At 46.4% G+C, this 57,987-nt stretch overlaps 2 protein-coding genes across 11 annotated transcripts; both read right to left on the bottom strand.

Moving 5' to 3' along the window:
* Nucleotides 1–5,434: 5,434 nt before the first annotated feature.
* On the bottom strand, nucleotides 5,435–36,127 carry LOC136003233 (protein mono-ADP-ribosyltransferase PARP12-like). 9 transcript variants are annotated; one of them, XM_065658642.1, is made up of 11 exons: nucleotides 36,061–36,127; nucleotides 34,380–34,422; nucleotides 32,923–33,058; nucleotides 32,324–32,444; nucleotides 31,102–31,192; nucleotides 29,794–29,869; nucleotides 28,899–29,029; nucleotides 26,975–27,126; nucleotides 13,649–13,766; nucleotides 11,465–11,562; nucleotides 5,435–6,824 (listed from the first exon to the last, which is right to left on the bottom strand). In XM_065658642.1, the coding sequence occupies exons 3-11, from the start codon at nucleotides 32,980–32,982 to the stop codon at nucleotides 6,754–6,756; spliced, it is 918 nt and encodes a 305-aa protein (XP_065514714.1). In that variant the 5' UTR covers nucleotides 32,983–33,058; nucleotides 34,380–34,422; nucleotides 36,061–36,127; the 3' UTR covers nucleotides 5,435–6,753. The 9 variants fall into 9 exon arrangements, with proteins under 9 accessions (XP_065514714.1, XP_065514715.1, XP_065514717.1 ...); XM_065658643.1 differs by having other exon boundaries at nucleotides 35,869–36,119; XM_065658645.1 differs by having other exon boundaries at nucleotides 35,996–36,119.
* Nucleotides 36,128–39,228: 3,101 nt separating this feature from the next.
* LOC135991496 (cystine/glutamate transporter-like) lies at nucleotides 39,229–57,117 on the bottom strand. Of its 2 annotated transcripts, none has more exons than XM_065640187.1 (13): nucleotides 56,873–57,117; nucleotides 56,527–56,795; nucleotides 52,930–53,056; nucleotides 52,092–52,207; nucleotides 51,334–51,459; nucleotides 48,825–48,924; nucleotides 48,695–48,739; nucleotides 48,384–48,507; nucleotides 47,966–48,069; nucleotides 46,059–46,155; nucleotides 45,353–45,502; nucleotides 41,472–41,646; nucleotides 39,229–40,560 (listed from the first exon to the last, which is right to left on the bottom strand). In XM_065640187.1, the coding sequence occupies exons 2-13, from the start codon at nucleotides 56,720–56,722 to the stop codon at nucleotides 40,496–40,498; spliced, it is 1,425 nt and encodes a 474-aa protein (XP_065496259.1). In that variant the 5' UTR covers nucleotides 56,723–56,795; nucleotides 56,873–57,117; the 3' UTR covers nucleotides 39,229–40,495. The 2 variants fall into 2 exon arrangements, with proteins under 2 accessions (XP_065496259.1, XP_065496267.1); XM_065640195.1 differs by having other exon boundaries at nucleotides 40,480–40,560; nucleotides 45,353–45,440.
* Nucleotides 57,118–57,987: the final 870 nt, after the last annotated feature.

Below are 57,987 nucleotides of genomic sequence, written 5' to 3'. Positions count from 1 at the left end.
CTTTCTGCCTTGCTTTCTCGCTCTAATACCCTGTTGTTTTTTTTTTTCCAGATGGATCTCAAAGGGAATTCTAATTGTTTTAAGGTATATTTTGAACTCCCAAGCTCTATTTGGTGCCAGAGTAGTGACAGTACAGTATGAGACCTATGGTACAAACCCAGCTCTGGCTCTGCAGGTGGCCTGTGGTCAGGACATAGAATCATTTTGGTTGGAAAAGACCCTCGAGATCATTGAGTCCAACCATTAACCTAAATCTGGCACTAAACCATGTCCCCCATGCTAGCAAGTGCTCTCCCAGAGGTTTTTCCCTAAAAGAAACATTTGTTTAATGCTCAAAATCAGACCTTCTGCCATTTTATGCCTAATTAATAAGACTGTGAGCCAGTTTTGATTGGGTTGTCTGTACATTTCACAACATCCTTTATTTACCCAGCTGGCAGCCAGAGTGCCACAGGACGTCTGCCGTGCTAGCGCCCCAGCCTCTGCTCCTGGGGCCAGCATCTGCACTCTTCTTGGCCATTTTAGCAACCACGAATTTACCCCTCACCCCAGAAGCAGCATGCAGCCAGCTCCAAGCACTGTTTCTTTCCTCAGAGAGAGCCCAGAGAGCAGCGGTCGAGGATATTATTAACGTCTTTACACGTGTGCCCAGCTCGGGCTTTGCAGTCACCCAGCCCCTTCTCGTGGTGCCACAGTGGCAGAGCCAACAGCAGGAATGTCATGGATGAGCCGCCAGCTGTCCACAGAGTGCTCCCTTCCTGGGTCACTTGTAGCTCCTGCTTTCTTGTTCTCTGGCACCCCGGCCCAGGCCCTGCTGCCACCAGCCAGAGGAAGGTTGGTGGCATTTACTGCCGCCTTTCTGACTGAGGAGGTCCACAGTTTGGGGATCCAGCCCGGCTCCGCTATGAAGAGCTTCCTCTTCACTGGGGTTTGGCCATGGTCTGCAGGCAGCCTTTACTTTTGGCTGCCAGCTGACTGTGCCCAAGTTACATTTTCCTCACCTGATGATTTGAATGTGCCACATTTCTGTCACTGGGGCTGAGTAGACTTGGGAGCTGGTGTTTAGTTATTGACAGAGGTCTTTCCTGGTCTTCACATCAACAGATTTTCTATCTGTGATGTTGTGAGTGGGCACTCATTTTGAAAGCCCTAAATGACCTGGCGGTTGTCTATTTTAGAGGTGAGTGTTTGTTTACTAGCTTTCAAAAGTCAGTTAGAACTCTTTTGACTTACAGGGGCTTGTGACGGTCTGTGGATCTAGGAAGATCCTTCCCATGGCCAGAAGTGGACTGAAAGCATCGATTTTTGTAGCCTAAGCCATCACCAGCAATATTTGAGGTGACAGTGGTAATGTGAGCTGCTGGGTGTGTGACCTGACTGGAAGGCAGCGGGTGCCCACAGCTTTGCTTGGGCACTGACTTCTGCTGTTTTGAGGCCAAAGACAGGAAATATACATGAGTGAATGAAGGGATGCAACTGTAATCAAGTTTTCTACTGTCCCAGGAATAGTTTTAAAACCAGAACCAGTGCTTGATATGCAGCTGTGAAGCAATCTTTCCTTAGTTTTCAAGACACGGAATGCCTGCAGAGGGGCAGACTGATATCTCATCTGCAGGAGCTGCATCACTCTGCAGAAAGTAATGCAGCCCTGTAAGGCTGAGGAAAGAGCACGGTCCAGAAGTCCATTCTGTGGGTCACTGATAAGGGGAAAAATATGGGCTGCATTTCCTGCTGTGTGCACTCTGCCCAAGGGATATTGTCTGCATTACTATGGCTGGGTTTTCTGGAGGAGTACCTGACCAGAGCTGCAGCCTTAGCCCTGCCCTCAGGCTCAGATCCTCCCCAGCTTTCTAATTCAAAATGCGAACAAACTCTCCATTTCATCCTTCCTTAAATACTGATGTCCCTCCTTTCCATATGACGTCTATGAGTTATCCCCACAGAGACCTGTTCCTTTTCCAGGGAAAAGCTGTCATCCTGTCCTCCACATTGATGCAGTAGCCAGCTCTTAACATGCCTCTCAACAGCATTTCCTTCTAACACTTTTTACTCACAGAGAAAATCCTCCCATCCCAGTGGAATAAGCTGATTTCTAAGGAAGAATACATTGCAGATACTATTTGCTATGTGATTGTGTTAGGAGCCTCACTGGGCAAAATTTCGTGCAAGAAAGAAACTCCATGGGCAGCCTCATCCCAAGAGTTAATACAGAAATGCGAAAGCTTGGTCCGAGAAGAGAGAGCAGACACTGACGTACAAGAGAACGGCATGACTGCCAGCAGCCCTTCTGCAACCACCTTCTGATTCAGTACTAATCAGCTGTTGCTTCCTACTGCCAGAACGCCCTACTATTACCGATACTAAACTGGAGCATTTTCTATGAACATTATCTAGACCTGTAAAAGCCATGATTTCCCATTAGAGTTATAAATCCCATGCAGTGAAAACAGCTACATTTATCACACTCATCTTCCTAAGTATAGGGACACAGAGAGCTTATTTGTGGAGTGGGTAAATAGGTAATCAGTTTAAGCCACATGAGGCTTTCCGGGTGGCTAGAAAATAGCTTATCTACTTGGCAGGCACCAAATCCTTTTCCAGTAAATACACTACAGCCAGCTGTACTGTCTATGGCCAGTAGATATTCCCCTGTACTGGTCAAAGTCCTTCTCCTTCATTTCTTCCTGCACCTCAATGGACAGAAGTCACTGTTTCCCTTTATCATGCAATAACTGAATCAAAATATAAGAGTACATTTATAAAAGTGATCTGGGGTGTTTTACCTTTGGGACTTGACCACAGTGAAGGGACAGTATGTTCTAATGGTGAGTATGCCTCATGGGAAAGCTTGCCAGAGAGCTGAGGAAGATGCACAGCGAACAGCAAGATATTACATTCAGTTCTCCAGAACTTTGTTAGCAAAGAAGTCTTCGAGCATTCAAAAATACAAAATGTTCTAAGCAATAGCATTTTGCGAAATTGAAGTATAGTCATCTCCCCATGTCACCTTCAAAAAAACATGAACTGAGATGGCTGGATTTTGAGTTACAAGGTTTAGCAACAGAGCAGGAAATGAGCTGTTTGCCTGTGTGTGATTTAACAAACAGTGTTTATTCTGTTACAAGCCTGTTGCTGCAGAGTGTTTTTGTTAAACTGGGAATCTGAAATGTGGCTTCCATAAAAAGCACAGTGGCAGACTCCCGTGTATGTGTGCGGTCAGTCACGGGAAGTAGTTCATTTGAAACCCTTAGGGGTATTCTGCATTGCGGAGGAATTATTTGTACCCAGTAATGGCAAGAGTCCATCTCAGACACCCAAATACATGTATCTCCAACCCAGAATCGGAAACTAGTGGTTCAGTAAAATGGGGTCCTCAGATTGTGATGCAGAGGTGAAATGTGCACTATCCAAACAGACAGAAACACTTCAGCAGTAGGAATATGAGAGTTGATAAACCTGCAATGAAAAGCACCTACATCCCAGCAAAGCCAAACAACAGCTAGCAGGACTGGGAGCAAGAACAGACTTGGATTTGGTATGTTGATTATTGGAGAGTTAAAAGAATAGCGGAATTAAAGAATTAAAGTTAAAAGAATAGTGGAATTGTTGTCTAGTAAATATCACCCCTTCCAATGGATCCTTGACCTCCTGCTTTCATTGAAAGCCCCATGCTTAGCCATGGTTAATGAGATCCACATCCACTAGACTCACAAAGCTCCTGATGAGCTCACTAGTTTGCTTAAGAAAAACCTTCAGTTTCTCATCAAATCCCCCATCTCCCCACAGAAGGATAAGAAGGTGGAAATTAATCAAATGTAACCATTCATTCGGGTGGCTAGTTTACTTCTGGGGTTTCCTACAGACATGAGCTGAAAGTTGAGATGGCAGAACAATCCCCTATCCACCCCAGTTGGAGCACACACCACTGAGGTGCTTCTCAGTCGCCTGGAGAAGCGCCAGGCAGCAGCAGGACAACTCAAAAGAGCAACCACCAGCTCCAGTCTGCAGGGTGGGAAGCGGGGGGGCTGTGCCATCGGCTGCCCCTCACAAATCCCCTTTTCCTCACCGCCCACTGCTGCAAGCACTGGCTCTGCAGCCCTGGTGGGACACTGCCGTGTGCTGTTATTCAGCTTCAACATAGACCTCCTCACTCCTAATGTTGTGATGTGGTAGGGATCTGACTTCAGCAGCTGCAATACCCCCAGTTCTCTTGACCTAAACCCAGGGAAGCTCTGCTCTGGGGTAGGGAGTCATCCAGTTGGGACAGGGTGAGGACAGGGTGTCACCAGCGGGATAGGCAGATTTGACATAGAAGAATAGTGTGAGAAGTGCTGACAGTAATGCGACTAGGGAACAAAGCAAACTACATCGTCAGTGTTACTTATGGGACTCCCAGGATGTTTTATAACACTAGTTTTCTACATTCCCAGTGTTTCCCACCAACAGAGGCTGAAGGATTCCTCCTCATGGTGTTTCCTGATGGCCATTTGGGATGGGACCACCAACACTCAGGTGTTTACAACATTATGACCCCAAACTCAGCTCTGGGCAAGGGTAGAAGATGACATCCTTGGTGAAGAGGAGGTCACTCGAAGCAGCCATGGTGCCCTGTACCCTCAGCCCCTGTGTGGGCCTGCTGAAGCACTCTTAGACCTGCAAGGGCCAGAGCTGCTTACAAGGGGTGGCTGTGTGTAAGGGCTGGCACCAGGGCAGAACTCAAGGGAGCTGCTTCCAGCTGGTCCATGGACAAAACCAAACCTTAGGCAAGCACAGGAGAGATTGCTTTTCCCTCACCAAAACCAAAAACTGAGCAACAGCTGCCTGCAGTGGCACCATCACTTTGCTCCCCCACCAGCTCCTGTTTAACATCCAAATGTGCAGGAGCTGGCCTGAGGACGGGAGGGCCAGGCCCACTGCAGGCTGCGGCACACCTGACATGGCAACACCCAGCTGAAATCCACTGCAGTATCCTGGTGTGAATCCAAGGGACGTTTCACACTCCTCCTTCAAGTTTTGGGAGGGAGGTTGTGTAATACCCTTAAAACGAGATCCCGGCCCAGCCCGCAGTCCGGGAGGGCACAGACAGCTCAAAATAACAACTTAGCTCTTTCTAGAGGAGAAGGAAATTACTGTTGTTTTGATTTGTGGTATGACTGGACTGCAGTATAGCCTGTGGCATCTACCCATTCTCTCAAAGGGGTTATGTGAAGATGGGCCCCTTCACTAGACATTCACTATGTTGTCTACTCTGGCTTCAGCACACAATCAATGGTCAAGGCAGACTGAGGAAGACCAATGAGTCATTTGCTTCTTCGTTATCCAGGAATATTTTTTTTTTCCATCTGAGTTGGAGCCCTTCTGACTCTTATTGCAAGATAACCAAATGGGACCAGCAGAGAAATTAGGGAACATGATGTAACAGTCCTTTAGGATATGATCTAAAAGCCTTTTCTTGCCACAGAACTCAAAGCAGCCAAACCACAGGACAAAAACAGCTCAGAGCCCATTGTCTACTTTTCTTACACTGACAAGATGCTGATGATCTTCACTCCATGGAAAAACAACTCCAAATAGTCACCCCTCAAACATGCTTTTTATACTCCGTTTTCCCCATTTTCTGTATTCATTTCCCCAAGTATGTCCTAAACAACATCTACTTATGTACTCTATTTTACATGGAAGCAATTAGTTTTATAAATTAATCATAATGCACATTTAAATCTACATTGCACTTGCATCCAAATCATTATCACATTGTCATGGTTATATTATTTATTGCGATTTAACTGCCACCAGTCGGTTTAGGAGGAAAACAACACTCAGAGGACCCAGCCATTCCATAAGTTACCATACTTGTAGTTTCACTCCTGTAACTGAAACAGAGCTGCAGCATAGCTGAACATCAGACATGAGGTTCTTACATGCAACGTAGAGTTCAGAAAAGTTGAACCTTAACATGTTATTTTCAGACAAGATATTGTTACCTCTGACATCTTTATCAGGGTGAATGAGTATATTCCAGGATACAGGTCAGGTAAATCTGTTGCTTCTCAAAGATGACAAAGATGGAAAGAATTTTTTTTTTTATTATTATCTATATAGCTGTCCAAAAGTCTGCTTGAAATCCCAGGTCTGGTTGGAGGGTGAAAGTGGACTTGGTTTCCCTGAACAAAGTCTCCAACAAGAATTTGAGCTACAAACATGCTGTGGTGTTCTGTGATGGACAGACAGTATTGATGAGAATACTGGCTTCTCTGGCAAAGTAAGTTCTAAGGACCAGAAAAAGCCATGGGTAAGAAAATGCATAAACTGAAGGAACGAACATCTGCTATCGGCACTTTGGCAGCCAACTCCTCAACAAGGACCTTCTTCTCTTTTGTACCTCAGGTAGCTCCAAACACATCCTTGCCTGGTGCTTCCACGTGAGTTTATTTAAAGGTATCAACAGACGGGGCTGCTGCTTTTGTACCTCAGGTAGCTCCAAACACATCCTTGCCTGGTGCTTCCACGTGAGTTTGTGTAAAGGTATCAACAGACGGGGCTGCTGCTTTTTGTTGCTTTACAAGTTACAAAACGTCTAAGGAGGGAGGATCAGGCTCACACTGTAGGAACCACAGCTTGTGCTGTGCTCTTACCTGCTCTCTCAAAATAGCCCAAGCATTTTGATGTAGGTCCAGCTCATGCACTTGTACCTTTTCCATACATTGTCTCATAAGTCACACAGATCCTCCAGTCAAAATTCTGCTCACAGACTCATCCCATGGAATAGGAGCCACTCACCCATATCCTGCACTGGGCTTTTCTTTTCCACGTGCTCTTTCTGCCTACAGAAAAACATATCAGAGGTTTAGCATATGCATATATACCCATGCACAAGCACTTCTTATCTTATGGACCATCTGCCTTGTCCACTCAATCCCAGCCAGATCCAAAACCAATATGGAAGATGGAACAAAAAAAGTAGTGTAGCCATATGACCTGTATCCCAGTGCATGATGAAACAAACATACACCGCACACATTGGAGCATCGCCTTGGTCTCCCCAGTAAATCTGTTCACCTGAGTTAACCAGAGGCAGTGGTGTTTGGAATCAGAAGAGGCAAAGGAGCTGAGTGAAGACTCTTTTTCCTTGACACAAGCCTCCCCCTCTCTCACTTGTCAGGACAACATCTTCCACCTGAAACCAACCTGGCTGGTGGTGGTGTCCTGCATGCCATGAGAAGGCAGGTATGCCAGTGCCCACAGCTACTCTGCTCAGCATTGCTTTTGCAAAAATCTCTTAACGGAGAAAGAGGGTATGTGGCTGGGGGAAAACAGCCACTTCCTTTCGTGGTGTTAGGTCTGACCTCAGCAGACTGTGGCCTGACACTGAAACACTGAGCCAGATGGCTGGAATTGATGGCATGGCTGAAGAGGTGGCTTGATCCTTGGCTGGCCTCGAAAAACAGTTTTCTTCTTTTCTGTTTGAATGAGCACCAGGAAGGCCAAGATAACTAATACGTGTCAGGTGGTCTTTCCCAGTCATGCTTTTTCCTTCCCTGGTCTCCAACCTAAGGAAAGTATCTTAGACCTTCCTCCCTGCAAAACCAGCAGAAAAAACAAGGGAACTTGGAGATGGAGCTCAGAGGAAGCCCTGTGTCATCACAAGTGGAAAAAACAAACACAAACAAAAAAGAAACCTGTGCTTCAGATATTTTTAAAAAAAACTTTGCTAGTATAACAGGAGCTATTTCAGATATACAAGATTGCCTTGATGAGAGAGAAGAGAACCAAAACAAGAAAACTTAATTTCTGCTATATAGCAAATAGCTGCTACTCACATCTCATCCAGCGATAAAGACAATAGATCATAGGCCAAACAGTTCTCTCTCTCGCTCTCTCTGCAGCCCTGAATTCTAATTCTCCATAGAAATAACATTTTAAGTTTTGTTCTCAGACCTTAATTTTTCTGATAACACACCGGCCAGTAAGTAGACCATATTTTCTATAAATTCAGTATATCTATTCCCAGAGAAGAACTGAAGTAGTCACTTGTTTAAATGTATTGGAAACATTTCAATTATTCTATCAGTGGTGCAAAATTCATTTAACAAGTTATATTCATCTCCTTGCTGGCCTGTCTACTAATTTATGATGTTCTGTTCAGTCATGGCCAAGTTTGACACAAGGAAATGTCTAAAAGTACACATTACACCTAGCAAACAGAGAGCCTACTCCACCAGAATTTTGACTAAATCGTTTTGCTGAATTTGTGGAAACTGCTCATGCCAACTGGAACTTTTTTTTTTTTCCCAGGAACATTCAGTTTTGATGCTGTTTTTTCCTTGGAAAACTTCAGACCCACACTGGCATTTCTGGTTACTACTCAAGCCCAAGTGACCCTATCCTGTGCTCCATTTCTGAAATGCTAGGGACAGGCACCCAAAACAGGGAGCCGTAGGTTCAGTTCAAGTTTAAGATTAAATGTAGGTCTCCCATATCGTGGGGAAACAGTCCACCCACTCCTCTGGCTGTGGTTAATCAAACTCTCAGATTTCATGAAAAAATAAAACTCTGGCCTTCTCCATTTTGAATGAGAACATTGCAGTTGTAAGAAGCCAAACAGTAAAGAAAATATTTCCCCATATCATGTTGTTCAACCAAAAGGGAGGTTATGCACAACTTGAACTTATAATGCCTGGTTCGTTGTTTTTTTCCTAAAAAAGGTCATAGAATCTGATAGTTTTAAAAATGGCTTATGTAAAGCCAGGATTATAAAAGAAGATTTGTATGCACCCCAAATCTAAACCCCAGGTTTATAAAAGCCATCTTTAAAATAAAAACTTTTAAAGTTGCTGGGTTTTCCTAATCAAAACATAATTTCCTATAAATCCCAGGTCTAATTCCACAGGGCCCTAACGTTTTGGTCATGCCCCTTCCCATTTTTTGGATTTGGTTATTTTTCCACTATAAATCAGAGCATCGGAGCGGTCCGCTCCCGAGGAATGTGCCTGAGCCCACGAGGGCTGGGACAGAGGGCTGCATGGGGAGGGAGGCAGTTTGCCTTTTACCAAGGGGGAACCACCCACATGCTGGGAGGATGGGATGGGGGCCCAGCCATTATCTGAACAGCTCCACTGCCACCAGGGGAATGAAGTAAAGCAGATACAAACAACTGGAAATGCTGCCAAAGTATCGGGCTCCGAGTCCTCCGGAGCCTGCGGATGCTGTAATCGTTCATTGTCTGCTGAAATAGGTTCTCGATTTCCCTGTATTTGCTGTCAGCGCTGCTGACTTCTACTAGCTAGGAAAAAAAGGAAAAAAAGTTAAAATGCAACACAGACCAAGGCATTGCAGTGCCTTGGGTTACACCTCACCAGTCACTCCCAAAGGACCTAGGGATGAGCCACTGTGGGTGCCATCGTGGCCTGGGATTTTTCAGAACCCACTCTCATTTATTCATGGCCCTTTCTTCACCCTCACTCCTGTCCCACTGTGCTCTAAACTCCTACTCTGGGAGCTTGTCCTTAATACAAAGAAGCGATTGCTCTCTGTGGAACACACTTCTCCTGCTCAGAGAGCATCTATGGTGCTAAGCAAGGTAAAACAAAGCTGTGCAAAGACATTGGGGATTCAGAATAGGTGTCCAGCTGGAAAAGAGAAGGTGAAATCATTGTTCTATGTCAAGTGCACACATCTTTCTTGTGCACTAACTTGTCTTTATAGACAAGCCCTGATGTTACTGTAGTGAGCCATCAAAGCAGCTTTATTTATAAACACACTGCCTGATGTTTCAAAAACACACAAGACCTAAATCTCATTATTACAATACTAAATGAGCTAATGGTCCCCTTAACACGCATGCTTTGATTTGAAATTCTAGAGCGTGACTGAGTTTCAAAGGAGAAACAGTCCTGTGAATAAGGAGCACTGATGCTCAACCTCCAGATCATCAGCTGTCATCTAGGTCAAAGCAAAAGCATAATGGATAAACCATCATTTCTGTGCACTGGCCATTTAGATGTACAACGCTGTGGAGTGACAGGACAGTCTTGTGTCCCCTACAAAGCTCTTCTGCAAAGCCATCCATGTCCCCCTTGTAGCTGCAGATTTTGAAGAGACAGGCTTGCAAGCTGAAAACTAACAAAACCACTCCCCTGGACTCAGGCATGTATTTTAGATAGGCTTGACACAAGCCATTGCAAACTACAACTTTTCCCAAAGTACTGACTAGGTATGAACAGATATATACTTCATATCCTATTTCAGGCAGGGCTGAATGGTCCCAGTCTTAAGGAAACATGACGTATGTGAACAGCATCTGATTGACTGTTTAAAACAAGTTTGACCAAGATTAACAAACTCAAGGAATTTCCATTAGACAGCGTGCTGGTCATGTTTCAGGGTTTGCCTCAGAAAACTTTCCCTCTTTATATTCTATATAAGCTCTTCTCCCTTACTGACACACGTAGAGAATGTCCATGTATGTTATAGTGACACTCTGCAGCAAGATGCATCACATGCTTTCAGCAAAGTGTTACCTTTTCCTTCACTGCCTGGCTACATGCTTATAAATGTTTAAAGCCTAATAATATCCCAACCTAGTCCTCTCTGAAGAAAGTACTTTTCAAGCACGATCCCTGCATCACCTGTCCTTATCCCCACGAGGCCATATTGGCCTCTTTTGGCAGTAAACTACAAAAAAAAATAGTAGTGGCATGAGCAGTTCACACAATACCTGTGGAGAGCCTAAGAAACCATTTAAACTATCCTTTTCCTGAATTATATGGCAGGACCATGCAATTTAACCCATTGGGAGAGGTATCAGAGAAGGAAAAGCCCACCAAAACCATGCCAGATTATCAAAATCTGCCTCTTGTTCCAACAAGAACACTCACTTTCTTCCCATTTCTCTTATTTCCTCTGACTGCTAAAAGACTCTACCCATGCCTGTTCCAACAACACTGCACAAATATCCTTTAATTCATGTCTCCACTCTTCCAGTCCCACTCTTCCTCCTTCTCCAGATGACAGCATCCACAACTCAGGATGTCAGTCTTATTCCCTGAGCTTCCCAGCTCACTAGCAGGCTGCATGGCAAACCAAAAATATGTTTTCCCCAGGCTATATGGCAATGCATGCCTGAGTTGGACCTGAGTTGTTTCACATTGTCACCAGTATCAGCATCAATAGAAGAATACAGAACACCATTCTAGAGACGACATCATGGTAGAGTTTTTCTGTCTCCATCAGCTTTACTTGAACACCCCCAGCCATGTAACTTCTCATCAGCAGCAAGTGGGAAACTGCCCTGGCAGCCTCCAGGCCGCTGGGATTTCCCCTTGCAGCGTGCCTGCCACAGTGACAGCCTGTCAAACCCACCGCCCAGCCTACCTGCACGAAACCTGCATCAGCAGATCAGTGAGTCATCCTAAAGCAGAGAGAACTTGATAAACAGGAAAATAATAAGCATAACATCCCATACCTGTCCTTGTCCTGTTGCCTACTGCCACTTGCTGCAGTGCTGGGACTTCTGCAGGTTTTTTATCACAGTCTGAGGATTCAGATTTCTCTGGACAGTTTCTTGAAAGAGAAGACAAATGCACCACGAATGAGAAAGGAGGATTTTGCCATCTGGGAATGCTGCCCAGGAGAGCAGATGTCATTGTGCAACACAGTGGGATTAGCCTCGCTCGTGCTGCTCCTGCACCCAGTCCCTCCTCTGCTCCCTGCTATTTCTGCTTCAGGCATTTCTCTGTCAGGAAGAGGGGATCCATGCAGATGTTTTGTGCTGTAGCAGCTGACTGAGGAGCTGTTTATCCCCATCACTCAATTTCACATTTTCTTCCCTTCACATGGATTCTGTCTCCAAAGCCACAAAGACTCAGGGGGTTGCTGACTTGGTTTACAGCCAGCACCAGCTCCTTTCGCGTGGTCGAAAAAAGAGACCCTCTCCTCTCTGACCTCATGTTGATAGCACAGGGTGAACACCCACAGGCATTTGAAGTGCTGCCTGTGAAAATTTTGGGCAAGTTCATGGACATTTTTTCGACTGTGCCTCACTCCAAGTGGTCAAAGCATGTGGATACTCAGAGAACCTTTTGTTCCATTCATAGTAGTATGATCTCTATCACAAAAACAGGCCTTTTTGAACTATGTGGTCCTTCTCTGAGGATCCAGAGCCTGCTTTACTCATGTTACATCTTCGCTGTTTTCCAGCAGTGCAACATAAAGCCTCACACTGGGCTCCCCATCCCAGGTACTCTCACTGCTCTGCTGTTTGCTGGAGATGCTCAGGGTAATTCCTGCAGCCACCCACAACCTGGCAGCTGGCACTGCCCATACCAGACAAGGCTCTGATGATGGATGATGCCTCAGAGGCTGGGGAAGCCCAGAACCTGTTGCTTGCAGCCACCCTGAGCGTCTGGCAGCCTCTCCAGCAAACGCCAGATTCACCAGCCCCCACATAGTTGACGTGCCTGGATTCTGTCGGATGACTCAGGCTCAGCTTTATGGCTAGGGAAGATGTAAGAATAAAAACTCCACACAGTCACTTGCAAGAACACAATAATGGAGCAGAGGTATGAGAAGATAAAACCCAGAAGGAGCTACTGAAATGGTGCTCAGTCACCATCTAAGTGCTAATTCACTGGCCTGCTTATAGCTCACTCACCCTGCAAAAATCTTGGACAAACTTCTCTCTTTTTCCAGCTGTTGAAGAAGGCCACCAGAGAAGCCATGCTCTTTTTCCAGCCCCAGACTGGAGAAGGGGACACCCAACCTATCTCTTGCTCCCTCAGGCTGGTTTGGAAGATACTATATGGTGATGCACACCACCTCCTTTAGGCATAAGACATACACACTTTCAAACATTTTAACCAAGGCTGCCTTCCACAGCTTACAGCCTCCTTCAAATATGATATATCATGAGCAACTGTCACTGCACACGATTTCATTTTAAGCTTTGCACAGAATGTATATATACCACTGAAAATCAAATGCAGTTCTCAATTAGCTTACGCTGTGCTGCACCAACCTTTCTCCTTCTCTGTTCCTCTCCCCCAAGGCAAAGGCCACAGCAGCTTGTGGGGTTTTTTTCTGCTTGGAAGAGCCCTAGCTGTAAAGGACATTCACACCCAAGGAAAAGCAGAGTCACCAGAATGTCATGCTCACTGTGCACCATGGTAAACCGGGTTCATGTAGAAAGTCAAATTACAATGCATGCAACAACCACCTATGTTGTATATGCACAAGAGGGACAACAAGTCCATGATGAATTAGTCACTATTATTCCCCTGAACATCCTTATTTCAGTCCTTGATTTCCCAATTGTAAAATCATAAGAAAGGTTCCCATATTTACAGCCTTAGCTCAGCATGGTGTAACGTCATGGAGACAGAGACACTACTCTAAAATGTCTCTCTGTTCAGACCAGAGCCATGCCCAGTTTGGATTAGTCTGCAAAAACTGTTTCTGTTTTCTCTGTTTTATAATTCACTTCCTTCCCTTTCCCCTTTTTACTGTGCTAAGAGAGGCTGCTTGTGCTCCATGAAATGTTCCCTCATTGCTCTCACATTCAAGCAGAAAAGGATTTTCAATGACTTTTTGGAAAAGCAGCTACATGACAGTTAGCTCCCCTGAAAGTATGTCAAGAGGTAAGCACACAAACCTTTTACCTTCGAAATCTGTCTCATATTTCTGTGAACCAACTTGAAATTCAAAAGTGCACTGATGAGTTTGAAAGCACAGCTCCACATCTGCAGAAGTTGTAGGGGAAGCACCTTGTTCTGTATGGTACAAAGGAAAACGATATTTGTTAGCAATGTGCTTTGGGGCACAGGGTGTTGCACACTTCACAGAGTCAGATTTAGCACCTGTACAAGTCATGGGGAAAAGCTGGTGATTGAAACCAGCCAGACCAGAGACTCGTCCCTGAGCTGTGGCAGGTTCTCTCTGCTGTCTTTGCCACCACAAATCAGAGGGGGTCTCTCCTGTCCATCTCCTCTCTCTGCGTCCCCCTCGGACTGCTGGTGCCTGCAGTGCAGCCTGTGCACGTCATCTCCCTTCACTGCCCTTGCGCAGTGCCAATCCACTTCGATCGCTGCAGCCCTTCACCCTCCTCTGACTGCCTTGGGAGGAAGCCTCCTTCCAGCAGCTCTGGGAATACTTGCCACAAGATGTTCTGGATGCTAAAATTTTATGCAGATTAAAAAAAAAAAAAAGTGATAGAATAATTACTGAAAGAATAATGCATCCAGGCTTATTACATATATAGGTACCAACTCTGGTGCAGATTCCCAGGCCAAAAATTGCTGGAGGCAGGGAGTGCATTTGGGGAAAATATCACTACATGACTGCCTTGAGCTAATAATTTTCTTTGGGCACATCTGTCAATCAGCAATGGGTTAGATGTACCTCTCGTTCTGTCATGTTCCAGCCTTACCTGCACTTTGTGGGAAGGACACAGCAGGGAGTGACTGATATAGGGTGCTGGGCATGAGTGAGAGATGCTCACCTGCTTCCCATATTCAACCTAATGGTTGTGCCCAACCAACCAATATCATCAGCATTGCACGCTGCCCGTGGAGCGGGCATCAGGGATGGACAGATAGTGCAGAAAGATGACCAGGGGCAATAAAAAAGGCAAATCAGTCTCTGCTGGTCCCCAGAGCATTTGCAATAAGCCTGCAGCCCTTCGGTGTGCTCTGCGGCACCTCCACCTACAACCATAGAACCATAGAATCATTTCCGTTAAAAGAGACCGTTAGGATCATTGAGTCCAACCATAACTTAACCTAACTCTAGCACTAAACCATGTCTCTAAGAACCTCGTCTAAATGCCATTTAAACACCTTCAGGAATCGTGACTCCACCACATTCCTGGGCAGCCCGTTCCAGTGCTTCACAACCCTTTCCATGAAGAAATTTTTCCTAATACCCGATCTAAACCTCCCTTGGTGCAACTTGAGGCCATTTCCTCTTGCCCTATCACTTGTTTTGTGGGAGAAGAGACCAACACCCTCCATGCTACGACCTCCTTTCAGGTAGTTGTAGACAGTGATAAGGTCTCCCCTCAGCCTGCTGTGGGTCAAAATCTGCTCTGCTCTGCACTTAGTGCTCAGCAGCTGCAACTAAAAGCTGACGTTTTGGGAGAGGACAACTGACCCGGTTGTGGTGCGGATGCTCGTGAAGAGCAGGACCCAGCAAATCCTACGAGCTGCTGACGGTTACAGCTGGACTTAAGCGATACCTCCCCAGTCCCGCACCTCCTCACGACCTCCCTCTCACCATACCCCAAATCCTGCAGCCTCCTGCACTGTCCTCCCCTACAGCAGCTCCCCGCACCCGGCCAGCCCTCCCCGCGGCGGGGCTCCGGAGCCAGGCTGGCTCTTCCCGGCTGCCTGGGCAGCGGGGCGGCGGCCCCGGCAGGTCCCCACGGCCGGGCGGGCACCGCCACCTAGGGACCCGGCAGCAGAAGGCGGCGCACCCCGGCGCACCCCGGCGCACCCCGCAGCCCTCCCGCCACCGGACAGCGGCGGCTCTGCCGCGGCTCCTGCCTGCACAGGCTCCTCCGGGGCACGGCTGGGAAGAAAACGTGAAAGCAGACAGAATGAGGAGCACCGATTTTGGTGTCGGGTCTTGCAGCGCGCCTTGAACATCTCCTCTGCCTAGCACAGGCAGCAAAGCATGAAAATTTGGGTAACCACCTTTTTTGGGTACTCCTAGTTCCCTCTCCCCTCTTCCCCTTTATTAAGTGCCATTTCCATTGTCACTGGCAGTCACAATGACTCTGCACGCGTATTTGAAGATCTGTCTGACAGCTGAAGAACAGATTGTCACCTGCTTTTGCTCTTTTTTTTATTATTATTATTCTTGGAGTTATCCTGACTGACAGATCAAGAGGCCTGGCATGGTATGGGTCCTGCGCCCTGTCACTCAGCAGAGTCATGTACAGGGGCTCCCAAATTCACCTTCCGCTCCCACCCCTTCCCACTCCCTCTGCTAAGGCTGGGGCTATATCCCTCCTTACACCAACATCTGCACATGTCCTTGAGCCTGCTCAGTGGAAGATCCCCTTCTTCCTACCCTCGATCTCCTTCTTCCATCCTGCCCTTCATGCTGCTGTAGCACTGACTGCTTACAATTCGTGAAATGTTTCTTACCCCTCTTGTACCTCTGCCTTCAAGCCTTCTCCCAGAACACACTGCGTTGCAGCGACGATCACATCCCACCTGCATTAGACATCAAGCACAAAGATATTTCACCATTGAAGTTGATCTCATACTGCCAAGAACCCGTTTGAAACTGGAGAATGTCTTTCTGGTCAGCCTGAAATGACTTCTCCGCCTGTGTAGAGGTTACAGTGGCGCCACAGTGGTTGGGAGACTAGCAAAAGGAGGGGAAACACCCATCAGAAGAAAGTTTTGGCTTAAAGGGCCTGCAGAGCAGCATTTTATTTGCTGAGCAGGGGTAACTGCCTATGACTTGGAGTTTCCTAGTGCAGAGGCCCACCCCAGCCCTACCTCACCTCCCAGCAGAAGCTGTTTGCTGGACTCTGCCCTCACTTGCTCCAGCCACTGCTCCCTCCTCATCGCAGCATGCACGGACAAGTTCTGGTAGGGTGGCATAACCCTAGAGCCCCATCCATCTCTGCAGGCTTTGGTGCTCACCACCTTCTCCTCGGCCCTTCCGTGTAGGATTGGAGAACATTACCATGGTTCTCAAAATGGTCATGTTTTCCTATTGTTCCTTGTCAGCGCGTGGGACAGCTTTCTGGCACTCTCTTCTGCAATGAGTTATTAGGATTTCCAAAAGAAAAGAACACTCTCCTCACAGATGCACACACAGCATAAAAATTGTTTACGTTAAAGCAATTTTGAAAGGTTCTGGTTTGGCCAAGAAAATAAACAGCATTCAGACCTCAACCTCACAGTGTCCTGAGTGATATAAGTAAGATTCTGAGAGGCTGCTGTATACATCAAAATGCACACACACCATGGGGAGGCACTGAGGTAAGACCCAGGAGATGTGTGAAAGGTACTGCCTGTAAAGGGCAAAAGAAAGCGCAGCCTCTGAAGGGTGGCTGGCACATGAGCAGGGAGAGGACGGATGCTTACTGCGTCCCCGTATCCCTGCTCTAACCAAGCCATCCAGCCAGTACCAGCGGTTTTCCATACTGCCCACAGGTGAGAACCAGCATCTGACACACTGAGAGGAAAGACATGGAAGTGGAAGAAAAAAGAAAAAAAAAAATCAGTCCCTGGTAGCTACAGAAATCCATAACCTCCATTTCCACCTCTTCCATCCACTGGGTCCACCTTCTCCTCCCAGTGCCGCTATTGCAGCTGGATGGGTACTGCCAGCTAGGGATATGCCACCTCAAACTGAGCACATCACACCTCTCCTCCAGTTGGCTCCTGCCTCCAAACGACTCATGGTTTGGCCACCAGCAGGCTTTTTTTGTCATCTGTGTATTCAGATTTCTCTGGACTATGCCTTGAAAGAAAACACGAAGGCATGCAGAAGTAGAGCAGCTATTCAAGAAATGGATAATTCTACCACAGATCCCAGTGCCACAACATGATGCAGGCACCACAAGTCTGCAGCAGTTCAAGAAATTCTGAACAAACCCACAGGGGAAGAGAAATCCTTTGAGATCCGTTAACTACAAAGACATTATCTCAGGCATAGAAGTGCCCGAGCTGCATGTCGCTGGCAGTGAGGGATCTATCACTACTTGATGCTCCTCCTCCTCTCTTCCAGGGATCCAGGGCCTGGCACTGCTGGAGACAGGAGCTGGGCTAGCATGCTGTGGCATGTCCCTGTTCAGCCACTCTTATATAGAGAGGGATACCAAAAATTGCTATCACAGCCATGCGATGCCTGTCTTTCTTCTCTGTGTTATTCCTGGAACACGGAGTAATTTTGTCTAGTGCTGCTCCTGCTTGAACTGTCAGCATGAGCAGTGCAGAGACATGTCCATCTGTGAAGGCTCCTCTTTTGATCTCATCACCCAGCCAGTTTTGAGCTATTGCAATCCCACTCCTCAAAAACTGATCTGGGCCCTTAAAATGGTACCTATACGTGTTTTAGATCTTCTCTTGCTCTGCTTTGAACATCACCCCATCCTTTTTGCGCGCAAACATCAGTTGCCCAAATAATGTCCATCACAGCAAACAGCTCCACAGTCCAGCAGCCACCCTAGGGCGATGGAGAATGACAGGCTGTTTCTCATGCAGCTCTCCTCCTACATGGCCCCAGCAAACCCAGGTCTTCTCCTTAGCACTTCCTTCTTCGCAACACCTTCCTCCCTTGTTCATGGTGCCACATGCACCAAGATCTATGTGTTAGTCTCTTTTGTGTGTGTATGTGTGTGTTAAATACCATGACTTTCCTTTTCTAATGTTTTAGTTGTGCGGGTCTCCAATATTTCCAGCAATTAAATCACAAAGTTAGGCAAAAGAAAGGGAAATTTATATATTTCACACATTTCATGCTCTCAGACACAAATAGCATCTCCCCTACTTCTCACTTTTTTTTTTTCCTAGTAAGTGCTTTTAAAGTTGTGCTTTTCCTCTGGTGTAGACAGACACTTCTACTGGTCATTGGGCTACATGAGGCATATTCAGGAGAGAAGCTGAACTACAGAGTCAGCAGCGTATCACATGTATTAAATTATAAACAAGTAAGTATTTAATTTTTAAAGTTTATCTCATATTTCTATGAATGAAGTCGAAATTTCAGAGCGCCTTCCTGATCTGCCTGAAATGCCTTCTCCACCTGGGAGATGTCACCAAGGCTGCAGACAAGGTTGAAGGCTACAGAAATGAAGGTAATGATGGTGTTTGTTATAGGCAATTGGTTTTTAATGCTCTTTACAAGGTGTGTGTAAAGGTTTAGCATAACATCAAAACCAAAATAGTTAACAGTCAAAGTAGCGCTGTACTGTACTTTAGAGAAGCAGCTTTTTGAATACAACTTTTTCAGCTTTCCGGGGAGTTACAGAATCATAGAATAGAACTGTAGAATCATTTTGGCTGGAAGAGACCCTCAAGATCATTGAGTCCAACCATTAACCTACTCCGGCACTAAACCATGTCCCTAAGAACCTCATCTATGCATCTTTAAACACCTCTAGGGATGGCGAATCCACCACTTCCCTGGGCAGCCTGTTCCAGTGCTTCACAACCCTTTCTGTGAAGAATTTTTTCTTAATATCCAATCTGAACCTTCCCTGGCACAATTTGAGGCCATTTCCTCTTGTTACCTGAGAGAAGAGACCAACACCCTCCATGCTACAACCTCCCTCCCCGCCAAATTTATATAATGTGTGTGTAATATATGTGAGTGCATGTGTACAGGTGAAAAACAAACAAGCCTTGACAAAGATTTCAGCTGCTCCTAGGACAGACATCTGTGCTTAAAGGTGGCACTCAGAAGCTCCCCTGAGAGTATCAGTGACACTCCAAGCCAGCACTATGTGACTATGGAGAAAGCCAGTGTGCCACCTGACAGGCAGCCCTTGCAAAAAAACCCAAACATTCAAACCAGGACTTCTCCACTAGTGGCTGGGACTTGGAGCTGGGTTTTTCAGGGTTGCAATGGAGTTTACCTGCTTCCTGTACTTGATCCACTGCAGGGAATTGTCCAGCCACTACCAGTGGGTTTCTGTGTATCAGGAGTGATCAAAAGTGCAGTACTGTCTCAGAAAAGATGAAAGGAAAAAAAAAAGATAAATAGATAAATAAACAGAAAAAATATATTATCAGCTTGTGGCAGGCTGCTTAACAGTAATCTTGAGAGGGAAACCCAAACTCAGCAGTAATTCCTGGACTGTTGACCATTTCACAGCCCAGAAAATTTTCTGGTTACCAAATCCTCAAGAAAGAGAACAAGTCCTACAAGGTTTTTATTTTTCTTTTTTGCCTGTGCCAGAGCCCAGACGTGCCCTTTTGTGCCCTCTGAGTGTGGTATATGCACTGAGCAGATGCCTGACCCCAGTTACGTAGCAATAGTATTATTTGGTTGTTATTGATGTTTCACCTGTAGAAGTCAATATTTCTGAATTCCCTGGGTTGCCCAATAAAACCTCAGCAGATGTGGGAACAGGTCACCTGGCTACCAAGTCCATTTCCTTTATGCTGCCCACTGCAATGAGCTGCTTCCAGTGGTGAGCAACAGCTTTCACAATCCTCATGAACTCACCAAAAGGTTTCTGTTCATTTCTGTCTCAGTTAATAGCATTTAGATGGAGAGGAGTCCTGTAAATGGCCTTCCCAGCTGCTACCTAACAAAGATTTTGCTTTACTTATGAGTCCTATTAATTATGTTTCAGATTTAGGGAGCTGCCTGGATACCACAGTTTAACAGGAGCAAGCAGAACTAGAAATTGAGGAGGAAAAAAAAGAAAACAAATCCAAAGCTTGACCTGGGAAGGGAAAGAAAAGCTGGTGAGCAGGACACATCATGGAGTTACTCAGACTATACGAAAACAGCAGCAGCTGGAGGAGGTCCTGATGCGAAAAATGTATTTTTGATAGTGCCGCCACGACGTTTAGGTTTAGTTAGTAGCCTACAGTTTCATGCAGCAAAACTAATCACATCTCAGACTATAATAAAGAAATGTAGAGAAGGCTTTCTGTTAGTAAGGAATCTGAGTTGCTCAGTGGGGGAAAAAAAAGGCTTTTTTAAAGATGTTGTGATAGATGTGAGGACTTTCAGTCAAATAAGTTATGTGAAGGGAGATATTGTGTAATTGCTAATACAAGGTCAGATTTTATGAGGATCGGAGAGGAAAAAGGATGTGGAAAAGACTCTTAGAAGAACCTCCTTGAGCTGAGAGGAGAAATGAAGGTCAGTGGGCCTTCAGGACAGAAGAATGGATCATAGCTTGAGATGAATGCCACAGAGTATAGGTAAAAAATCATAAACCTACAGGAACTTTTAAAAGGAAAATGAACTGGAAGATGCAATGGGCTATCTGCAGAATGCAGTCAGAAAGTCTGCAAGAAACAAGAGTGAAAGCGTGCACGAAGTGTTAAGGAAAGCAGAGGCCAATTGACTTCTAACATCTCCTTGGGACTTAGTAAAGGGAAAACCATTTTGAAAAAAAAAAATGAAATAAAGAGACCAAAACTTAATATACAGTCCAAGAAAAATTATTCAGAGAACACACAGTGAAATAAAGCTTCTCTTTGGGGATGGGTAAAGACACGGTTTCCTCCAGTGGTGGGGATATCACGTGTAGACACTTCCCAAGTATAGTATAGGTTGAGCTCTGGTGCACCGAGTAATGGGTCCTCTGACATTGCAGTAAACCATCTGGAAGGAAAATGTAAGCTTATTAAGAGCAGATGGATAAGAACCAGGTCAGCCTTTTCTATTGCTTCTATTTGTAAGCTAAATGTAAAAGTAATTTTGGAACGACAGTTTGAGTTGTTTTGGGAAATGGTGTCTAGGACTCAACATGGCAGACAACAGGCTTCATCAAAAGAAACAGGACTGCAAAAGAGCAAGAACAATTTGAAAAAGTTGTTTGCTGAGCAGTGGAAGTCTGATTGCTACAGATCTGTCTCCTGCAGCCCCTAGCTGAGGACCTCTGCCCTCCCCCAAACCCTCAGCCCCCCACCACTGCCACAGCTACACATTGATTTGAAGTAGTTATTCCCTCGATTCAGAAACAGTCTTGTTAAATAATGCAATTGTTGAGCATGTCATGCCAAGAACAGGATCTGTATTTTCTTCACCTGGCACCCATACAGTGGTAGTACCAGGTTATGGGGCTCAAGTTGATTTTTAGGAGGTTAAATGTTTTGGAAAATAACATGCCATTCAGCCTGCTCAAGCAAGCATTAAGTTTCTACAGTTTAATCATCCTGTAATGAATTCTGTCAAAACTGTTTAAAAGGATTCTAAAAAATGCTGAAAAGTCAAATTTAGCACCAGTAAATTAGAAGAAAGCCTGAAAACTTGCTGAGGTGTTATTTAATAGAAAGCCTAGAATGGGTGCATGAATATGTAACCAACTGCATTAAAACCAGGGACACTGTGAAGTCCTAAGAGCACCACAAGAAAAACAATTAGGAATGCATTACATTGAAAAGATCATTTGAGAATTTGGTCATCTTTGCATTTGGGGATTCCTGTGGAGGCAGCTGACCTCTCAGCAGAGCCCCTTCCCCTCTGGCCTCCTGCAGCAACCACACTTCCAAAAAACCTCCCATGGTGGCACAGATGAAGTGCCCCACAGCACCCTCCTAATGGGAACCTGTTTGAAAGGTAGAGAGTTAATTAACCAAGTAATTTGTAAGTAATTAGTAATTAGCCAAGATACCAACTGGTCATTTCATCTCATGTTGAGGGCAGCTTTACTCCCTGTCCTTGGGCAGAAAGAGCTTCATGAACAGATCCTGCACCTGGGTTGGGGCAACCCCCAGTATCAATACAGGCTGGGGGATGAAGGGATTAAGAGCGGACCTGACAAGAAGGACTTGGGGGTACCGGTGGGTGAAAGACTGGACATGAGCCGGCAATGTGTGCTTGCAGCCTAGAAGGGCCCACTTGTATCTTGGGCTGCATCAAAAGCAGCGTGGCCAGCAGGTCAAGGGAGGTGATTCTGCCCCTCTGCTCCGCTCTGGTGAGACCCCACCTGGAGTCCTGTGTCCAGCTCTGGAGCCCTCAGCACAGGAAACATGGACCTGTTGGAGAGGGGCCGGAGGAGCCACAGAAATGGTCAGAGGGCTGGAACAGCTCTGCTGTGAGGACAGGCTGAGAGAGCTGGGGTTGTTCAGCCTGGAGAAGAGAAGGCTCTGAGGAGACCTTATTGTGGCCTCTCAGTGCTTAAAAGGGGCCTATAAGAAAGATGAGGACAAACTTTTTAGCAGGGCCTGTTGCAATAGGACAAGGGGTAATGGCTTTAAACCGAAGGAGGGGAGATTCAGGCTACTCACGAAGAGACTTTTTTTTACAATGAGGGTGGTAAAACACTGGAACAGTGTTGAGGTTGGAAGGGACCTTTAAAGGTCATCTAGTCCAACCCCCTGCCATGAGCAGGGACATCTTCAGCTAGATCAGGTTGCTCAGAGCCCCGTCCAGCCCGGCCTTGAATGTCTCCAGGGATGGGGCATCGACCACCTCTCTGGGCAACCTGGGCCAGTGTTTCACCACCCTCAGTGTAAAACATTTCTTCCTCATGTCTAGCCTGAAGCTCCTCTCCTTTATTTTAAAACCACTACCCCTTGTTCTATCAGGGACACTACTTTTGGCAGTGACACAAACTGAGAGTAGCAGAGTGACCTCGATATAGTGTGGGATCCTCAAGGAGCGCTTTTGCTTCAGAGATGGTACTCAGACACCTACAAAGCCAACAATAGCTACTCCTCAGCTGTCCCACACCACAGCACACCATTAGAGCTGTGCACACCAGCCCTATGGCTGATCTTCTGAGTATAATACCTGGCCCCTAATTATTGAGGATTGTGTGAACTCTCTCTGCAGCCAGAAGTATTTTTTACTTATTGGAAAATCTCCTTTTCTTCCAAACTCTGCATATTTACACCTGTCCTCTCCTCTCTGCCTGGTTTCCTCTTTTTCAGACCAACAAAAACCCCTTTTTCAGTGACTGGCCTACCCCTCAGCAGGGTCTCACTTACTTTCTCCTGCCTCTAAGGAGGCTGGAAACAGATTTCGCCTATGTGATAGATGGTTTGTACAAGGGCATCGTTCCACACAGCATTTTCTCTAACAGCAAAACTCTTACCAATTCCTCCATCTCCCAGCTCCATCCTGCCCAAAAGCCGCACACAGAATCCTGCCCACTCCATAAGCTGATGAAGTCAGGGAGCAAATTTACACAATGTTGCAAGGACCAAGGTAGGGTGATGGCTGGAAATGGCCTTTATTCATTCCTTTCCCATCCTCATGAGTGCAGGGCTTGGAGACAGCAAGGGGAGGGTGATTGCGAGGTGAAGGCTGCCCATGCACAGCACCCTCTGGGTGCCACAGCTAGGCTCTAAGTCTGTAAATTGAAAAAATATTTCTATATAAACCCATCTGTTTGTAAAATTAACTGCTCAAAACAGACTTTTTGTTATTATTTGTACAAAAAATTCCCAGATTCACGTTTATGCAAAGCACAGGCTGCAGATCTATGACAAACAACAAAAACTAGTCAAAGAGGTCACCAAAATGCAGTTTTCCAATGCAGTGGTATTCATAGCAGAGGACAGCAATTAACTCTTGTACACCACTTATTGAGAAAGATGTGAGGCAGACAACTCGCTGCCATTTTCCCTCTTCTCTTCTCTTCTTCTCTTTCTCTTCTCTTTCTCCTCTTCTCTTTCTCTTCCTCTCTTCTCTTTCTGTTCTCTTTCTCTTCTTCTCTTCTTCTCTCCCCTCTCCTCTTCCCCTCTTTTCATTAAAATTATTACATATTCAGGAAAAAGCCTATTTCAGTGACTTTCACCGTTACTTCCTGACTGCACAGAAAGTTCTCTACTGTGGCTGGCAGGATTATAGCACTAATTTGCAAATGAACAACCTTTAAGCTCCCGCTTCCTGCAAGAAGAGATGGGACATGGAAGTGCACCAAATACGGCAGCTCAGGGACTCGTTGCAGTCAGCTGCATTTCTGACATTTTCTAAGGATAATGATTGTGCCTGAAGATAGCAGGCTTTAGGAAAGCTGATGAGATCCCACACACATCTATACTCTTGCTTCTTCCCACTCATGGCATGGACAACTGAGCCATTTGTGACTCCTTTGCTGAATTACAACAGCTTATGCAGAAAGTCTGTTTTAAAATAAACCATTAAGTTTTGTTTCATCCTAAATATTTTCCCACTATCCACCATGTTTCAACTACTGTGTCCATCATCCAAGCTTTCCCTTGTCCACCCCAGTTGGAGCACACACCACTGAGGTGCTTCTCAGCCTGGAGAAGCGCCAGGCAGCAGCAGGACAACTCAAAAGAGCCACCACCAGCTCCAGTCTGCAGGGTGGGAAGCAGGGGGGCTGTGCCATCGGCTGCCCCTCACAAAGCCCCTTTTCCGCACCGCCCACTGCTGCAAGCACTGGCTCTGCAGCCCTGGTGGGACACTGCCGTGTGCTGTTATTCAGCTTCAACATAGACCTCCTCACTCCTAATGTCATGGTGCAGTGGGGATTTAATTTCAGCAGCTGCAATATCCCCGATTCTCTTGACATATAGCCAGTGGGGACAGAGCAAGGACAAGGCGTCACAGAGGCAGGGGGAGTTGATATAGAAGAACAAGGTGAGAAGAGCTGTCAGTAACGTGACCAGGAAACAAAGCAGAGTTCCTTGCCAGCATTAGGTACAAAACCTCTGGGATGCAGGAACTTCCTGCCATTTACTGGAAGGACAGGCCACAGTTCCTGTCCTGTGCACCATGATGTAGGTATTTTCACTTTCCCTCCTGCGTTCTCCACCCAGTCTCCCTGTGGCACATCAGCACCATCACAGGCAGGAATCATCCCCTAGTGACTATATCAGCTGATCATGTACTCAGCAGTGCCGCTTCCAGCAGCGAAAGGTGTCACTACATCAGGTTACACAAGGCAGGTACATCCACTCAGACTAGAGATAAAGTGGAGATTAAAGTTGAGCACTTTCTACCGGCAAAAGAATAACCCTACCAAAAAACTATGCTCCAAAATCCTTCAGGGAACTGATATTGGTTCACTGCGCTACAAAATGGTCTAAAGCTACTACTAATATTCAACAAACATTAAAAAAAAGAGATTTACTAAAGTGTAATTTATTCAGTGCAAATTTAAAGGAGATTCCACTATTCATTACAGGATCATGCACTGGGCACCAGTTCTGTACTCCACGATATAGGCAGGGTAAATCTGGTGCTTCTCAAAGACAACAAAAATGGAAGGGTCTGTTGGGTCATCCACGCAGCTGTCATAAAGTCGGTTTTTACTGCCAGGTCTGGGTGGAGGGCGAAGGTATTTGTGGTTTCCCTGAACAAAGTCTCCAACAAGAACATGAGCTACAAACATTGTGTAGTGACCATGCTGAGAGGAACAGTACTGGTGAGAATAGCTGGCATCTCTGGCAAAGTAGCTTCCTGGGAACCAGAAAAAGCCACAGGTAAACCAATAAATCAACCAAGGAACAAACATCTGCTATCAGCACTTTGACAAGCCAGTGACTCAACAACCCCAGGTTGCTCCACATGCAACCTCACCAGGTGTTTCCACATCAGCTTATTTTAAAGCATTGACAGACTCTAGCCACATTTTGCCATCAGCCTCCCAGTCCCACCTGTCCAAAAGCTTTGCTGAACAGCAAATAGTGGGGGTTTTAGCCCCTTCTGAAAGAGGATTGCTGCTGATACTGCCTGCAGCGATGCAAAGGCACACAGACAACAGTGCCCTGCTGGCGGGAGTGCAGGGGTCAGGGACAGTCGGTCGCACCCACCCACCAGCCTGGCCAGAGTCTGCAGCCCGCCCTGCTGCAGCCCCTGAACCCACACTTCGAATCACGGAATCATAGAACATCCTGAGTTGGAAAGGACCCACAAGGATCATTGAGTCCAGCTCCTGTCCCTGCACAGGACAACCCCACAGGTCACACCATGTGTCTGAGGGCTTGTCCAGTCTCTTCTTGAACACTGTCAGGCTTGGGGCCGTGACACCTCCCTGGGGAGCCTGTTCCAGTGCTCCACCACCCTCTGGGGGAAGAACCTTTTCCTAATGTCCAACCTAAACCTCCCCTAGCACATCTCCCTGCCATTCTCTCAGGTTCTGTCATTTGTTGCCAAAGGGAAGAGCTCAGCGCCTGCCGCTCCTCCTCCCGTTGTGAGGAAGCTGTAGCCACCGTGAGGTCTCCCCTCCGTCTCCTTTTCTCCAAGCTGAACAAACCAAGTGGCTTTAGCCGCTTCTCGTATGGCTTCCCCTCCAAACCCTTCACCAACTTTATGGCTCTCCTATGGACATTCTCTAGTAGTAGCTTTATATCCTTTGTACCTTTCCCATATGTTGTCCCATGAGTCCCACAGATCCTCCAGTCAAAGTTCTGCTCACAGATGGCAGACACGTGGGATGGATTTGTCCCGTGAAACAGGAGCCGCTCATCCACTGATTTTGATTTATTGAGCTTCTTCATTTGCTCCTTTTGCCTAGGAACCAAAAAAAAAAGACACATTACTCTGGTTCAAATGAGGACAATTTCCCAACTCAACTCCTCCTGCTTTTGGGTCATGAAGGAACAGTGACACAAACCACTCTCAGTGGGGTTACTGCCTGCTTTGCACTTCTGTTGGTACCCTGCTGCACAGCTGGCTCCCTCCAGCAAAACAAAAAGTTCTCATCATGACTATGGACTGTGTCACCCACAACTACATACCACATGAGAGAGTAAAGAGACAAACATCTCTTGACTGGGAATTGGTCAATTCCCAGGTTATATAAATCCTGAATGCATAAATATGGTTATAAAACCGAGCTGTATGAAGCTACAGTGAAGATTGTATAATCTCTGTCCCTATCTTTACCACTTAAAAATTCCTGTTTTTTAAAAAATCCTATGTGGAAGAGACTAAGAAACAAAAAGAATAAACGCGAGATACCACAGGTCAAGTCATGGTGAGGGAAAATAACTCATTTTAAATAACACTACCAAGAACCTCACAAGCAACCTCTTAGGTTATGTCATAAAGAAAACACAGAGACAACCGCAATAGCCCAATAACAGAGAGAGAAGCCCCAGCCCTGGCCTCTCTCAGGGCTGCCTCAGGGGACCCTCAGCCGCAGGGACCAGGGGCCACCCAACACCATGAGCAATGGCAAGGCTCTGGACAAGCTCATGGACAGAAGCAGGACACCACTTATGAGAGTATGGGACTCACTATGGAACAGCAGGGAAGAGCATCTGGGGATTGCACAGGACTTATAATGCACTGTTTAACAGAAGAAGTGTCGGTGGGAGAAGGGAGGGAACAGAATGGACTGAGGGCAAGCAAACATGGGAAAATAGATCCATAAGGGGGTAAAAAGGGCTGGTTGTGTATAAACAGGCAACTGGCTGCTCAGTAGGCTTGTCTGGCCATGCCCTGAGCCTGATCAGTGCGGGCTGCCTATCTTCTCATTAAATTCCATTTCTAACTCTTACCTGGGTGATAGACTCTCCAAGTCTGCGTGCATGCATGCGTATGGGGGTCTGGGTGCAGCAACTGGAGGTGGGACCGTGGGTCGCAGGGGGGAGCTGCATGTCCACAGCACCAGCAACTGCAGCAAGCAAGGGTCCGATCACTAGCCAATATAAGGTTGAACAGCTAGTGAGGAGGGTAGCTGGCCCGGGAGGCAGGTATTGGGGCAGTCATAAGTCTGGGCCAGATGCTGGAGAGACCAGAGTGTCTGAGCTTGCTCAGCAGAGGTACCAGGAGGTCTGGGCCAACCACTGACACCATGAAGTCTACAGAGACCCATTTGCACATGTGTGTTTATGCAGAACATAACTGGAGATGAGAGGACCCAGGAGCCACCACACGGGTAGACTGAGTGTCTAAGACCAGCTCCTGGAGGGACCCATACATGTGCATACACTCCAGTCAGAGGCTTCCATCCCAATCAGCCAGAGGAAGGCAACAGGACGAGGCCTTTGGTGTTGTTCATGGTTGCACAAGTGCTGTGCTGTCTGTGTTGGGTTTTATGGCCAGCGGTGTGCATGTTCATACACTTTGTGTGTAGGCGTGTGTTTGTGCCTGTATGCACACGAGGAAGACGTGCTGAACCTGGTTACCAGCTGGACCCAGGCACACAGACACATGGCAGTCACACCTCTGCTAAGCTGCTGGATCTGGTGACTCCTAATGTAGACTGTGGAGGACAATAGATCAGGAAATACAGCCCTCTGCTAGCATCAGGATAATGAAATAAACTAGATACAAACCACTGAAAAACTTGCCAAAGTGTTGGGTTCTGGATCCTCTGCAGCTGGTGGATGCAGCAATCTTTCATCGTCTTCTCAAATAGCGTCTTAATTTTTCCATATTCACAGGAAGTGTCGCTGAGCTTTACCAACTGAAAATTTTAAAAACACCAAAAATAAGGGATTACTGATACAAACAACTCCCAATCCTTCCAAAGGACTCATCAACCTCCTCACATCAGAGGAAAAGCCCTGCCATTAAAATCACAAGCCTCTCCTGTCTTTCGAGCTAACCATCCTTTCCCACCTTCACTCCCACTCCCCATGCTGGAAGTGCAGGCACTGACTGAGGGAAATTAATGCAGTCCCATGTGAACTTCCTTTGGTGGACACACCTCTGTATCTAGATTGTTTTTACTTCAGAGTAACCTAAATATGAAGTGCATAGCAGTATTGAGGCTGGAAAAGAGTCAATATCAGTTGCATCTTAATTTGACACTTTAGTTCCTTCTAGCTCCCTTCCTAGAGGACTAAGCCCTAGTTTTACCGCGGCAAATAACATTTTGCCTCAAATCAACAGAGGAAATACTGCAGCACCCCCTTAAGATGTGAGTCATCCAGTTTATCAGAGGATTAAGTGCCTTGGGAGAGCACAAAGGGCAGGTTAGACCAGTAATGGCCAAAAGGGCATTTTTTTATCCTGCATGGTGTATGTAGGGGATCTCAGAGAGCGTCCCAGGAGACACAGATCTATACTGAAATGTGAAACTGTCAGTCTTGTTTCACCTCGTAGTTGTTTATCTTATAAAATATGTCTAAAAGCTGAGAACATCTCAAGTGCCTTGGGTCATGTTCTCAGAAAAATCAGTATAGGACGCAGTTCATCCTGCCCGTTTGGAGAGCTGGAAAGACCTACCTTGAACCCGATATCAGGCAGTGCAGATTTGTCCCATTCTGGAGGACAGACAAAATGTGATAGAGTAATATTTTGTCTGAAGAAAAGAAAAGGAGCAAGTCATTCCGTGATACTCCTAACTCAATCCTCCTTCCAAAAGATCCAGCTGCTGGCTTTATGGCAGCCTTCAGGCATCCCTGGATTATTACTTTTGTTTTGCATTCAACATAACCATTATCCCTTTCTCCAGTTTAGATTGCCACACAAATCCTCAAGACAGTAATGACCCTCTTGGCAGGCCAAGACACTGGTAGGAGAGTCTCAAAGGAGAAGTAACCTGCTCCTAGCTGGGTGGCTTATACAACTGCTCCACCTAACCCACCACACATACTGCTTGAACCTCTAGGAAACTGGAGCATGAGTCCTCTCCCTCCATGTGGCTACTCATCTCTAAATCACAGGGGAGACAACGGGTGACCTGCCCCTACCTGTCCCCAGGACCAGGCCTCTCAGGAGGCTGCAGGTGGGCAGTCGTGCCCTGCAGGAGCTACGGCACCGCTCAGTGCTCAACAGCGTCCAGCGCTAAGGCCCTCCTGGCCTGTGCGGTTTAACCCAGGCAACAGGAGCATTAGCACCCATTCAGGAGCTGAGGTTCGTTTTCTTTTTGAATCGACCCACCTTTGGTTTAACCAACCCTCACAAATGGAACCCTTGGCTTCAAACGCACTGTCTGCTGCTGAGTTTCTGAAGGAAACAAGGCTCTTTTTAAAATAAAGCAGTAGCACAACTGCCTTTTATAGCAGACACGCTCAAATTCTGTCAGGCTGAAGTTCCTTTTAAAAAAACACGAGGTATCCCAAATTAGTGCATCCAGTTCACTTCATTTACAGGGATGTGCTTCTGTGTTTTATTTTATCCTCAGCTTTCCAGAGGATGGCAGCTATCTGCTCCACAGTCCTCGGGACTGTCAGTCCCTTGCTCCTACTCTGCGCACAGCTTAGTGTATTGTTGATTTATGAATCAAGAATAAGAATTCCTGGCACAGTTGTGTCAGCCCTGTGTGGCCTTTCTCTCACAGAGAGAACAAATCTAGTCTAGGGGTAGAGCCAGAGACTGCCACCAAACCTCCTTCCCTCCAGCACACTTCACAGAACTGTTGCACAATTTACAAGTACTGTCACCGCAACATGTGCCATTAAACCAGTCAGCAAAAGGTGTCTAAAAATTAATTGAAGAAATCTAAAATTGAATTCTAGACAGGTAGGAGGAACTTCTTAGCAGAAAGGTGCTGTCATCTAGAGAGATTATTAAGTAATGAATGTATATTACCTTCTGTCTTTTCCACATTCAGAGTACAGAAATTTTGGCAGTCGGGCAACTGTTCTATGAGTTCCATACCTCAAATTTGTTTGGGCCATATCTTGAAAGAAAAACACAATGACTGAATAATTAGATAATTTATTGTCCAGGGGCACAGTCTTATGTGTTTAGAAAAAAAACGAAACAAAAACCAAAAAGAAACACAAAACAAACAAAAACCAAACCAAAACAGAACAAAAAACCAAACCAAACCAAAACAAAAAGGGAGCCCTGAATACTGCATGGTGGTATTTTCTCTACCATGCCCACCTCAGTCCACAGTTTGAAACCATTCCCACTTGTGCTACTTCTGCTTGGAGACCAGCAAGGTCAACCACCTGCTAACAGAGGTAATGAAGGAAGCTCAAAGACAACCAATCACCAACGTCACCTGTACATACATTCACATCAAGGCTCTTAGCCAGAGAAAACCACATCTGATGTCAGGCCTACAGCAGAGAAGAGTTTTCAGTCCAATGGAGGCCATAAATCTAGCTTTCCCGGCAGGGTGGGATTGTTACGTGGTACTAAGAGGAAAGTCTGTACTCTTTTCTTGGTCCTGTAACAATATCACAGAGCACACGCTGTGTAACATGGCTAATTATCCATTGTTTCCTCCTTTAAATGCCACTCTCTTTATTCATGCCAGGAAACAGATTTAAAATTTGGAAAGCTAGCAGGAATTTTAAGATGGGTAAATAAATCAGAAACAGAAAAGCATTTCTCATTCTCTCTCTAAATTTTCCTTTGCTGCACTGTGTGCTTTCTCTTCCCATAACTGGCTTGCAAGATGCCTACCATGGGTTCACTTCACTACTTGACTTTTCAGTGGGGTTGTCGTGGTTTGGTTTGGTTTTTTTTTTTTCCTTTCTCATCTGTCATTTTTAGTTGCATAAATCCAAATGCCAAAGCCAGGTGCCATTAAGCGTTTACTCTCAGCTCTTCTTCAGAATATACAATATTATCAGAAATGCTTTTTTGACTATAAGTGTACAAGTCTAGAAGCTCAGGCAGGCCATCTCAAAACTGCAGAGAAACAGACAGACTGCTCAAGTTCTGCTTGGAGAAAACTTAGGGGAGGAAAAAGACCTGTTCAAAGAAGCCCAGACACAAGGTGACAACTCACCATGAGGGAGGCTACCTCAAAGCCAGCTACACTGTGTGATGAACTTAAAACAAGGAAATACTTCACCTTCAAAGCTTAAGGCATACTTCTGAGAACCAGCCCTGAATAACACGATGCCTTTACGGTCAGCTAGAAATTCCTTCTCCAGAACTGCAGATGTCACTGTGGCAGAGCAGTGATCCGGATGCTACAAAAAGAACAAGGGAATTTTACCTGTTGCAAAGCAATCTTTGGTTTACGTGACACTGTGGAGAAACACCAGTGTTTCCCCAGGCCCCTATCCTGAGATGCCATTTTGAACTAGGACTCCGAGACTTCAAGCATTTTGTTCTTCAGTGACGGAGGGGTACCCCACAGAGAACAGCTGTTTGTAGCAAAAGCAACAAAGCAGCCTTCAGCCTGTGTGCTCAGCTTCAGCCAAAAGACTTCTGCCATCTCTGGAAAATACACTCACTTTCAAAGCCAGTCCTTTAAAAGTTTCCACAGAGTGGCAGTACTGCTTTGAGGGAAAATTAATACGACAAACCCACCAGGGCATCAGAGCAGTGCTGCAAGGGCACCAGCGGCATGTGTGAAATGCACCAGCTACAGAACAACATGCCCTAAATAACTCTCCAAAGATGGCTTAACAAGAGCTTTTGGCACCAACAGCAGAGGGATCTCACCTGTTCCCCATACTCAATCCACTGCCCAGAATCATCCAGCCAGTACCAGGCGTACTCCATTTCAGGAGCAGATGGATGAGTCAGAAGACACCAGAGGCACAGAAGAGCTGATCGACGCCTGGCTGCTTCCTCAGCCCTAGCATCAGAAGAAAAATCCAGTTAAAGTAGGGGTCTTTTTCCAAAGCTGTCAAACTGTGTGATATTCCTGGTCTGGTCAGAAGTCTAATGACTTCTTTAGAAAAGGAAACCCCTCCAGCTGGGAAGTGCAGGTTGGTCCAAAACTGAGGAACTGATGTTTGTACATTTGTGGGCAATAGTCAGCATCACAGAAGTGACTCTGACCTCTCTGGCTTGGACCCAGATCACTGTTTTTCTCCAAAATATATCTTTCTAAAATAATACATTGTAAGAAAACACAACCTGACACAATAAACTCAGCTCGTTACATGAAGGCCAGTGGTGCCACCTGGCTAACAGGAGCAAGATTTGGCTTCTAGGCAGGGAGTGATCAGTGGCAGAAGTCAGAGTGCCTTCAGGAGGCACTGACAATCTTCCTTGTGCGCTCAGGAAACCAAAGCTGCCACTCAGGTACTATTCCAGGTGCAGGTGCCCAGGTGCTGGCAGCAGGGACATCTGTGTGAGAAGAAACCAGGGAGTGCCCCATGCCCAACATGGGGCTCCACAGACCCTCTGCAGGACACAGCTGAGCCCATCTGCCAAGCTCATGGTGCCTCTGAGAAAGCTGTTCAGCAGTGAAGAAAAATGTGAGAGAAAAAGCCCTGCAGACACCCAGATGAGTGAAGAAGAAGCAGGAGAAGGTGCTCCAGGTTCCAGAGCAGAGACTCCCCTGCAGATGGTGAAACAGATTGTCCCCCTGCAACCTGTGGGGGCCATGGTGGAGCAGATACCCACACTGCAGCCTGTGGAGGACCCCATACTGCAGCATGTGGACATGCCCTGAAGGAATGTCCATGGAGAGAAGTCCATGCCAGAGCAGGCTTATCCTGAAGGACCTCAGCCCATGGGAAAGGAGCCATGGAAAATTTTTGAGGATGATGGTAGAAGGCAGCTCTTATGGACTGAGGTCAATGCCCATTCACCAGCCCCCTGCGCCGCTTTGGGGAGGAGAGGCCAGAGCGGAGGCAAAAAAAGTCAGGAATGATGGAGTGAAGTTGAGTCTGGAAAGAAGGCGGTTGTGGAAAAGGTGTTGTTCTAATTTTTGTTTTTGTTCCTCACCATACAAATCTATTTTAATTGCCAATCAATTAACTTTCCCCAAGTCAAGTCTGTTTTGTCCAGTGATTTTGTCCTGTCTTTATCTCAACTCATGAACTTTTCCGTCTTATTTTGTGCCTCTGTCCTGTTGAGGGGGGGAGTGAGAGAGCAGCAGGGTGGGCATCTGGCAGCCAGACAAGGCCAAATTCTTTGGAGAGAAAAATAAAAAAAAAATCACTTACCAGCAAAGTCTCTGCTCTGTGCTCTACCCCAGAGACACAGCACCTACAAAAAGAAGCAGCTGAAACACTAAGCCACCAATATCTCAAATTCAGAGGATTTTACTTTGCTTGCTGCTGTGCTTCAGCCTCCTTCGAATGTCCCAGTTTTGGACCCAGCCAACATTTTTCTATGCATCTCATCACTTGGCTGCTCCCACAACACAACCCTGCTGTGGAGCACATACACACAGCCGAGACCTGCCCACCTGCCTGCTGTGGAGTTTGCAAGGGTCTGTGGCTGAGCTACTCAGGGCTGCCCCGACAATCTGAACGTGGCATTCAAACAGAAACTAGAAACGATCGTTTATGCTGCTTTGATGCCCTTCACACATTGGTAGGGATCATGGGTATTCAGAGCAGGCTAATCAGAGGAAAACGTTATGGAAGGAGCTCCCCCACGGAGCTGGTTACAGTGCAAAAGTCCATGAACAAAGGCTTGGCAGTCCCTGGCCTGCCAGAACAAGGAGCGAGGAAGGTCTCGTCTTCTTCGCAGCCTTGGCTTGTTGCACTGCTGTCTTCAGACCACAATTCCTCTTTGTACACAGTAATGCCAGCCAGGCCTATTCCTAGAAAAAGTGCTCCCAGATAACTTTCTCTCAAATCCCATTGCAGGAGACTCGTGAGATCCAGCACTCCTGGGAGCTCTGTTTGGATGCAGCTGCCCCTTCTCTCCCCGCTGTGCAGCAGCTTGTTGCTGCTGCTGCCCCTGCAGCCGCAGGAGAATTTGGTGTTTGTGCATACTGAGTGTGGGGTTTGAAGGGGGAGGAGGGGAAATGGGAGAGAAAGCAAGGGAGTGGGGTGGGATGATGTTTCCAGGCAGCTTTTCTCCATTGCTCCCCCATCCCTGTTCCCTCTCTCCCCAAGCCGTAGATGGATGCCCACCCCTGCCGGCACCCCTGCCAAGATCCAGGGCTCGTGTTCCCACCCCATCAGCTTTCCAAAATGTCCAGTTATGCCTTACTTTCGGTTTCACTTGCCAGCGTTTCTGCCCTTTGCAGGGATTTTCTGCTCACCAACTAACCCCAAATAGAAAGAGAGAGAAGTGAAACACTTAAAAAAGCAGACAGAGATATTTGACTGGCAAGACAGGTGGTGTCCTTCAGCTTTTGCTGAAGATTTCGCTATCTGGTCTTGTGCAACTGAAAGGTAGCCTGTAAATTTGTTTTTTATATCTCCGAAAGAATAGCTTTATACAGAGGAAACTTTGTACAACCTCATGCCACTTTTTCTCTTACACACTTCTCCCTCACATGGAAGAAAGGATGAATTAACGAAGACACAAACACAGCTTACGGTATGGCTAACTGCAAGCAAGGTATCCTTCTAGCAGACCTTAAAGCCAAGCCCACAAACTGTAAAATCCCCTGCTTCCTCTGTTTCCCCCACTCCAGCACCCGGGGGAAATCTGTCAGAGCCCGGCACACGCCATCTGTCCATGTCCCCTACTCACGGTCCTGCCATCAGGCTGCCCAGCCACCACTCCCAGCAGCCGAGGGCATCAGCCATGTCCCCACCAGTCGGACGAGCCCTCTGAACTCTCGCTGCACATGGGAAAGTTCCCCCGGGTGTGATGAGACCTTGGGAAATAAAATACGACTGGCCTGTGAGAGCTCCTCGTGAACTCCCAACCGCACGTCTGTACCTCGCCGTCTCTCCCGGAGCCTCTCTCGGCGGGACGTCACGGGTGCCTTTCCGCTGCCGCTGACCCTTTGGAAGTGGAACTGCGTAACCTTTCCCTCCGGCTCTTGCACCATGCACGCAGGCGCATCTGCCAGCCATGAGCAGAGCAGCCAGGCACAGCTGATGTTTTTGGCAGACGCATCGGTAAAATCAACAACCCTACGAACTGGCATAGTTTACCCCCACTGCTTGGTTCCTCTCATTGCACACCAGCTCTTACCTTTCCCACATTCCTCCCATCCTTCCAGCAGCCGGGGATATTCAGGACCTTCGCCTTTCAAGATTCTTGCTGGGAGCAGCTTCTGCTGAACATCACTCTTTGAAAGCCAAAAGCCAGTTGTCCTGGTTTTGTTAAAAACAAGTTTCTCTTTTAGTGAATTTCCCTGTCAGCTAAAGTCTTCTTACTAACTGCAGTTTTCCTGAAAGCTAGATACATGTTTTGGTAGACATAGCAATGGAATGCAAGGTCATTGATAATGATGCATCCCGCAAGATATGCAGGCAGGAGGTGAACTGAAAATTGACCAACTCAAGTATTCCATCCCATTCACGTCATACTTCATATAAAAGTGGGGGATCACGAGGATCTCGTCCCTTTTCCTTATGGCCGACATTGGGAGAGGACCTTGTGAGTTGTCCCTGCGAACTGAGGCCTAGTGACGGACTGAATCCAGCTCCGGTTGGCTGGAGAGTCCAGTCCAGGACTTCGGGTGCCAGCCCTACACCTGCCGGAGCAGTTGCCGGGACTTTCAAGATTGGTTTTGTATATTTTGTATTATTTTCTCTATTTTTATTGGTAGCATTAGTAAAACATTTTTAATTTTTCCAACTCTCTTCTCTCTGTCCTTTTTTCCCTCCCAATCACCTGTCCTTAGTGGGAAGCGGGGAGAGGGAGGGGCTGAAGGGGGAAGAGGGGGGAGAGAGGGTTAACAATACATCTGCCACGGTTTTATTGTCACCCCGCAATCAAACTTCAACCAGTGTTGCCTTGCAAAGCAAACCCTAAAACTCAATGCAGAAAGTGGGAGCATCTCCCAACACGCTCTCTGTGTTGGTTATCGCAGTGTTCGGGGGGTTGCAGCACGCAGCGCCGCACGCAGCGACCCAAACCAGTGCAAACCAAGGGGCAGGCTCGGTCAGCCCAAGCAGAGCTCTGTGCTGCACCATTCGTATTCCTTTACCTTGAAGTCTGAGCCTTCACTCTGTTTTTTCCTGTGGAAATTGGAGAAGGGTCAGGAGGTTTCCAGTCTGGCCTTTCAGTCTAAAAGGCTGACAGCATTTTCCCGCAGAGCTCTGAAACACAAAGCTTAACAACAAGTCAAGTAGTACTAACTACATAAACTTGTTTAGATGTAAACATTTTTTTCTTTTTTTTTTTTGGTACACAAATTATGTTTCATTGAATTGCCCAGAGTATTTTTATTTCCTGATGATCTAGTCAGACCAGATCAGTAGTGGCCAGAACACATAAATCTCTGTTTCAGTTTCTGGAAAGGGTGCACTCTGAGTGCATTTTATAGACACGGTATATTTAAAAAAAAAAAAAAAAAAAAAGGGTTATGAAGTTGAACTTCATTTCTTCCCCATCTGGCCTTTTTAGACTGGCTTTTGACCTCTCATATAGTATCTGGCTGTCAGCTTCACAGTTGTGCAACTTTTATGCTTCCCTTTGACTGATGAGATTTATAGGATCAAGTCCTGCAGGTTCCCTTCTGCATATGTGAGTTCTCTAGTAAAATACCCTTCTGAACTGAAGCCAAGAGCTTCAGTAGGCGTAAAATATCAGCTCTAGGAAAACATATTCTGATTTGGTAGAAAATGTTTGCATGGCTTTTCTGGGAGCGGCATAACATCCTCTCTGAAAACAAACAACTGACTGCAAACTGGAAACTTGAGCTCACTGTAAACCAATACCTTCTGAACATCGTATTTTTTTATTTTTGTCACTTTTAATTGCAACATCACTTTTGGAGCTGTTGAACCTCTGATTTTTATTGTCAGCGTAACGGCGGTACTGTATCTGTCTGCATTTCTAGTATCCGACAGGTGTTTGAGCGGACATCCTATATATAGCCCCAGAAGATCATTTTCCTGCACAGTCAGCAAAGGCATCGAAGTGTTGTTTCCCTGCATGTGTCAAATGATTTATCATGTATAAAGAAACCGTGGTCCAGCAGGTAGAATTACTTCCCTCCTTGCCCCCCGCCCAGGAATTTAAATTCTTGTTCCCTTTTTCTCTTCGGAGGAAACAGACAAAAAAAAAAAAAAAAAAAGTGACATTTCATTCTTTCTTTGTGTCTGTCTGCAGACACACAGCAGCTCTCTTGCCATGCCAGACCACTCCGAGATTTGATGTGAGTGCTGATGCTGCAGCGTGGGCACACTGTGCTCACGGAGGTCCCGCAGCACGGCAACTCCTTCAAGATGTGCAAAAAATCCCCCAAACCAGCACCTAAGGGAGTGGACTCAGGCTAGATTGGAGCGATGGGGCTCACCTGGTTCTGCAAGGTCTTCCACACGTTGGTTCCCACACCAGGGCCCGGCCGCGGGAGGATGTGCCAAGGGGTTCAGCTTCAGCAAAGCCCAGCGTGAGGGGGGACCGACCCCTGCCTGGGAGCCTGGAAACATTGCCCAGAGAGGTGGTCGATGCCCCATCCCTGGAGACATTCAAGGCTGAGCTGGATGGGGCTCTGAGCAACCTGATCTAGTTGAAGATGTCCCTGCTCATGGCAGGGGGTTGGACTACATGAGCTTTGAAGGTCCCTTCCAACCAAAACTATTCTGTGATTCTGTCATTTCCAGATCTCACTTCAAAACACACTATGACTTAAAGCCAGTACCTTTTCTGATAGTTTGTGATGGTTTTCCCAGTAAGACCGGATTTCCTGTTGGACAATATCCAGCAGCTTGTAAATTAAACCGTGGGAGAGGAGGGGGGAAAGGAGCCCTGCAACCACGCTGCTACTCTCCTAGCTTAATTTAGTACAAGAAAGGGAAGCAGACACAACAAGAATAATAATTCTCAATTGTTTTGGAAAAAAAAAAAAAAGAACCTCAACAACTTATTTATTTCTAAGTCTCGATGGTGAATTTTACAAGTTTTGGTAGATTACATTGGGCTTGTAAATGGTACTTTGGCTTTACTTTAAGTACATAAATGCTTGATACAAAAGATTAAAAATGCTCCACGTCCTGCTCTTCCTCTCTCCAGCGGTCATTAGAGGAGTCTCAGCGTATTACTTCTCATCTTTTAGGAAAAGATTAACAATTAAGTGATTGGAAATAGCTAACTGCAGTTTAATCTGGACATAACATTGCCACATTAATAATGTAAACCAAAGTAATCTAATAACGGAAACATTTCTTATGTCAATAGTTCAAATTAGCATTTATGTATTGATTCAGCAAGTCATTTGACCATGGATTTAAAGTTAAAGCTTTGACATTAAATCTTTCTTGTCTTCTTACAGCACCAAAAGATGCATTTATTCAGGAATCTGCCCAAGTCTCATCAGCGGTCTTGTCTAACTAAAGGAGAAATTGTATTTCACTGGGGTTGGGCCAAAATCTGAATATTCAGCTTCACTGGTAGTATTGTGTAAGGCAATTGGGGGATGGACCAGGATCCATTTTGTCACTTCTTATTGATATTTAGCTGATTTTTAAATGTGTTTGTGTATTTTGTAATGTCATTTCAGAAAAATAAAATGCAAAATTGAAACATTATTTCAAAGCAAAATAAACTTATTCTCCTTTTACAACAATCAAAGCAAAACATTCTGACTTTGATAATATTTGAATTTCAAAGGGTTTTCAAATATCTTCTCATTAACCTGAATCTGCACTTTCTGATAAATGAAGTTTTATCCCCCTGCCTCCTCCTTTCCAATTCATCTACCTTATTTCTAATTTGCTCTCCCGAACCATTTAGCTTCATAATGATTGTCCACAGCATGGCTACTACAGTGCTTCAGTTTAAAACCTGCGTTTGGCTTCCATGTATTGGACTCTAAGTTCTGCGACATGCTCCCTTACTCTATTTGCCAAGTTAGGAAATTAAAAAATTGTGTGCATGTGTCTATACACACACACTATTGTACTGAGGACTGGGCTAGGCTGCAAAATCAGGATCTTGGTTTTGAAGGCACTCTGCAGGCAAAGCAAGCTCATTTCAGATAACTAGATTGTTCTGCTAAAAAAGAAAAGGTCAGAAACAGATGTAAAACGTTCATCCCGACCGGCAAGCTTAGGAACACTTGCAGCAAAGTTTTGGCTCGGGCTCATCCTCATTTGCAGTGATTAAAAGAATAAGATCATGGCCTGCTTTTGGTAGGATCAAAGGTATCAGAAACAGAGTAAGTAGATTTTATCTTCTCCTGTGAGTTCTGATGGTTTTCTCAGTAAGTCTTGATTTCTTGTTGGACTACTTCCAGGAGTAACTGTAGTTTGTGTGTAATATAATCTGGAAGGGGGGAAAAAAAGGAAAGTTCAGTCCGGATGAAATCTTGAAATATGGCTGAAAATCAAAGCATTGGCACTAATGGCTGGAGCACTTTACGTTAGCAAATCACTGTATCTGCTTCCTTTCTTCCTGTATGTTTCTTCTGTTCACTGGTTACTGATACACCTCAGTCCAACATCAAATCAAAAGAAAACAAGATTCATAACTACAACCATAAATCAAACTCAAAACTGTGCTCTTGTTTCTGAGTATATCATTGTACCGCCAGGGCTACACCCAAAGGAAATCTGTGCTAGACATTGCATGAAGTGGAGATGTATTTCATCTACAGACCCACATCTGTGCCCAAAACCATCCTGGCCTCTTCACCAAAGAGAGGGCCCTCAGGCTTTCCTACCAGTCCCCTCTCCAGCCTTTCAGCAAGTACATTTGTGCACAAGGTTATCATGACTGCCTGCCAGTCCCTCTCCATCCTAACTCTTGATCTTGTTGCTCAGTGTTAGCCAAACTTAGCTGAGAGGTGGTGATCCCATGGATATGATAAAAGTTTAGTAGAAACCAGGGCTGGGATGTGAAAACAAACCTCTCTGTTCCCTACACTGGTGGGCCCCAGCCCTGTCTTTTTTAAAACAGAGCATCAGGCTGGTTTATCAGGACATTCACAAGCCAGGCAGAGGCAACCCGTGTGTGTCTGCCAGCCATCTGCACCACAGCCTACCCTGCGTCTCTCCAGCTGTGGAGGCTGTGTCTTGGGAAAGCCACTGAAGGGGTGGTGAGGTTGTGGTTTAGGTTTCATGAGGTCTCTTGCTCATGGAGCAAGTTGCATTAGAGATGAGCCCTGGGAACAAACCAACATCCCCACCCCTGAGCGTGTTCAGGTCCAGAAGACTGAAACTCACATGCATACTTACAAAACGAGCTATGGCAACGATTTGACATTTGCCTACGGATTACGAGGTAGTAGACTGGAAAACCGCTTAAAACCACAGCGCATCCAATGGTGATGTTGACTGGGTCTGAGTAGAAGGACATTGCCACCGTGAAGAGGCAGATGATGGTAAAAGAGACAGGAACGAACAGCGGAACCTGGAGGAAAGAACACAGACAGAACTGATGAGTGTCGCAAATCAGCCTCCATACACACCAGCGCACACCATATTCACTTCTCCATCTTAAAGAACATGAGAAAAATCATAGAGATGTCCTACACACTATTTCTGTACAGTCAATTGTGAACGAGAAAGATGCACAGAACAAAAACTGACTCATTCCACCCTCGGACCCCAGTGTGCCCTATGAGCTGCGCACCTCACTCCTAATATAAGCATCACCTCACAACTGGAAACCAAGCGGGGGGACAAGTCACCTATACCTCACTGCTCCCTTAATGTACTGCTCCAGTGCATGCACATGCACAGGTTTCTATTTGCCACCTATGGCAACCACTGGTGGAAAACCTGAAGTCAAGAGTAGAAGCAGCATTTTGAATAAAACCTATTCTTTGGTTGTAACACTTGTGACTCATTTTGACCTGCCTCCAGCTTGCCTGAGACTTATAGTGGCCGAAATAGGATAAACCAGACTCCCTATCTTCATAGCACCTCCATCAAGACCATGAGTTTCAACAACACAGAATCACAGAATCACAGAATGTTAGGGATTGGAAGGGACCTCAAAAGATCATCTAGTCCAATCTGCCTGCCAGAGCAGGAACACTTAGGTGAGGTTACACAGGAAGGCGTCCAGGCAGGTTTTGAATATCTCCAGAGAAGACGACTCCACAACCCCCCTGGGCAGCCTGTTCCAGTGTTCCGTCACCCTCACTGTGAAGAAGTTTCTTCTCAAATTTAAGTGGAACCTCTTGTGTTCCAGCTTGAACCCATTACCCCTTGTCTTACTGTTGGTTGTCACCGAGAAGAGCCTGGCTCCATCCTCGTGACACCCACCCTTTATATATTTATAAACATTGATGAGGTCACCCCTCAGTCTCCTCTTCTCCAAGCCAAAGAGACCCAGCTCCCTCAGCCTTTCCTCATAAGGGAGATGCTCCACTCCCTTCATCATCTTTGTGGCCCTGCGCTGGACTCTCTCCAGCAGTTCCCTGTCCTTCTTGAACTGAGGGGCCCAGAACTGGACACAATATTCCAGATGCGGTCTCACCAGGGCAGAGTAGAGGGGAAGGAGAACCTCTCTCGACCTACTAACCACCCCACTTCTAATACACCCCAGGATGCCATTGGCCTTCTTGGCCACAAGGGCACAATGCTGGCTCATGGTCACACCCTGATGAAAGGCCAAAGAGGTAGTCAGCTCCACAGCCTTATCCTGTTGGGTCAGCCAATTTATCTGGGTTATTTAGAAACGAAATCTGAAGACTGCAATAGAAAATAAAACTGTGAAACCTTCCCTCAAGTCTTTGGATCCAACCTCAGCCAAGTTTCTCTTCACCACAGCTGATAGAATGAAGGAGCTGCTGGTCTCACCAAGAGTCATGATCTCTTTTCTGGTAACAGAGATCATCTTTTGGATGCTGATTGTGCAAGGTGGAAGAGATCAGTTGCTCCAGCGACAGTAGCCATCCAGCCACCAGACTTAGGTGGTCTGCTGTCCTTCCAGCCAGAGCATCCCCTGCCAGCCTCTCCTATATGCACAGATTCATGTGTGCGAGAGGCCTGCTTCCTCCTCTTTCCAGTGGGTTTTTTTACTATTTTTAACTCAAAATGCTGCAGGGTAGAAGAAGTACCCGCACAATCACGTCTATTTTTTGAGCTGTTCTCCGTAAGCTGGTGGCAGACGACCACCTCTCTCTGGCCACTAGAGTGCAGCACATGCCCACACCACCTGCGCGCAGCCCTTTCCTCTTGCAGGGAACTGCGCTCTGGCTTTGAACTGGCTATAAAACTAGGAAGAGAGGAGAAAAATATCAGCCAAACTGAACGAAAGCCCAGCATTTCCCTGCGTCACTTAATCTGCCTTTAGGAACCTAAAAGCCTAAATCTGAACCAAAATTAGGCAAAAATCTCAGCAGCCGAAAACATCACCAGTGCTATGCGCTAATAAACTTCCCCCCAAGAAGCTTGGTTTAAAAGCAAAAGGCAAAACTCATTTAAAACATTGTTCTGGGTGAGTACACGAGTGCAGCCAACCAACAAACTGGGAAGCTTCAAGGGCTCTGCTAAACATGCTGTCTCCAGCAAAGACCAAGAAGAAGAACTACCCCAAGCGACACGTCAGACCTCACACGGCTCAGGGAGGAGCACTGGGAGCCCCAGGAAGGGATTCTGTCCCCTGAGCTTCTCGCCCATCAGCTGCCTGGTGCCTGTGGCCTCAGAGGTCTCCTGTCCTCCCCAGCAGCTAGATGGAGGCACCGTGCAGGTGGGACCAGAGACAGGAACAAACCGTGTATGCCTCAAGCACTGCCCCAGCCAAACACCTTCTTCACATTATCCAGGAGTGGGAAAGGTGCCTCGAGTGCAGGAAAGCTGCTCCAGCACCAACTCCAGCTTCCCCCATCGACACAAGGGGACCGGCTGGTCCCCAGCACCCAGCAGCAAGAGAAGGGCCACTGGAGAAGTCCAGCTGGAGGCGAGGGAAGGGCATCCTCCAGCTTCCCCTTGAGGAGGGGAAATTGAATCCCTTTGCTTCTGTCCTTCCTTTTGCCCCCTTTTAATGCCTCTCACTGCTTGTGGCCACTGGTTTGAATGCGCTGGAGCTTTGCAGGTGCATACACAGGGCAGTGCCTGCACAGTAAATCCTGCACTCTCCTCCAAACTCAGCACACCAGCAACCAGCAAAACAATAGATGCATCAGCAGCACTGGTTGGAAATCACCATGGGAGAAGTCTGGACCTTCTTCACAGAAAGGGTTGTCAGGCACTGGAACAGGCTGCCCAGGGAAGTGGTGGAGTCGCCATCCCTGGAGGTGTTTCAAAGACATGTAGATGAGGTTCTTAGGGACATGGTTTGGAGGTGGACATGGCAGTGCTAGGTTAACAGTTGGATTTGATGATCTTAAATGTCTTTTCCAACCAAAATGATTCTATGTGTCAGGCAGCTCCTCAAACCCCACCAGACACGTGAGCCTTTAGTAGAAAGGGCAGCCCACAGAGGTCATGCACGGCTGGAGGCTCACAAAGCTGCTCTCCTCTCTCTCCCTGGAGCAAGAAGGAAGGTCCTTCTCTACAGGGCCACACACTGCTCTGGCCATTCGCTGTTGTCAGCTGGCTGCTGAACAAAACACTTTGTGGTACATGTGCACACACTGTGCACATCCTCAGGGCCTGCAGCAGCAATAGTTGCACACAAGCTGCTTTACATTACACAACATTTTTGTGCCAGCAGATTATTCCCCTTAAGTCAGATTTGCTCCCAGGATCCCTCCAGCCATACTCTTTCCTCCCAAGCCTGTTGCCCTTCTGCTTCTCAGTTAGAGCTGAGACCTACCTACCATTGAAATAACATCCAGGCAAGGGTCCACCTTGCAACCCAAAGGAAATGAGTGTGAGAACTGCCTTCTGCACATCTCACTGTTCCCAGCCTGAAACTTGTCCCCCAGAGCAGGCTGCCATCTTACAGCTGCAACTGGTGACACCAGGTAGAACTGGTTTTATGGGATTTGACACATCAACCAACCTCAGGAGCTACCTACATGCCTTACCAAGCAATAGGGATGGAGACCCCATTAGAGCCTAGAGGCAAACCATGGCCATGAAATGCTCTAATTCTTCACAAATAGGAGAGAGAAATGACAAACCTGTGCACTCCTGGCTGTTAGATACAGGCCATGCATTACCTTGAACGGGCTGTGCAGCTCCGGGTGGCGGTGACGATGGACAATGAGCCCAAGGGTGGCTAATCCTATGAAGAGCCATCGGGAAAAGCTGAAGAAGTTCATTAGATGGTAGATATCTCCGATACACACCATGGCAGTAACCAAAGGGAACTGAGCATTGTGAAGATGAAATACAATCGTTAAAGCTTTACTATTGTCCCCAGACTAGAAAGGGTAATACGGGTCACCTCCTCCAGCCCCCCTGCAATCACAGACAGCTACTTCACAGCCCCAGCATTTCAGAGGTCACCCGGTACTTTACAAAATTTTACTCCCCGCCCCCACAAAAAAAAATGCACCTCCACAAATGCTTGTTCCCTGTGTTTCCACCACACCTTGGAATTTTGGTTTTCCAAATAGCCAAAGCCTGGCAAAAATGTTTTCACAGAACAATACCAAGCAGCAACTGTGGCAGATGGTAGGAACAATACTTTTGAAAAGGTTTCCAAGGCTATAGGGCAGGGACTTGGAGGCAGTAAGTTTGGATACCACTGCTCGCCCACGCGGACTTAATGCTTTGCAGCCATTTCCAACATTGCACCTTCTTTATTTTTCAGAGGCTGGCTTAGTATCCAAACACCCTTTAAAACACCTCAGCTTCTCCAAGTTCTGCAAAAAAAGCCAAGACTGCAAGAATGGGGCATGTCACACAGCCACATCTCCTTACCATTAACATGACAGCAGGAAGGGGTGTGTGCCTTCGAATGTGGATCATGGAGAAGAGCGGAGGCCACTGTCCTTCCCTGGAAGCCACGAACAGAGTTCTAGGAAAAGACAGGGAGCCCTATGTGTTAGCATCCCACATCCACATTAGAAATGAGAAGATGAGTCACTGCGCTGACCTGAGGCCACAAGGCTCCCCACCCCTGGGCACAGGTCTGCTATTCAAAGCCATGGTTCTGCCTTTAGCCACACTTTTGTGGGCGTTTGGAAGAAAAACCCAATGTTGCATTCCCATCGCTCTCCCAGGACCAGTGAGCGCAATGCAGCACAGAGCCCACCAACAGGACCATCAGCAGCATCCCCTTGGGTGGCCCATTAGCAGACACCTTTGGGCAAGTCCAAAGTGACCATGGATGAGATCAGGCTGGAAACAGAAGCAAGAAAGTTTCTTGACATCAGAGAAGGAATTAATCTTTCTAGTAGGAAGTGGAGAGCGTCACAAACTTCAGTTCTTTACAAGAGAGGCTGGTGAGTTCATGAAAGGGGATTGTCAGTCTTGATGTCTATATTTATATATATATAGAAAATATATATATGAATATCTATTAAAAATAAAGTGCAATTTCCTCAAATAATAGAGGATTTTCAATCCTCTGGCCAGCTGTAGGAAAATGTAGCTTGGCCTACTGCCGAGGGGCCAGCTACACAAAAGACCAGCTACAAGATGACAGCAGAGAGCTCCTTGCCTCCATCCCTCCTTTGACTCACGAAAGGGCAATTAGGGAGAAGGCATTGCGTCCAATTTTATAAATTTAATATCCACAAACAAACCATGCCAGAGCATCAGCTGGGCTGGAGCAGGGCCCAAAGCAGCTGGGGCATGAGTGTAAAAGTGGTTTTATTGCTGTCTCTGTGGTTTTGCAGGGGTGTGGCTGGCCAGCAGCCAGGGACGCTCCATGGCTGTTTGTATGGCCTTACTGCAGTGATTATGTTAATGGTGCCAGGATGGGGGAGAGAAGAGAGATGGGGACACGTAGAACCTTTGTGCTGTCCAGGGACTTCTTATCCTCAAAGAAGGCCACTATCTAGAGGAGCTAACAGGGAGGATTCTCCATGCATTGTTTAATACAGGACTTCAGGGTAGTGAATCAAATAATTCATTAGCTTTTGAGCTATGAAACATCCCTTTCATATCAACTGATTTTTCCTTTTGCAATCAAAGCTGTGAAACAGAACCAGCTCCAGAGAGCTCACTTGCCTCCTTGGGACCAGCAGAACGTGCTTCTCCACGAGTTCTGCCCTCCTCTCCAATTTCAGGGGTCCCAGAAGGACATGCAGCCTAGTAGCCAGTGAAGCTGGCAAGATAATTTTTCCACAAAACAAAGCTTTTCTTACTGCTACAGCAAGACTTGCTGAACCTCAACTATTGCTTTGGGAATAGCCTGTTCCCAACAACATTTCACTGACCCCAAAGCAAAGTCCTCAAGGGAGAGTTTGCCTTTGGCCAGAGATCCTCACAACAGAGGCACCCTGTGCCCTGCAGCAGAGCAGCTGGGTGAACCCTGCGAAAGAAGACTCGGTCTCACTGAGCAGCTGCCAATGTCAACAAAGCCTCTAGTTCACCAGAAACATTGACATTTTACTTTAAACTGAAGGCGGGGGAGGGGAGGAAGATAAAAATCTTTGTTTGTGACCAGCCCTAGATACCAAAATCTGGACCTGGCCAGAAATAGTAAGGGTAGACTCAGCCAACAGGAATGGTCCTGTAGTTGATATCCTGGGAATCAAAGGCCTTATTTTTCCCACAAGTGTGGCTAAAATGCCATCGTGCGGATAGGCAGTTGCACAGGTCACTGATGCTTCTCTCTGACTCAGTAAGCCAAAAGAGTAATAAATTCTTAAGGACGTGACCTTGAAAACGTGAAGATCCCTCCATTCATGGTTCCAAAGCAGGACAGTGCAACAAGGACAGGGACCACTGAGATCAGGCTTTTGAAGGCTCGCTGCACAAAGCTCTGGAGGAAAAGCAAGTGTGATTTTAGGAACACGTGGTGATCTCTAGATGACATCAGACTCAAAAGAATATTTCCTCCAGTGAAGGAGTAAAATATAACTCATAAATCTTGCCTTTTCTTTTGTCATCTGCAGGTTCTTTTTCATTATCTTTTAGGCAAGAATACAAGAAATTACTGTTGCCCAATAATCCAGAGAAATGACAAAGTAATAAAGCATTTATTAGGAAATCTGTCTCCTAAATACTTGCCATGACCGCCCCTTCAGTATGAGCCAACCACGCTAAAGAAAGATAACAGTAAGGGTGATGACTCACCACAGCCACAGCAGGAGAAGCCAGAACATCTTGCATTCCCAGGACTGTGTAATAGGAGACGTTGGTGAGCATGTACCCCACGATTACAGTGACCACAGACACGATGACAGCCAGGGGGATATTTCTACAAGAGCGGGGAAGAGAGGCACACAAAGAACAAGATGCTATCCCTTCTTAAGCACAGTATTACTGCAGGTTGCAGCTGGCGTTGGTTAGGTGAACCCACAAACTTTTTCCCTCCCGTACTGTGTTTGGGAAAGCCATGGTAGCCCAGAGGCTGGCAACCCAAGACAACTTCTTCCCCGCCTTACCGTTCAGGTCTCACCAACTCTTCACGTACAAAGCTGGCCTGAAACCTGCATGGTGGGAAGAGACAGAAAGTTTGAACCAGGTCTTCGACACCAGTCTGCTGCCCATGAAGTGCTCTCCCGTCACACCTACCAGCCTGAATATGCGAACATGCCTGCATAAAAAGCCAGGGGCAGCTTATCCAAAACCAGCGACTGTCTGTTGAAAGCATCCTGGAAGTTTTCAGTGTGGCCTGAAGAAGAGAGAAACAAGGGACACAGAGCAGGGAAATGTCAGAGACAAGCTTCCTTCCCGCAGGATAATGCCCCTTGTACCTCTTGCCCAGACCTGGGAAGAGTGTTTGTGATTTCCTGGGAGCCAGGTAGTTGGATTTGTTTCGTTGCTTTAATTTGCAGTGCTGTGCTGATGTGTTTGCTTCATGAACAGTGACAGAACAATCTGTCCTCTGTGCAGGTACAGGAGATATTTCAGGAAGAGCAATGTCGGTGGCTGGTTCTGTTTCAGACAGAGCCCGCTGTGGGAATAGGAGATCACAGAGACGAGAGGACTCAAGTTGTCCCATCCTTTCTTTAGGACCAAAATTAATTCTCCGGGTTGACCTCCCTCTCCCTCCAACCAGCCCCCATAAGCAGCTGGAAGCCCGTTCCCCTTTGATGTGGTGCAGCCAGCGAGGCGGCTAATTCGGCTCTCGCCGCGCTCCCTCCCGATCCCACTGCTGGAGCACTGACCCCAGCCCCACGCTGGCCAGAGCATGGGAACCAGGGCGGAGGAGGGAGAGGGGACCGACAGCCTGGTCCCTGCTCGGGGAACGCTCCCCACCCGCCGGCCCTGCCCCAGGACACAGAGGGCAAAGCACATAAAATTAAAAAAATACTGGAGGTGACTCACATAAAGATCTAATTTTACCAGCTCACCCAATTTTCCTAAAACTTCTCTGCTTGAAATACCATTAAAAAAAGAAAAAGAAAAAGGATTTTTGGATATGAACCATATTTTGTCAAACTCCAAAAAGATACAGGGAAGGGAAGGAGAAACACCTAAACGCCTCTCATTCAAAGGAAGAATAATAAAGGAACACAGTCAAAAGGAGCTGTATTTCAAACATTTTCAAATCTGGGTGGCCCAAAGTTTAGGTTTCTATGTCTATATTCAGTTCTCCACACCAAAGACTCTTTAAAAGGTGCAGAGCTCACCTAGTTGGGCTTCGCCAGGAAAGGGGTGAAATGGCACAAAGCACATGGAGAAAGCCAGGCCACTTCTATGGAGGTGCCTCTGCAAGGAGCTCTGTGACAAGATTTGGGCGTTTGTGTTTGAAAAACTGGTCCAGCAAGTCTCTAAAACAAACCAGAGCCAAAGGCAAGAAAATGGCAGAGGAAAGGACAAGAGTGTAACCAAAAATAGTAGAACAAGGCAAGGGAATCAGGCATACTGGTCTAAAAGCACAAGCCTGATTTGTAAGCGCGCACACACACAAAAAAAAAACCAGGTAAAAAAAAAAATAGATTTGAAGAAAACTAAACCAAAATACAGGAGTGGGCCTCTCAGGGTAGTCTTTTTATGTTCTAAAATGATTGCTGATAAGTGATGGTGCATAAAGGATTTATTGTCTGCAATACATTAATGAGTGATTTACAGTCCCCCATGAGTCACATTAAATACAACCTGTCATATGGGTGTCTCCTGGTGAATTCTCCCTCCAGATGTCACCAGCACTTATCTTCCTCACTGGAGGATGGGTGCCGGGGCTCCAGATTGTCATTTTAAGGCATTCCTAACAATAATGGCTCGGGATTTCTAGCTGCAGGGCAGACCTTCAGCTCAGAGTGCTGGCAGCCTGAGGGGATCTTTGCATGTTCAAAGGAGCCAGCTCCAGACATCAGAAAGAAACCAGATCGAGGAGCCTACTGCCTGTGTTGTTTGCTTCGCAGAGGAAGGCAATAGCATGAAGAGGAAACAGGCTTCATCCCTCGAGTGGGAATGCCTTGTGCTTTTCTATAAACTGAGCCCTGGATTAAAGCCAACATTCATGTATCATTCCCAGAAGATACTACTGGTAGGGTTTTTTTCCCCCCACTCTGGATGTGAGTATGCAATCCTGCGCAAGTCCGTTTTAAGTTTATTAATTTAATGTGCATCTCAATTAGGAGGTAAAAAAAACACTAGCCACAGAAAGGTTAGAGACACCAGGGCTCAGCTGAGGGCTGATAACTCATTACACAGCTGTGACTGGCTCTGGTCAGCACTGAATGCTGCCACACATCCCCTATGTCCATTGAATTTGTGCTGCTTCGGGAGGATTTTGAGCCACGCTGAAAACAGGCAAGTCTGACACCAAAGAAAGACTGTCCACAGAGAAAGGTGCCTGCACGACCCTGGACAGGCTCACACAGCCTCAGCCGCTGAGAGGAGACTCAGTTTTGGAGAAAGTACAGCTGAGCCAGGTTCATCAGCTCCGGTGCAATGACGCATCTTTAATGCCAGTTACCCCAGTCTCAGCTCCCAGCTTGTTCACATCCAGCACACAGGCAGAGAAAGATCCTGTCAGCTAAAGGAGAGCCACGCTTGTCACTAGGGACCGATAAATATCATGACAGGCAGGCATATCAAGCACCCTCCCTCAGCCACGCAGCAGCACACCTACCCTGGGCCAGCAGCATCATCCCTGGCACGATGATGAGCGCAAGCGCCAGGAGTTTGACGATGGAGAGAGCCGTCTGCAGCCGGGCACTCCAGGTGACGCTCCACGAATTGAGGGTGAGGACCATGTCTGGAGAGGAGACCACACTGTTACAGCTCTAGCCCATGCCCGACGCACGCAGGAAAAAATACAGCAGGGCTCCATGCTCTAGGGACTTTGGGGAGAAGGCTGTGTCTTTACAGAGAGGGTGAGAGATGTCAGAAAACATCACAGGTGTGGCCCAGCACATAATGTTTGAAGGGGGAGCCGAGTTATGCTCCTAAGAGAAACCAGGACCCTGGGTCCTGTCAGGTGATGCCCCTGTCTGGAAGGAAGATTCGAGTTTGCAGGGACATCTCAGCAGCCTCCTTCACAGCAGTCCCTGTGCCAGTACACACTGGCCTGGAGCAGGCAGGACAGCTTCATGAGCTGGGTGCACCAGGTGAGGAGTCCAAAATCTTGACCCTTACACCCTCAAACTAGGTGTCATTTGCACAGTTATACATGAAGAATTTCTACCCTGATACTTGGCACAAACCCCCCAACATAGGGTTCCTGCTGGTCCTCAAACCAAACCCTTGGATTAGGAAGTTTTGGGTGGCCAAGGAGGTAGGCTGGGGCCCCGATCCCATAGTTATCCCAGAAGATAACACCCCATAGGCGTCCCTGGTCCAGGGCAGGGAGGCTTGGAGATCGGCAGTCCCACAAAAGTCAGTACTTACAGTACCCCAGGAGGGACACGAGCTTCACAGCAGGGACGGGGGCTGCACAGGGGGCAAAAAATGGCTCCAGCATGTAGCGTCCAAATGCCAAAGAAACCACAGCGCTGTTGGCGGGTCTGGGGGGAAAACCAAGCACAAACTGTAGTCTGGGGATGGCCAAAAAATGTCATGATGTAAAACTGCACAAAACTCGGGAGGGGGGGAAATTTCCCCGTCCAGCTTAATCCTTCTCTCCTGTGCAGGTGGTGACTTCCCACAGAGTCTTTTTCAGAGGTTTTTCTCAGTAAATGGGTTAAACACCACATGCTGTAAAAAGATTAGTTCCCAACTCAGTTGAGATTAATCATACTGAGCAATGCAGTGTGGTTTGCATGTCTCTGCTTCATCTCAGTTTACATGAAGGACACAGGTTATTGAGAGGGAAGGACTTTAAAGTTGAAAAAGAAGTAATTTGCAGTTTTCTAAAATATTATTTATCTCATGGCTAAGCCAGAAAGTTGTCTCCACAAGAGAATCTGAAAAAGTTTCACAATGAAAAGAGAAGATCTGAAATAAATCTGGCATTTATTGTCAGTCTCTGAAAAACACCGTGGCTCTTGGAGGACACCGGCTGCCAGGGGAGAAGGTAGATATTCTTCAGGCACGGACCACATTGAACATGTGTAACTATTTACTCATTAGGCCTTCTTCCTTTTATCACTGAAAATCTTCAAAAGTTGTTCAGATTGTTTCTATGCTTTCCTTTACTAATTGCCTGGACTGTTACGTGGCACCATAACTTTTGGGTTTTTAAATTGTCACAGTATCCAGCAAAAGGCACACAAACAAAATCTCTTACCTGATAGCAAAAAACTCTGCCCACAGGAATAAGAAACTTGGCAGAGGCCCTAGTGTCTCCAAAATGTAGATATAGTGTCCTCCAGACTTGGTGATTCTTGTTCCAAGCTCTGCATAACTCAAGGCACCTGGAAAAGTTCAGGTAGAAACACACTGAGTAAATAATCCCATGGATTTTCTCTTTCCTGTGTGATTATTAAAGGATTGAATTAATCTGTTTAAAGTAAGTAGTGAATTAGAGGGAGAAAAAGGGGTTTAGCACACTCGCTCTTCCCAATTTTTGTGTGCTACCGTGTTTTGAAGTAAGTCTTGAAGTAATTGACTTTTCTCTCAGAAGGAAAGAAATTCTCCATTTTCTGGTTTAATGATACAACTTTCCCAGGGAAGTTACGTTGAAAGGCGTGTGATAGAAAAGTCACACTAAGCTACAAGAGGTTTCCTTTGAAAAGCATCCTGGAGGCTCGGGTTCTTGCCTCTCACAGTAAGTGAGAAGCGAAATGGCGCCAGTGAAATGGCGCTTATGGGGCGGTTACAGCAGCTCAGCCAACAGGCCGAGGCCGAGCGTGTAGTTTCAATCACGTTTTTGATCACAGACCACGTTCCTGTGGCCTTGTCTTGTGCTTTCACATAAATCTCTTCCTTCATTCGAAGACACCGGACAGAGGACCTGGAAGAGCATCTCCTCTGAGAGGGAAGACCTGCCACCAGAGGAAAACACAGCCCTGATGGTGCAGAGCAAGGGAATTGTCCATGCGAAAGGCTCAGTCGGTCTCTTCTCATGTGTTAATGTACCAACAGAACCAGGGGCTGCCCGCTCCTGCCTTCACAGGCAGATCTGCACCTCCCTGCCCCTGCGCTGGGGCACAGCAAGAAGCCCTGGGAGAGATGTGCTGGAGAAGACAGCCTAAAACTTTCAGGCAAATGGATAGAAACCTTTGTGCCTCTGCCAAAAAAATCCCATCTGTGTTTTCTCTATAGAGCAATTCATCATGACACTTGAATGTGTCTGAGTACGCACCTTAAGCCCTGCCTACACTGGATCCACTTGCTAGGTTAAGCATCCTTTGTTCACCAAAAGGGATCATAAAGCGCTCTGTTGTGCCCGATGCTTCCTGAAACAGGGCTGGGCACTGTTGGGATGCAGCCCTGTGCGGTGAGACCATCTCTAGCTGTGCTGTTTACTTCTTTGCCCAGCTCGGGCAGTCACACAGAGACAGCACAGAGGAGGCCAGCCATGGGTACAGCCCCATCTCCAAGTCCCAGGGCGATTGTGCCATGTTTGAGTCATGCTGATGGTGAGGACCCAAATTTTCCCCCTTCTCTGTTGGCAGATTTGTGCAGAATCGCTGTTTTAACTCTTGCACATAGGCAGACACCTCCTCTCGTTTATCCTGGTGGGCCTCTTGACGTGCTTCAAGTGTGCGTTTAGGTGCTCTGCTGGACTCATACCATGGGACTCATATAAATGCCATACGGGGAAAAAAAAAAAGCACAGAAGAAAGCGGGCCTTTTTAATGTACTGCAAAAAAAGTTTCAGGGAAATGATCAAGGGAGGTCATCAGGCTGAAAAAATGAAAGAACAAACCAACAAATCTGGCTACAAAATCCAATAACTTGATAAAGAGTCTCCCAAGGCCCTTCCAGAACAGTCTGTCAAAGGATGTAACAAAGAGAGAAACATTTCCAAGTGCAGAACTTGGTCTACGTGACCAGCACACACGTTATCATTTATTGCTCTGCTCAGTTAAAAGCAACACTGTGCTCACATTATGTTTTAAGATTTTCTTTAAGCAAAAGTATATCATCCACCAAACAACCACACACAGGCTGCATCCCACATGTATGGTAAAGGAGACCTGCACTTAACAGCATATGCAAAAACGTGAAATATTGGTACACGTATGCTAAGTGCAAGAACCACAATTGTTGCCATATTAACAACTGAATTTTATGATTTCTAAATTTGCATGTGTGCGTCACAGTGCCAAGGTCTTTTATTCCCACATGGAGTATCTCTCCTTTCTTGCCTTTTTTTCTTTTTTCCTAAGTTATGATAGAAGAAGAATTTTAAAGTCACCCACTGAAATAAACACCAGATTTCTCCCCAGAGTTGAGCGATCTTCAGTTCTCCTGACAGCACCTTCAGAGCATTTCTGAGATGGTGCTTTTATATGGTTTATGGAGGTGTCCTGGTTTTGTTAAAAAACAAGATTCTCTTTTAGTGAATTTCCCTGTCAGCTAAAGTCTTCTTGCTAACTGCAGTTTTCCTGAAAGTCAGGTACATGTTTTGGTAGACATAGCAATGGAATGCAAGGTCATTGATAATGATGCATCCCGCGAGATGTGCAAGCAGGAGGTGAACTGAAAATTGACCAACTAAAGTATTCCATCCCATTCACGTCATACTTCATATAAAAGTGGGGGATCACGAGGATCTTGTCCCTTTTTCCTTATGGCCGACATTGGGAGAGGACCTTGCGAGTCGTCCCTGCGAACTGAGGCCAAGTGACAGACTGAATCCAGCTCCGGTTGGCTGGAGAGTCCAGTCCAGGACTTCGGGTGCCGGCCCTACACCTGCCGGAGCAGTTGCCGGGACTTTCAAGATTGGTTTTGTATATTTTGTATTATTTTCTCTATTTTTATTGGTAGCATTAGTAAAACATTTTTAATTTTTCCAACTCTCTTCTCTCTGTCCTTCTTTCCCTCCCAATCACCTGTCCTTAGTAAGAAGGGGGGAGAGGGAGGGGCTGAAGGGGGAAGAGGGGGGAGAGAGGGTTAACAATACATCTGCCGTGGTTTTATTGTCACCCCACAATCAAACCATGATAGAAGGAAACTAAAAGCCACACATTTCATCCATTGTAACTTTAAGAGCTGCATTATTTCAGAAGAACCAGAATGAAACCATCATCAGAAAGCCAACCCTTTGTGAGAAAAGGCTGGTATTAAATTCCAGAAACTGAGCCAAGGGTAACGCACAGAACGCAGAGCTGAACTGATCTGCTCCGTCTCCTTGCTCCAAGGCAGCATCAGACATACCCAAACCATTCCTGACAGACACCCACCCTCCCACCCCTGCCTGGGGGATACCCTGCAGCTCCCCAGGCAGTCTGCTCCGGTGCTTCTCCATCCTCACCGATGGAAATGGGATACCTTATGGCACCTTACGACTGTCACTTCTTGCTCTTTTCAACGTGCCTATGGAAAGCATCGCGTAGCCCTCGTACTCACAAGTGCCTTTTAGATGCCTACATCTCTCTTCCACCACATAGAGTGAATCCCCCCACTTTCTCCCAGCTTTCTCAGCAGAAACTGTGCTATCTCCATCTGCAGTCATTGTCACTCCTCTGCCCCGGACTCACACATGATTTCATATTCACAGATCATAAGTGCTGGGATTTTCTCAGTCAACACGGAGGGATAATTTGAACTAAAGACCTGTGGTGACCTTCCCAGGCTTGTTAAATCTTTGTTTCTGTTACAGTAGGAACAGAGAAATTTTGGTCTATTCGGCTCCTGACTTTTTATATATAAAAATGTGTAGGTTTCTCTCACCTCCCGGGTGCTTGAGCAAAGGCTGACAAAGCTCACCACTCACCAAACATTGAGAGGAGTCCACAGGCAAACCAGACAACCAGGGAGAAACCCACGCTGCCGGAGTTTTTCAGTACTCCTTTTGGGGAGATAAAGATGCCGCTGCCCACCATGCTGCCGATGAGGAGTGAGAAAGCCCTCAGCAAAGTTATCTTTTTCCTCAGAAAGACGGCCTCCTCTTTTTTCTTGTCTTTCCCCATGTTTTTCTTCTAATCCCAGGGGAAACTCTTGCTTTCAGGAGCTGCAATCTCCCAAGTGTCCTCAAGGGCTCACCTGTAAGACGAGGAAAGAGTTAGGGATTTGGGGATCTTCTTTTCAGGACAAGACTATTCACAGAAACCTGTCCGGACCTGTTGAGTCTGTTCTCCTCAAGCTGCTGGATGCACCAACCAAACCACAGATGCCTGTAACACGCTCAGCATCATCTCTCACGTCCGCACAGCTCCGGAGAGTCACTGCTCAGTGTGTTCTACATCTTCTGCCAAGGACCACAGGCTGTTGCAAGTTGTGTGCCACAATTCAGGATATGATTTCCAAGTTCAACTTTGATGCCCAGACTGGAACTGGCCAGGTTAGGGTAATTTAATGGGACCTAATTTGTGGGAACATTGATATCAGCATGCTGGCAGAAAGCAGATTTCAAGTTGAAAAGCTAATTATCAAGAACTTGAGGACCTCTGAGGTGTTTTTTGTTGGTTTTGTTTGTGTTTGGTTGGGGTTTTTTGAGAAGCAAAGAGCTGTGTTAGCTGGGGTACAGATTTAAGCATTTTTAGCTTCCCATCCATCCTTGCAGAACAAACAAACCGTGATTTTCTCACTAGGGCTTCATTTTATCAGTGGTTTTTTTTTAATATACTGTCAAGCCTTTTTTCTGTCAGAGTACTGAAGAGTCCGGAATAAGTACTGCTTACAATTGCAAGACCGAGAATAGTCATTAATATCAGACATATCGTTTCTTCTATTAATATAAAAACTTTCTCAATAATAACAGCAGGAGTGGAGAGTTTTTCTTTAAAAAGAGGGAACTTCAGACACTCCAGGGGCCACACGAGTTGATCTAGATCCTGTTCTGTCACACCACAGTAACCTCCTAATTCACTGTCTTGTCTCCCCAGTCTCTCAGTCCCAGGCTGGCAACTTCACAAAGAAACTCACCTTCTGCCTAGGCAGGTAAGACAAATTCACATCAGTTATTACTGTTTAATTTGCTGTAGCAAACTTGTTTGTAGTTTCCCTAACAGCAAGGTAGACACTTTACAATTGACTCTAGTAGAGCAGACAAGACAGGTCTGGAGTAAATAATTTGGCTCCTGTCAAATTGCAGTAAAATTGCAGGTAGAATGAATATTTGCCCCAGCCCTATGGGTCTATGCTACTGCAAAGTTACGCTGTACATCAGACCATATTTTATGGATTTCTTAAACTATTTAATAATTGCAGTGGTGTGTCTGGGAGCAGGCAGCAG

Source organism: Caloenas nicobarica, chromosome 1 (genome assembly GCF_036013445.1).
Source record: "Caloenas nicobarica isolate bCalNic1 chromosome 1, bCalNic1.hap1, whole genome shotgun sequence".
NCBI lineage: Eukaryota > Metazoa > Chordata > Aves > Columbiformes > Columbidae > Caloenas > Caloenas nicobarica.
The sequence above is the reverse complement of the archived record's forward strand: the minus strand, read 5'-3'. Positions and strand labels throughout refer to the sequence as shown.

Coding starts and splice junctions, on each gene's coding strand:
- LOC135991496 (XM_065640187.1), bottom strand. CDS start 56,722: ATGGGGAAAGACAAGAAAAAAGAGGAGGCCGTCTTTCTGAGGAAAAAG. Junction 52,208..52,929: donor GCAGAGTTTTTTGCTATCAG/GTAAGAGATTTT, acceptor TTTTCCCCCCAG/ACCCGCCAACAGCGCTGTGG. Junction 48,740..48,824: donor ATGTTCGCATATTCAGGCTG/GTAGGTGTGACG, acceptor CCCACCATGCAG/GTTTCAGGCCAGCTTTGTAC.
- LOC136003233 (XM_065658638.1), bottom strand. CDS start 35,924: ATGGCTGATGCCCTCGGCTGCTGGGAGTGGTGGCTGGGCAGCCTGATG. Junction 32,445..32,922: donor GGATTGAGTATGGGGAACAG/GTGAGATCCCTC, acceptor TTCTTTTTGTAG/CATCCGGATCACTGCTCTGC. Junction 6,825..11,464: donor AGGCAACAGGACAAGGACAG/GTATGGGATGTT, acceptor GTTTTTCTGTAG/GCAGAAAGAGCACGTGGAAA.